This window comes from Coenobita brevimanus, chromosome 23, assembly GCF_032717465.1.
Source record: "Coenobita brevimanus isolate Jiangsu-jjx chromosome 23, ASM3271746v2, whole genome shotgun sequence".
NCBI lineage: Eukaryota > Metazoa > Arthropoda > Malacostraca > Decapoda > Coenobitidae > Coenobita > Coenobita brevimanus.
Window position 1 is genome coordinate 74,898,710 of NC_136976.1, and position 72,089 is coordinate 74,970,798.

At 41.1% G+C, this 72,089-nt stretch overlaps 2 protein-coding genes across 2 annotated transcripts; both read left to right on the forward strand.

The window, feature by feature from the left end:
- The first annotated feature begins 3,476 nt into the window (after positions 1 to 3,476).
- Positions 3,477 to 42,153, forward strand: LOC145392801 (uncharacterized). Its single transcript, XM_080267088.1, has 22 exons — positions 3,477 to 3,550; positions 4,718 to 4,867; positions 5,720 to 5,886; positions 8,068 to 8,240; positions 10,803 to 10,998; positions 14,833 to 14,979; positions 15,727 to 15,862; positions 23,368 to 23,528; positions 23,812 to 23,925; positions 24,659 to 24,793; positions 26,685 to 26,795; positions 28,906 to 29,141; positions 31,275 to 31,901; positions 32,639 to 32,802; positions 33,281 to 33,419; positions 34,622 to 34,874; positions 35,088 to 35,301; positions 35,845 to 35,977; positions 36,869 to 36,998; positions 38,363 to 38,488; positions 38,874 to 39,016; positions 39,565 to 42,153. The coding sequence occupies exons 2-22, from the start codon at positions 4,749 to 4,751 to the stop codon at positions 40,816 to 40,818; spliced, it is 4,878 nt and encodes a 1,625-aa protein (XP_080123214.1). The 5' UTR covers positions 3,477 to 3,550; positions 4,718 to 4,748; the 3' UTR covers positions 40,819 to 42,153.
- An 8,795-nt stretch (positions 42,154 to 50,948) lies between these two features.
- On the forward strand, positions 50,949 to 69,076 carry twy (fas-binding factor 1 twitchy). The gene is made up of 18 exons (XM_080267089.1): positions 50,949 to 51,029; positions 51,581 to 51,749; positions 52,765 to 52,845; positions 53,595 to 54,550; positions 57,154 to 57,361; positions 58,081 to 58,273; positions 58,537 to 58,657; positions 59,376 to 59,482; positions 59,859 to 59,967; positions 61,331 to 61,536; positions 62,794 to 62,911; positions 64,146 to 64,277; positions 65,235 to 65,324; positions 66,284 to 66,460; positions 66,702 to 66,857; positions 67,046 to 67,222; positions 67,632 to 67,829; positions 68,966 to 69,076. The coding sequence occupies exons 1-18, from the start codon at positions 50,949 to 50,951 to the stop codon at positions 69,074 to 69,076; spliced, it is 3,390 nt and encodes a 1,129-aa protein (XP_080123215.1).
- The last annotated feature ends 3,013 nt before the right edge of the window (positions 69,077 to 72,089 follow it).

Below are 72,089 nucleotides of genomic sequence, written 5' to 3' on the forward strand. Positions count from 1 at the left end.
CACACACACACACACACACACACACACACACACACACACAACTCTCTCTCTCTCTCTCTCTCTCTGCAGTAAATTCTCTTTAATTTCTGTCTTTGTCAACGCCACTCCCATTTCCCTCTAATTTTCTTCTTCCCGCTTTTTTCTTACTTTCTCTTTTTTCTCTCTTTTGTCACTTTCTCTCATTATTTTTTTCACGTCTCATATTTTATATTCTGATGCAGATTAAAGTTTTTCGTTTTAAATGTTCACACCTTGACTCTCTCTCTCTCTCTCTCTCAGCAAAAAATATTACAGCCACCCTTGGGCAAAAAAGGGAAATAAATGTCACTTAGAATTAGTGTGTGTGTGTGTGTGTGTGAGAGAGAGAGAGAGAGAGAGAGAGAGAGAGAGAGAATTACATGAGGCAGCATTAAAGAGCGGCTGAAATAATTTAAGGTTTAGTCATATTATGTAGATGACCTTGTGAGCTGGTTACTTAGACTGTTTCATATGTACAGTAGGCCACTGATACATACATAAAATCACACACACACACACACACACACACACACACACACACACACACACACACACACACACACACACACACACACACACACACACACACACACACACATCAACCAATTACCTTAATGTGGTAGACGTAGGCGTGACCCGCTAATTAACAGGTAATCAGGTGGGTGTTAATGAACCCACATTACCAAATTAGACCTTTCTTTCTTCCTTCCTTTTCTTTTTTATCTTGAAAACCTTAACCCCTTCAATTCAATGACGTATTATTTGGCGTTATTTCTGCTAGGTGCTGGAGTAGAATTCCTTCTTGTGGTGGCACTGATATAACTGGTCGGCTCCGCTGCTCGGTTATACAAACGTCCCCTCCTTCCCTATGTCTCGAAAAGAGGATGGTGGAACGCAGGAGGAGGGGAACTTAGTCCACGTAGTTCGCGTTCATATGAGCCTGGGGTTGCAACTAATAATGATAAGAGAATAATAATAACAGCACCACCACTACTACTACTACTACTACTACTGCTGCTGCTGCTACTACTACTACTACTACTACTACTATATTAGCGACAACCACTACTACTACCACTAATAATAATAATAATAATAATAATCTATCTATCTGTCTACCATCCAATTCTACGTTGCCCCATGAGGAATGTTAGGTCAGGTTAGGTTAAATCAGGCTAGGTTAGGGTAAACTAAGACAAGCATAGTTTAGGCGGGGTTATATTAGCAAGTTAGATTATGGTAAAACTAAGACAAGGTTAGGTTAGGTTGGGTTATATTGGGCTGTTAGATTAGGGTAAAATGAAGTCAGGTAGTTTAAGTTACATTAGGCTGTTAGATTAGGGTATGATGAAGTTAGGTTAGATTCGGCTTGGTTAGGTTAAATCAAGCTTGGTCAGAATACATACATATCAAGTTAATCTAGGTTGGACCAGGTTGGAGTAAGAAAGATTAAGACAGGTGATGGTAAGATTAGCCCTTTTTAAACCGGCGACGCATTTTTCATTTGATACAACCCGTTTGTTTTTTTCTACTGACAGCCTAGTTAATGAAGTGTATATCAGATTCCACCAGGCCTAAAACTATCTCCCAGCCATGAATGTACTCGTCATCGTGTTGAAGGGATTAAGTTAGGTTAGACTTGGTTAAAATCAGACAATAACAAATTCGAGTCATTTTTCCAACGAAGCAAGCTTGTCAAAATCTAACAATAATATTTTTACAGACACAAGACAAAACATTCTCTGGCAAATATATAATACCGGTACGTTTAAAAGAATGCCACAGCTGTATGTGTTTTGGTTAAGAGAAGGAATGAAAGTTACAAGCAAAGTTACGACGAGAGGGAAAGAGAAATATACAAGTAAAGTTACGATGAAATTCTGGTCGTGAATGTGTTTATATTGACAAAAGGGGCAGCGAAAGAAAGTACTGTGCATGGATATATATACTTGAATAAGAAAAGAAAATATGTACACACACACACACACACACACACACACACACACACACACACACACACACACACACACACACACACACACACACACACACACACAAGCACAGAGTAGCACTAAAGCTGAACATTAAAAAAGTTTGTGTGTGTGTGTGTGTGTGTGTGTGTGTGTGTGTGTGTGTGTGCTACGTCCACAAACAGGAAGAGGGGGGTATCTTGACTCATAGAAGGCGGGGTACTGTGCATGGCTGTGGTGGTTATTGTGTTAATGTATCGTAAAATTGGGGTGTGTGTTATTGCTTTGCCTGTATGCTCTCTCTCTCTCTCTCTCTCTCTCTCTCTCTCTCTCAACTTCATTATTTCCTTTTCTCCCTCCTATTTTTCCATTCTCCTTCCCTCCGTTTCCTCTCATCCTCCACCCCCCCCCTCCTCTCTCTCTCTCAACTGGTCTCCGCACCCACCAGTTTCACCACCCAAGCGTTGAGACCTTGAACTTTGAGCTTGACCAGAGAAGAATGTTTATTTAAGAATGTATGAATTGTGAATGTGTGCAGATTTATGTGTTTATTACTGGAAGAGAGTGCTTGAATGTATATGGCTGAAGTGTTCATTATGAGGGAGAATTTATAATGTATATGTTTATTTTGGAAGGGACCGTCTGAATGTCCAGTAAAGAATGTGTATGAATGTGTATGAGAGGACAGTATACGTGAAAAGGTATATTGGGAAGGACCACAGCAATATACTGTATATGAGGAAAAAGTGTGGATATATTACAATGTTTATGAATGTATAATAGAGGAAATGTTTAAGAACAGAAATGCTTATGGGCAGAGAGATAGGGAGAGAGAGAGAGAGAGAGAGAAATATTTGTTCTGATAACCTTTGTCATCTTTATTTTCCTCGATTCTAAAACCAGTGTCTCTTTCCCCCCACAGGCAGACGACGGCTCGAAATCTCCAAAGAACATTCGCGCATCTACGAATCTGCTCCTTCTGAAGTATGGGTGGCAGCAGCGCGCATGATGGGAAGGAGAATCGCCCCCCATTCGCGTGTCTCCCGTTCTGGCGCCCCCCGTTCCCGTGAATCCCCTCGCTACTACCTCAATAAGTCCTTACATCACAAGTTTTTCAAGATCGATACACTCAATGGTGATATTATGACGAATATGTGAGTATTTGGATTAACAGTAAGATATTTTAGTCTGTTCGTCTTTATTACCACGAGTATACATCTGCATAAACATTGCGACGAATATGAGCATCTGTATCAACATTATGACGAAAAAATAACGATGAGTATATGAGTATCTATATCAGTATAACGATAAATATTGCGAGGAATATATGTATGAATATTACTATGCATAAGTGTAGTCTATATTTATTTCTTTATATATTTTCATCTGACATAGAAAAAAAAAATCTCTTCATTCAGGCCCATCAACGGTACAGTGGGTCAAGACTATCACTTGCTGGTGATGGCCCTGTCTAACGGCGAATCCTACTTCACCAACCTCACCGTCACCGTCTCCCGCTACAACCAATACAACCCCGTCTTCCAGAGCCCTTCATACAGGTAAGGTGGCGCTGGTCATTGTTTTAAGAGTTTGGTGCAAGAGTAAGGAGTCTGGTGCAAGAGTAAGGAGTCTGGTGCAAGACTAGGGAGTTTGATGCAAGAGTAGGTACGATCTGATACCTCTGGGAGCAAGGTAGGGACATTCTAATATCTTTTGAAGGCAAGTTAGGGATGGTTTAATATCTTCTGTGAGCAAGTTAGGGACAGTCTAACCTTTTCAGAGTTTAGCAAGAGAGTACCTTTTGGGTGCAAGCCTAGGGGAATATCTGACACCACTTGAGGGCATGCATTTTGCCAACTTAATTTATCCTTGTCGTGAATATGGGTTCCATCTCGAATAGGCAGATTGAGATCATTCAGTCATATAATACCACTAAGCTGAACAGGCTCGTCATCTACCATTAAATGCACTTGCAATTCTCCAGTATTTAACCCTTTCAATCAGGTGACTCTTTTTACGTTTTTGCTAATTTATTCCACGTATCACCGGACGATTTTGTTCATCTTAGGAGAGACTTAACAAAGCAGGGAGGTCATATAAGGCCTTCATTGACCCTTTCAATACAAAACGTCTACCCAAAGCTTAGTAAAATCGTCAGGCAGTAGCAATAATCAAGTACAAAAGGCATCATAAGACTGAAGGAGTTACGGGGGACGCTCTTATCGTACCCTGGTCTTTTACCGTACCCTGGCCTGATTCGAACCCATGATCTCCCTTCCCCATCCCCAACATGCTTAACATCAACTAACCTGAAGGCAAGCTTTCCCCGCCAGGTGAATGAAAAGAGTACCGTATCCTAAAGCACATAACAGTCACCATTAATTCCCGAGAAAAGCAGTAATTTCAGTTATCAGGTATGCCACTTGTCAACTCTAGAACTCTCATCCTCAATTTGTCTTTCTTATTGCCTCTGATCTTAAGAATTTAGAATGGAAAGCGTCCTGGCATCTCGAACTGAACAGTACATGAATTTGACTTTTCCTTTCTTTCAATTTTTCCCCTTCAGGCGAGAAAATTTTGCAGATCTAAGTCACTTCTTTGTGAATAGCATCATTTAATGTTAATCTACTCTTACAACTCTGCATTCAAGATGGAGAGATGGGAATTTTTGGCCAAGTTAAAGTGAAAAGAGTGCATCACTACTACCCTTATATTTACACCCCCAGCGCCGAGGTGGTGGAGACAGCAGAAAAGGGCATGGAGATCCTGAGGGTGTCTGCCACTGACGAAGATCCCCTTCAATATAACAAGGAGGTTCGCTACTTCCTAGCAAGACCAGCTAAGACTGTCACGCCAGACCCCTTCCTTACCCCACCGTAAGTTATTACAGATACAGTAGCTAGGTGAATGGATGGATGAATGGATGGACGTAGAGAGAGAGAGAGAGAGAGACTCTGGTGGTTCTTTCAGCTTCCTTCCTGAACAGGTTTCTTTACTTTTTTGCCATCTAGGTCTGGCTCCACTCAGGCCGCTGCTGTTTCTTCGGAATCCGTGAGGTACTGTGCATCGTTATCAAGTTTATTTTATAGTAAGCTTTTATCTATCTACCTCTATATCTATTTCTCTACCTCTATCTGTATCTATCCATCTATCTGCCTGTCTGTCCATTTTTTGGCCGCTCCCCAATGCCAAAACGAAGAGTGGAGTCTAAGGCAAAGACTTCAAACTATAGTCCTGGTACTTTAAACTGACCTTAATTTTCGTCCTTTTGCAGCCTATTTCACGCTCTTCTGTAATAGAGACAACACTACCGCTCTCCGTCCTCTCTATAGCACTTCTTTGTGACTGGTATAATTTTCTAGTGTTAATATCCTGCTACTTCTCTGCATTCAAGATGGAGGGTTGGCAAAATTAGGCTAAATTTGAGTGAAACTTGTATAATGGTCCGCTGGCAGCAATTTCAATGTGGTCCGCTTCTATAATTTACTGGATTTAATAATCAGGCATGTTCTAGATTTATGGTAAAAAAAAAAAAAAATCCATTCCCTACTCTTGGCTGTTTCCTCCCCCCCCCCTTTCCATGGGCATCCCTGTTCTAGATTTACGATAAAAATTTTCTCACCATTCCCTACTCTTTGATGTTCATCTTTTCTTTCCCCCGATAAGGTAGGCTATGGTACTCTTATCTTTTGCAATCATCATGCCAGTATATATATCATCTGTCTCAGGTGGGGGTTGCCAGTACGGATGGAGTCGTCGACGGGGAGGGTGTTGGTGCGCCGAAGTTTGCGGCAGGCGGCCTCCCCGATACGGCTGTTGGTAGGCGCAGTTGACGGAGGGTCGCCACAACGACACGCCATCGCCAACCTCACCATCTTCGTCAGGAAGTTATCAGGTGAGGCTTAAAGCTCATATTGTCATTCAGGGAAAAATTACTGGCCACACTTGCCATATATTTCTTGACTTTGCATCCTAACCCGGGCTTTTCCATTCTGTGTACCATTTTTGCGCTCTCTCCTATCCTGGAAAGTCTACGTTGTCATGTTTGTTTTCTTAATATTAGCTTAGGTTAGTTTATTAATCAGATTAATTTGTTAGGTTAGGTTAAGTTAGGTTAGAGTAAAAAGAAAGAAGAAGAGCGATCATCCGGGGACAATCAAACTTACTGCATACTGAAAAATAGTATATAGAATGGAAGTCTGTCCCCGGACCAGTAGGGTCCGAATAGGGCCAAGCAGTATTGGTTCCCTTGGGTAGGCCTACATCCGTTTTACTTTATCGTCGCCTAAAACCGCCATTTCTCCCTCGTGAACACTGGACCGGGATACACAGACGCACTTACGATCAATTCCCTGTCGTAACTCGGGTACCTGATAAGCAGAAGGCGCAAGAAGGTTGTGGAATCTTCCTTTTTATCCTGTTTTAACCATGCATAAACCTAAAGTTACGACACGAAAATCACAACAGATTATAACTTTTTTGCAGGCAGATCAAGGACAGGAGAACAAAATCTTCCCTTGTGTAGTTCTTCCTGTAAAACCATATCTAAGTTATGACGGAGAATCGATCGTAAATATGTCTACGAATCTCGCCCCTCGGTCTTAACAGGGGATTAACCCTAGATTATGCTTCTAGTCACGAAGATGTGCTGTGGAAAGGATGTAGAGTTACAGTATTGTTTTATTCGGTCATTCAGCTACGTGAAATAAGCTGCAAAAGAAAAAAATCTGGGCCAAGTTAAGATAAAACGACTATAGTTGGTTTTCTGTTGCAGAGCAATTTCACTTAGCTACTGGAAACCTCTGACGATTAATTAAGCTTCTGACAGGCATTGTATTTTTAATGCCAAAGAGGATTGTGTGGCACCAACTAGAATAAAATACTTGAATGTGACGAATTAGGGGAAAAGGGTTAGCGTACATTCACACTGATGCCGGAAACTAACAAATTATGATGTAAACCCTCCGATAGTGTAGGTCAGGATAGAACCTGTAACGTCTTGATTCTTGGGCCACGTTCTGCACAAACGGTATTTTATTGCCACGTGCAATGTAGCAGCCGCTGAGAAACAGGACGGCCGGAAAGTGAACCAATGAAACGAGCTTTTCTTCCACTTTTTTTTTTTTTTTTTAAATCAAAGCCTACATGATCGGACAATTCGCGTGAGAGGAGGTACAATCTGGCCTCTGTGTGAATGTATCCCTAAGAAATGCATGTATGTACTGTAGTGGCTGGATTGTACACGCCTGACATGGGTAACAGCTCAGCTAGACACGTTAATGCCATGTTTAGTGAGTCATGAAAGGCAAATGATACACAGACCGAGGAACACCACTTACTCTCACTGGAGAAATGACGCTCCCCTACCCAACGCTACAGGCACGGGTTGGGTGTGGAAGGCTATTAGTGTGTGTGTGTGTGTGTGTGTGTGTGTGTGTGTGTGTGTGTGTGTGTGTGTGTGTGTGTTTGTATCAAGGAGGAAAATAACGACAGGGTGCGAAGGGTGTGAATGTGTAATAATGCATGATAGTACACATTACTGTACCCTCTTATAATTATGTCTGCCCGGATGGAACTGAACTCATGTCATGATAATTGATGGAACTGAACCCATGTCATGATGATCGATGGAACTGAACCCGTCATGATTGGCAGAAGTGCTCACTACCGATCCGACCACTGGAAACAGTTAACGAGGGATGGACTAGGGACTTACGCCAAGAGGGTACATAGGAGACACCTACTATATGGAATGGGTTAATAATAATGTGAGTAGAATTACGATGATGATGATGATGTTGATGAAGAGTAGGGGGAGGAATGGGAAAAGAGGAGTGGGAAGGAAAGGAGGAGGAGGAGGAATGGTGGAGGAGGAGGAAGAAGAATGGTGGAGGAGTGGGGGAGGAAAGGAGGAGGAGGAGTGGGGGAGGAAAGGAGGAGGAGGAGTAGGAGAAGGGGAGTGGAGAGGAAAGGAGGAGGACGAAGAGAGGGAGGAAAGGATAAAAAATAATGATAAAAATGATAATGATAATAAAAAATAATTGTGAAAACAACAATGAAACTCTCTTGTCTTCAGAGCCTCGCAATGTTTCCATCCACAACACCACGGATTCCGAATTCACCGTTTGCTGGTCCAACCCTTCCCACGGCCGGCCAGACGGCTACCTCATCACCTACGCAGGGAAGTCCGGCCAACTCAGTATGAACAAGGGCGCCCTCAATCTCACTGTCGACCAGCTGCACGGAAAGGTAAATGCTCCTTGCTAATTTTCCTTGTGTTGATGATTTTGCTAACTTTCTTTGTGTTGGTTTCCTAACTTTCCTTGGGTTGTTGATTTTGCTAATTTTCCTCGTGCTGCTGATTTCCCTAACTTTCCTCGTGTTTTTGACTGCTAACTTTATGTTCCTGACTATGCTAATTTACACGTCTCCTAGTTTTCAGAACACTCCTTTAGTTGAACAAAGTTCCTTGGTGTTAACCATAATAAAATAAGGTTACGCATCAACAGCAGCAATCGTGATGATATGCACAACGATATATATATATATATATATATATATATATATATATATATATATATATATATATATATATATATATATATATATCTAATACCCTCCTGCAGAGCGACTGCTCCCAGCCTCTCATCCTTATCACTGCCAAACACCCGACATCTCGCAAATTACCTAACCTACCGTAATTCACAAACCTCCATATTAACCATTCCAATATCGAAGCAGTACAGGCAAATTACGATACATCCAACTAAAAAAATAAAATCTAAACAGACCTACTACGGAACACTGACACCAAGAGCGCAGCATCCCTAGGAAACCCCACCGCCATGACACCTACTGTCTCTCAGCATCCCCCAAATATCACTCAATAATTCACCATCAGGCTCAGTTAATGTCTATTTTCACACGTCCTTACCTTGCATGACTTATACGGTCGTCTCGGGGTTACAGAATGGTCGCATGGCACTTGAGGAGGGTGGAAATGAAGATAACAGAGACAACGTAACACACTGCACAATCCAACAGTTTCAGTTATTTAGGTCTGGTGGATGGAGGATGAGCCGCAGAAGCAAAATATAGCTGTCGAAATATTCTGGGCGCTGTCTAATCTCTGTGATACGAATCCAACCACAGATTCGAACCTTTTATTGTGGGAAGTTCATTTCCGGGATATAGGTATAGGTTTGTGGCAGGAATTCATTGCTTATGGTGCAGAAATATCTACTGAGCTTTGAAATTCGGAAGAAATTATACCGCTATGTTATGTGGCTTTTCTTATTCTACTGCATAGGAGGGAGGAAAAAAAAACGACAGGTTGGTCCTATATATTTCACAACTATTCGACTGAACGATAGGCTTTACAAAGGCGCAATTGTACGTTTTGAGATTTTCGATGCACACTGAAAAGCCTCGGACCCGAAATCCCAGAAAGGAAGTCTTCCCAGACACGTTTAGCTTTGTCAGAACTTGTGCCTCATCTCTCAACTCTGCTATGCTCTAGCACCTGACTTAAAATTCTTGCGGGAAATTACAACTTCTTTAAAAATAAGAGTTCATTGCTTTGATTCTGCCTGAGAAAACTGTGCTCCTTCTCTGTTAAAATATATTAAGGGGGATTACTGTATATTAAAACTGCGAGATGAATTTGTAAGCGGTTTTGTATTACTCATTTTTACTCAGCACTTGCTCCATAGAGGAGTAACGTCTTCAGTCTGATGACGTATTGCTTACTCCCATCCAGTTTAATTATTCACCTCGTAAGACATTTCCTAAACTAAAGGGGTTAGATACAACCTTCATTAACCTCATCCTAGCAGGAAATCACCCCTGATGTTAATAAATTCGTCTGGAGATTAAGAAAAAAAAGAAATCATCGCAGGAATGAAGGCGTTAGAGTTAGGCTATGCATAAAAGGTTTAGACATAAGCCTCATTTAGTGCCTTTATATTCCCTTATGTTAGTTGCTATTATTACTTGTCTAAGAAGAAAGGAATAGAAGCTAATTTAAAGATACAGGAGACAATGGAACTTATTTGCCATGGCACAGGGAGCTTTTGTTAGCATCTCCTCCTCAGCCACAGATGTAGCATATTATGACACGTTTATATTCTTTTGTGGTTTTGCTGCAGACAAATTACTTTTTATTTTATTTCAGCTCCTCCACCACAGCTACATTGAAATCAACAGAGAGAGAGAGAGAGAGAGATGTACTGCCTAGATAAGACGTACATATGCAAAGCCGAATATTCTGGGAGGGAGTGTTAGCCAGAATTTACGCTTTCTCGTATTGGCAGAGTACGAATGAAGAAGTTTCTGCAGTACGAGTGGTGTACAGTATATGAATTTCTAAGTACTGTAAATTTTTGTTTGTGTTTGGGCTTTGTATTGTATGTCATCGGTAGAACCGCCTGCGTGCAAACACATACAAGCATAGTAATGGTAGTTGTAGCCTAGATTCACCTCAAATGTGAGGCCAGTGGACTACGGGCTGAAGTTACCTCCCTTCTGCAGTCCATCACCTTCCTTTTGGGGAGATAGGGGAGTAGATGAAAGACGTTTGTATAACCAGGCATTTATTCTGCCTGGTTATACCATTGCCACCACATGAAAGCATCCCTCTCCAGCACTTATGCAAGCATATAAAAGGATATACTACCAACATCCACTCTAAATATCCACCACGGTTTGGATGCGAACCCGAAACTTGGGGCACAAATATCGCAAGACGAGCGTGCTACCCATCGAGCCACCGCATTTCCATGACAAAGCTGAGTGACTCACTTTTCATTTCAGGTCCCCCACGACACCCACCGCAGTGGAGCCCCTGAAGATGAAGACATGAGGGAGGGCAGCGTTGAGGAGTCTCGCTACTGTGTACTCATCACAGGGCTGGACAGGTGGACGCAGTACAGCGTTGGCGTGAGGGCGTGGGCTGAAGGGAACATTTCAACGCCATCTGTACAGGTGGAGGCTATAACGAGGAGAGACTGTGAGTACTAATTTGAAGTTGTCTCCCCCCTCCCCTCTCTTTCTCTACTCCTGTTTGTCTTTCTGTCAATATGTATGTAGGCCTATTTATATGTCTGCCAGTCTGTTTATCTAATTGTCCTTCATGTAAGAGATACAGAGATGGTGTGAAACGAATGTTGAATGCTAGAGGACTGAACATCAAGGAAAGGTTGAGACAGAACAAATTAAACCGGAATGAAGTTTCATGTGGAGATGGGGGATAACTCACTGTCAATGATCAATAGCAGATAAGAAATGATGCGAATGGGGTAAACTGCAGTTATCAGTGAAGCCTAGTTGTGGATGGCCTAGGATTCGCAGTAGACTATTATAATATACAGTACGGCAAAGGAAAAGCTGAATGTGAAATAATGAAGTTGCTTTCTCTTGTATTTGAACGCCACCCAACTGGAGCAAATAACATCAATCAACTGCTAATATATTTTAAAGTTATCTGTGTCTTTTAATATCCATATAGCATAAATAACATGCAAAGGAATATAGTGGTAGATGTAGTAGTAGCAGCATAGTAGTAGTAGTAACCCCAGGCTCATCTGAACCTGAATCCAGTGGACTGCAGGCTGAAACTGCACTCCTTCAGCTCACCAACCTCCTTTCGGGGTATAAAGAAATGAGGGGCGTTTGTATAACGGGGCGGTGGATCCGTCCAGTCATATTGGTACCGCCATGTGATGGCACACCTCTCTAGCATCTATATCGGTATGTCATATGGAGAAATGAACTTGCAAGGATTGAACTAGCGCCAGGTTTCAAATACCATATGGCACTAATTCAAAGATATACTGATAGCAATGGAACAGAAATGGGAAAGATGTAGAAGTGGTCATGGCGTAGAAGTGGTCTTGATGTTGAATGGCCTCGGCGTTGAAGTGGTCTTGGTGTAGAAGTGGTCTTGACGATGAAGTGGCTTGGCGAACAATGGCATAGCAATAAAGTGGCATAGTAATGAAGTCGCTTGGCAATAAAGTGGCTTAGCGATGAATGGTTTGGCAATGAAGTGGCTTCGTGATGAAGTGGTTTGGCAGTGAAGTGGCTTGGCAGGGAAGTGGGCTGATTGATCAGGTGGTTAAAAGGCTTGACCCACGATGGGAGGATGGGTCAGCGTCAGTGGGAGGTCCTTAAACTTTCATGTGGTGAAACGAAATGTCCAGCCTGATAGGAGTAGAGGGAAAATAGAAGCCGGAATGAATATATATATATATATATATATATATATATATATATATATATATATATATATATATATCAGGAAGAGAGGTAGAACAGAAGAGAATGAAGAGAACAGTACGGAGAAAAATACTGAAGATAAAAAGTCCCCTTGAGTCGCTTCACAAGCAGGGGTACTGGGGAAGTGTTCTTCCCCCCCCCCCTTCCTCCTCAGGGAGAAATTTGTAAGGAAGAGGTGAGATATACTAAAGTGAATTTGCTCTGATTGGACGAAAGTCTCGAACTCCTTTCAGCTCAGATGATTGCTTAATGCAGTCAGACTGGAGGGTTGATTTGACAAGTAAGCAAGGAGACTCAGTCCCACCTCTTGACTGAGGCTTTGCGAATCTAATGTAACCACGAAATAACACTGAAGTAGTGGAAGTGGTTAAGTTCATCAGATGAAAAAAATAATAATAAAGAATAGCAACTTTCACGCTAAAAATAATATATATATTGGTCGGAACATGTGTCACTGAGCCTCCTAACTCCATCAGAATACATTCGTGTATGACGTGATCTGTCTCACTATCCTTACTGTTGCTGCCGTCATCATCACCAACCACAACAAACACACACCACCTGCATACCACTGTTGCGGGCCCTTTAATCGTTGTTTATGCCTTTTTTAACTTTTTTTTTTCCTTCTATCTTGCTGCCTCTTGAAGATGACCTTTAGCTCTTGTAATTATTCTGTAATTTTTTTCCTTCACTCAATGGTGTTAACAGATTATGAAAGTCCTAAAGATGGATTGGACATGTCTATTAAGAAGTTGAACTTCATGGTAGCCTATATATATATATATATATATATATATATATATAAACTCGATTCTAGTGCTTCATGGTAAAAGATACACTTCTGGTGGGAGGGGAAATAACTCTTATAATTCTACTCTCTCTGCTGTCCTTCATTTCATTGACGCGTTGCATATATTCTTTGTATCTCCTGGCGATTATTTTCTCTTAACATGAAACTTTTCAAACTCGAACAGTCACAGTAACGGTGGTGTTCGTGTGGTGGTAGTGGTGATATTACTATGGTCGTGGTATTAGGATTTTGGTGGTGGTGGTGGTGATGGGGGTGGTATCATTGTAATTATAGTGGTGATGGTGGCGGCAGAGTTGGTGATAATCATAACAGTGTGACGATGATGGTTGTAATACCAGAGATGGTGGTAATATTGGTAGCGGTGGTGGTGTTGGTAGTGGTGCAGCTGTGTTGGTGTCAGGTGACATGGCACTAGTGATGTGTTCGCGCTGACACCTGACCCTCTTATACGCCGCATCTCATAACCCACATCTCTTAAGCTGCACCTCATAACCCACATCTCATATAAGCAGCACCAATAACGCACATCACATATAAGTCGCTCTTCATAATCCACATCTCATCTACGCCGCACCTCATAAGCCACATCACATATATGGCGCACCTCATAACCCACTTCTCATATAAGCCGCACTTCATACCCCACATCTCATATACGCCGCACCTCATAACCCACATCTCATAAGTCGCACCTCGTAACTCATATCTCACATAAGCTATACCTCATATCAGCACCTCATAACACACATTCCAGATGTCACACCTCATATAAGCCGAACCTCATAACCCACATCTCATGTAAGCCGCACACCACATCTCATGCAAGCTGCACCTCATAACCCACAACTAATATTAGATGTACCTCATAACCCACATCTCATAATTATAAGCCGCACCTCATAACCCACATCTCATAATTATAAGCCACACCTCATAACCCACACCCCATATAAGCTGCACCTCATAATCCATATCTCATTGTCTGCTCCAAGATAAGCTAATCGGATATGATGATAAACGCTATAAGGTAGCCTATAGTTAACAAACGTTTTAGTTTAAAGAAACGAGGTCAGGGAAGAGTGAGGTACAGTACGCAGGTCTACAGAATGGAAGTGAAAATGACAAGATGGACCTGTAGTGCTACATGGCATTAAGAGGATACTTGGGTTTTGTAATGATGAGATGATGCCTAAGGCAGGCTTGAGGTGGATGTTAAAGAAACGTGTGAGAGTAAGTAATCGAAAACTCGATAAACCTCAACGAAGAAGGAAAAGCATTTATGGGCAGACCATGGAAACGAAATCATGAAGTCTTGAAGTGGCCTCAGGGTCAAAGGACTTACCGTACTAAGATGCTGCGAGCGAATGCACTCTGTGATCCTTGATTTGTATTATGGAGCATCTGGGTGAAAAGTGGGCATGCCAACCATGCATTCACTGTAATGTGACCTTAAAGTGATACAACACTGGTTGACAAGCCAAGCTGTTAAAAGTACCATAACCCATGAAACCTGATGGTCTTGGGTGTTAAGGTGTTTCATCTGAATGTGGGCTCCAGTACAGTATGAGGGTTTAAATATGATGGATAGTTGAAGTTCATTCTTCACATAATGCTGCTTAGGGGCCAGTAACTGACCATTTTTACCACAAGTGTCAGGACTGAGTACTGTACCTTATCCTCGGCCCTCATGCTCCTGATGGGCCATAAAAAATAGGAGTATGGATGTATGGACTTTATTATGCTATTTTTTTTCAGACTGTACTGAGGGTGTGTGCAGTGAGAGCCCTTGTGAGCTGCAACGTGAGTCTCCAGGGTACTCATGTTCGTGTCTCCCAGGGCATTACGGTGCCCAGTGCCAGCACCGTAATGCCTGCCTGCCCCCCAGCCCCTGTATGAACTATGGTCAGTTAGAGATGCCTTTGCTTTGTTACTGGTTTTGTTTGATTGTAGATTTGAGAGTTACCTTTCACTTCAGCCTCTATTAACCTTCACAGGATACACCACTGGGAAATAAATAGTCAGGGGTTATGAGTTGGAGGGAGGGTAACCATGTGGCAGAGACCAGGGCAACAAAGAGGCAATTTGTGTGTGGTCACATTATACAGGATTAAGGTGTCTGGCTATAGATAGATAGAGAGACGATCCCAGCTTAAAGTTCAGAATTTGTACAAGCAAAATGCATCTGTTTTTTACTCATTACTTCCCAGAGAAAGTGATGCTGTGAGTTGGATGTTGCTGGGAAAGTACTTTGTGTAACTCTTTTGCAGGGGGCAGAAGCTGTCACCAGTAACATCCTCAGTAGGATATCTTTCCTAACTGAATAAAATCATCTGCAGGTAGCTAAGGGTGGGATTCTCAGACATATTTATGATAGATTCCCTGTCATAACTTAGTTTTTTTTTTTTTTTTTTTTTTTTTTTTTTTTTTGAGGAACAATTAGAGATATGGAATATTCTGCACTCTCCTTTCCCAGTCCTACGGTTGACTCTACTCTCTCCTTTTCCTGTCCTTCTTGGGAAAACAAATTGCAGTTGTGACAAGGAATCACTCATAAATGTGTTTGAGAATCCCACTTGAGAATATGATAGAATATAGGTGTCATTATGTTGAAGGAGTTAACATTTTTATCAAGGCACATTGGTATTTCAGGGCGATGCATCAATGAGTCTGATGGTACGTACCGTTGTGAGTGTCCTCAGGGCTTCTTCGGCCAGAACTGCTCCGAGGTGAATCCCTGTGATGCAGTCTCACCCAGTCCTTGTGGTCCTGGTGGCTCATGTGTCAGGTGAGAATTATAGCAACTTTTACTTAATGTGCACAAAACAAGAAGACATACAGTGTGTAATATGGTTATTATCTGTGAGGTGAGGTCAGAAATTCATAGGTTTGAATGATGGTTGAATGGATATACTGTAAAGTCAATTTCCCTGACCACTGTGCTGATGGTTCCCAATTTTTGTATGCTTTATGCCAGGAAACCATTTGCTACACTGGATGGTAACCATATGACCAAATTATGGCACCTGGTGATTTAGTTGGTAATTAAGGCACTCCAGTTGGATTGACCCTGTATAGGTTTATATCCAGGGGGTGGTAGGGGTTTATTGCTCACATAATGCCGCTCAGGGATGATTGAGGCTGGTCACTCTCATCTTAAATATCAGGACCAGCTTGCCTGGCCCAGGGCTTCTACACTCGTCATGGGGCAGCATAGGATTGGATGATGGATGGATGGATTTATTATTTTTTTTTCTAGATCACACATACTTCAGTTGTTACTAAAAAATAGGATTTGGGTGATAATGTGTGGAAATATATATATATATATATATATATATATATATATATAAAACCAAATTTTGGCACCTGGTGGTTTCATGGGTAATTATTGTGCTCCAGTCGGATTGAACCAGTGAAGATTTATATCCAAGGGGTGATTGGGGTTTATTGCTCATGTAATGCCACTCAGGGATGAGTGAGGCTGGTCACTGTCATCTTAAATATTAGGACCAACTGCCTAGCCCCGGGCTTCTATGCTCATCATGGGGCGACGTAGGATTGGATGATGGATGGATGGATATATATATATATATATATATATATTCATTCATTCTCATCTTAAATGTCGGGACTAACTGCCTAGCCCCGGGCTCCTACACTCCTCATGGGGCAATGTAGGATTGGATGATGGATGGATATATATATATATATATATATATATATATATATATATATATATGCTGTACTTGTATTGAGAGAGAAAGAGAGAAAATAGTAGTAAAGGAATAACAGGTAGGAAATAATGATATAGGTAGCAGAGAGTGTGTGTGTGTTCTTACCTAATTGTTCTTACCTAATTGTATCTTAACAGGAATGAGTCAAGCTTATACTGTCTGATGTGTGTGTGTGTGTGTGTATGTGTGTGTTTTAGCATATTTACTAGACTCTAAATGACTCTTTGTCACTTAAACAGTATTGTGTACCAGTGAGAGGTGTGTGTGTGTGTGTTTTAGCATATTTACTAGACTCTAAATGACTTTTTGTCTCTCAAACAATATTATGTACCAGTGAGAGGTGTGTGTGTGTGTGTGTGTGTGTGTGTGTGTGTGTGTACACATATTTGTTAATGTTCATTATATAAACATTGTTTTACCAGACTCTAGATGACGTTTTGTCTCTCAAACAGTATTGTGTACCAGTGAGAGGTATGTGTGTGTGTGTGTGTGTGTGTGTGTGTGTGTACACATATTTGTTAGTTAATGTTTTTTATATTAACATTGTTATATTTGACCCTTCATGCATCTTCTTCTCAGATAAGTTGTACCAGTTAGATATGTTTACATATGTATGTTTTTCATCTTTTTAATTTCAGTAGGTTTTAATAGATTCTTAATTCCTCTTCCTATCCCATTTGTTTGAACATTAAGAGGTTTGGGTGTGTTTGTTTCATTTTTTTAAGCTCAACGATTTGTATTAAATCCTTAATATTCCATTTCCCTCACTGGCCCAGAAACTCCCAAGCCCCAGAGTTTCCACCAGGGTAAGAGCTTTAATACATACTTTGTTGCACACTTGCTATTTTGCCTCTCTGGACGTTGAATCTCAAACAGACTTCCAATTATTTTCCTGTTGTTACCAAGACTTGTTTTGCTAGAAGGACAGGGAAAGGAGAATGGAAAATTGTCCCGTGCCCCTGTTTAGACTAGCAAAAATGTGTTAAGTTACAAGAGGGAAATGATTGTAAGTTGTTTTGTGGATCTGATCTATGCCCTCACTGCACCAGCCATTCAGCCTTCAGTGCAATTTGTGTAGATTTTGTTATTGTCTGTGATGTTTTATTTGGAAATTGAATAGAAAATCTTTGGCTATGATCCATGCATTTTGAGAACATGTTTCTGTTGATGTTGTTCATTGTATTGTATGTGGTGAGCATGTGATGTATGGTCAGCAAAAGAAGTATTGAGACTCCTATATTTGATGGAATAGAATCTGAACGATGCTTATCCTTATAGTCTTGTATCTGGTAATTCTAAGCTACAGGAAATTCAGGATTGATGCCAAATTGTTTCAGTTGCATTGAGAGAAGAGAATACTGTACAGTACACCTTTTTAAAAATAAGACACACCAATAACAGCATATTATTTCAAAGGTGTTTATGCTTATGCTTCAAAATATGGTAGGAGGGGGCGCTCACCATTCACTCACTCGATGTAGTGCTGCTCTTGGGTGACTGTCCTTTCCTCTCTTCTTTCCTTTTTTCCTTCCTTCCTCTTTTGTCTTTCTTTCCTTTTTTCTTTCCTCTTCTGTTTGTGGGTGACTCTACACTGAGTGACAGGCCAAATGGTATCCTGTACACCAGGAAACCATTTACTACGCTGGGTGGTAATCATATAACCAACTTATGGCGCCTGGTGCTTTGGTAGGTAATTAAGGTGCTCCAGCTGGATTGAGCCTGTATAGGTTTATATCCAAGGGGTGGTTAGGGTTTATTGCTTACGTAATGGCACTCAGGGATGAGTGAGGCTGGTCACTCTCATCTTAAATGTCAGGACCAACATGCCTAGCCCTGGGCTACTACACTCCTTATGGAGCAACACAGGATTAGATAATGATGAATCAAAATGTAAAGTACAGTGAGAGTCTTCGTACTTTTGTTGTTGACTGTACGTTATTATTCTTCCCTTCATTTCTCCACATTGTGCATCATGTGCTTCATTGACACTAGAGAATGATTGTTTTCCATTATTTGTCTCTGCAGATTTTTGTTGTCAATATTGTATGTTATTTAGTCAGGTACAGAGGTACAGGCAAAGATTGAACTTGTATCTGTGGAGGCTAGTTCTGTTCTTGTGTGGTATTTTTTTCTTATGAAAATGTGGTTAGGATGATAGTAATGACACATTAACCATTAGATTGTTGCTGTATCATGAATCATCATACAGTGTGCTGCGAAGAGTCTGCTTTCATCGTACTGTATGGTATGGAACCCTTGTGGTCACACATTTTCTGGATGAAAAAAATGGCTGTTTAAACTTTTGTGAGAGATCTTATCTCAGCTAGTTTGAGTCTTTCTTCAGATTCAAGAGTACACTTGGAACATGTGAAGGTTTTTGTAACCATCTGTTGATCCATGAGTAAGTTACAAAGGTTTGCAAATTAAGTGGTTTCATAACTAAAATCCTGAGTAATATAAAGTACTTCAAAAACTGCACAGTATTGATGACATTTCAGTCTTGGCAAGTATGCAGCAGGAAATTCTTGGTTACTTTTTAACAGACTTGGCTGTAGTTCTTAAACATTTTTGTAATCTCATTTTGTTTTTATGACTGACTGTCATATGCTGGATGTCAGACTTGATGCTCTGCAGTTAAAACATTTTTGTAATCTCTTGTTTTTATGACTTTGACTGTCATATGCTGGATGTCAAACTTGATGCTGTACAGTTAAAGATTGTGCAGAAGGTATTATACTCGTATATGGTGCTTCATTTGTGATGTACAGTACAGCTTTGTTTTGGCATAGCTGTATATATTGATATAACACTTTCATTCAGTGTCAAGGCCAAGTATTATTGTAATGAAATCATATTTTACTTATACTATATGTTTGGCAGTGAATATGTAATGTTTAATGAACACATAGTATTGTATATACTGTATCTGTTTCTGTAATGCATGCTTAGATGCGATGATATTAACTGCATGAGTGCTGATTATATTTTACTTGTTCACTACAGTAGTACCTTAGTGTTCATGTCAAAATGGCTCTAAATGCCATAGTTTGGCAACATCGTATGGGTTGTTGAGGTTAGTTTGCCAAATCATTAGTAAAAGGCAAAATATGACAGTACTTAAAAGTGTAGGTGGGGGCACTTACCATCCACTCACTTAATGTATTGCTTCTCTCAGGTGTCTGCTCTTTCCTCTCGTCCATCCTTCTTACCTTCCATTCTCTTCTGTCTTACTTTCCTTCATTCTTTCCTCATCCTTCTGCCTACAGGTAACTTTACATTCCCTCTTCTGTCTTTCTTTCCTTCATTCTTTCCTCTTTCTTCTGCCTATGGTTAACTCTACACTGAGTGACAAGCCAAATGGTTTCCTGTACACCAGGAAACCATTTACTACGGTGGGTGGTAACCATACGACCAAATTTTGGTGCCTGGTGGTTTAGTGGGTATTTATGGCGCTCCAATTGTCTTGAACCAGTGAAGGTTTATATTGAAGGGTTGGTTGGGGTTTATTGCTCATGTAATACCACTCAGGGATGAGTGAGGCTGGTCACTCTCATCTTAAATGTCAGGACCAACTTGCCTAGCCTCGGGCTTCTATGCTCCTCGTGGGGCAACATAGGATTTGATAATGAATAAATGAATGATTAAAAGTGAAGAGTGCCTGAGTTGTGTATGTTATGCATATAGTACTTAAAAGTGCCATGAAGTTATTACACATCTTTATAGATGAAGGCAACAGAAAGTTATAGAATTTGGTTTACTTTTGCTGTGTTTAGGGGATCTGTGGGTGGGTGTGAGAATGGTAGGTTGAAGTGGAACAGTGAGCATGTAGAGTTTAAGTGGAGGCTCTAGGGACCTAATTATTGATATGTCATAAGCTATTTGAATTGGGTTCTCTTTCTATTTCTCTTACCTCCTGACAGCCTTTTCAGCATATGATGGACTTGTCAAACTAGAGGAGGTATATGTAGCCTTCATTAATCCCTTGAATATGAGAGGGGACTTCAGGTAGATAAAATAATCTGACAGTAGCAAGACTAATATAGAACCTACATCATAGGAATGAAGGGATTAATTAGGAAATCCTTGAGTGGGTAGCTGGGGGGGGGGGACACTAAAGAAAACTCATCACTCTCCTTTGCCAAAACTAAAACTCCACAATAAAGAAAACAGAGTGCCTGTAATTTTCACATAACTGTGTTAGGTCTGAAGACAGGAACATAGTGTGTATAACATTCCATGACAAACCTAGCTGTTTACAGAAGGGCTTGAACTCATTTTGCCAAGATGTGTGTATCCTTGATCCTGCAACCATAAAGCATAACCAGTGGCCCAGTAGACTAGTTGTCCCTTTTTACCCTCAAGATCATGACTTGTACTGTTGTGATCAAAAGTTTGCTGGCATTTCCTTTCAGAGTATGGTGATGGAGGGTATTAAGAGAAATATTTCTGTGTGGTAGCAGTATGAAACACACAACAAAACAGTATGAGACGAAAGGATACTGTCTGATGTTTGTGAGAAGGAAGGTTATTCTGTGATGTTAAGGGAGAAATTAGAAGTATACACAGCAGTACATATTGCTGGGAGAGGATTTTCAGTGTACATTTTCTTGCATTAGTACATGCACTGTGCATATGTATTGTACAGTACTGTACTGTAAATATGGCATAATATCAAATTTATGAATAGCAGCATTATACTGTGATAATGTTTAATAGGTTTGTTGATAAAACACATGAATAATGGAGTTATACCTTCCTTCCTCTTCTGTCATTCTTTCCTTCATTCGTTCCACTTCCTTCTGCCTGCGGGTGACTTTACACTCCCTCTTCTGCCTTTCCTTCCTTCATCCTTTCCCCTTCCTTCTGCCTATGGGTGACTCTACACTGCATGACAAGCCAAATGGCTTCCTGTACAGCAGGAAACCATTGACTATGCTGGATGGTAACCATAATACCAAATTATGGCACCAAGTGGTTTAGTGGGTAATTAAGGCTCTCCAATGTGATTGAACTGGTGCAGGTTTATATCCAAGAGGTGGTTTGGGTTTATTCCTCACATAATGCCACTCAGGGATGAGTGAGGCTGGTCACTCTCTTCTTAAATGTCAGGACCAACTTGCCTGGCCATGGGCTCCTATGCTTCTCATGGGGCAACACAGGATTGGATGATGGATGGATAATTCGTCTGCCAGTGTGGGTTTTTGTATCCTATGCTGTACAGTATTCCTGGCTTTGTGTCTTGTGACATAAGAAGCTCTTGAAAATGAAAGTTTCAATCTCCTATATTGTTTACTGTTGTCATTGCATTGAAATGTTTGTGTAGCTTGTATATAGGCTGAATGTAAATATATGTGCTTTTTGTGTGTTGTATATGCCTGACTGTGTGTTGCTTGTAATGAATATGTGCCGAGTGTTGTACAAGCACTTCTTATTATAAGTCAGAGATGCATCCCATTTTCAGAATATCATAATGTTTGCCATACAATTGGTAACATAAACTGGGAAAAATAAGCAAATAACTCTGTATTGGAGGTAGCTCTGGAGTATTGGTAGGCAAATTTTATGAATACAGTATTTTGAACTTGGGGAAAAACTATAAAACAAGATTACTTGTGATGAGGACTGAATGTTAATTTTAGTGTACAGAATAATTATGTGGTTTTATTGGTATTTTATTGTTTTATATCGTATATATCAATGGGAATAGGAGAACAAAAAGATGTTGATGTACAGTATTTTATTGAATGTTGCTTGCCCTGTACTGTGGTTGTCAGGAGTGTTGTACTGTAATGTGGTGTTGGAGTGGGTAGAGTGGTGGGCTGGGGACTGTAAGGTTGCTGGTTTGATTCCAGCTGATGTAGGGAGGAACAGCTTGTGGATTTGATTTGATACTGTGTTCATCATGTGACCCTACTGATATACCATAAAAGTATCCATTTCTAATACTATAAAATGCTATAACACCAGGTCAGAATATGATGCACCAAGCTTATCACCGTAAAGATGGTGGGTCTAAATGCTGAAGTGCAAGATGACATGTGATAGCTGCAGGGAATAGATCTCAGTGGTGTATCATAAATGGACTAAGGAGCTTAAAGTGGACGTACAGCCTATGTCCAGAGGCTTATACATCAAGAACAATCCCAGTAATGTGTTTTGTTTCACAGTACATCCCATGCTACCCATATTTGTTTCCCATTAAAAACGAAAATTACTGTACTTACAGGTAATCTCCTTTTTACATAGGTTCATTTTACAGAAAGCACAATTCCACATTATCTCAAGATATTTCTTTATGTGTTTGTCTAGACTTTTTTTAATTCATGGTTGTCTTGTAGTGTTGTTTGAGTTTAAGGAGACAAAACAGGAGGGATGTTGGAGTATCTCTTTGTGTACAAGCATAATTTTTGCAATTTTTACTTACTTTCATTTTACTTATTTTGTCTTGACAGACCTAATCCTTGCATTCCTAAGAGACTGCCTGTACCTTCCACCATGATGATTAAAAAGAATTCTTCCCACCATCTCCTGTATATTAATTCCTCATTACCTTCAGCATGGAGAGTGGGAAGTACACATGTATCTGCCCTGAGGGATACTTCGGACTCTTCTGCGAACACCTTAACCCCTGCCTCTCTGCTCCCTGTCGGAATGGAGCCCCTTGCACCAACCTTACTGACACTGAGTACTTCTGTGACTGTCCACCAGGGTACACAGGTATGCATGGAAGAGCTGTAGTAAAGCTTGTAAATTTATTTTTTAGCTGTTCAGTTTCTGTTGAGAAAGGTTGGTAAATTGTAATCATTGTAGTCATTTTCACCATTCTCCATCATTATTATCATTATTCTTAATACTATAATCATCATTAGTATCATCATCATGAGCACTGTATGCTTTATTCAGACTAACACCAGGCAAGTTATGTATCCTATCAGTCAAACCATTAACCGCTTTGTCCACACTGCTTCTCACCCTGCTTGCTTCCTTACATCACTGGCAGGCATTGACTGTGAGGTGAATGTTGATGAGTGTGGCAGCTCCCCATGCCTTAATGATGCCACCTGCATTGATGCCGTTGCTGCCTTCTCTTGTGCTTGCGCTCCTGGCTACACAGGTGAACAATAGGGTGTTTATTTGAAAGTTTTTGATATCTGGACAAGGCACTGTGTCCTGTGTGTTATGGTATCATGTGTATTTATTATTAGACATTTTATAGTTGTCTGTAACTCACTGTCAGGCAAGCCTCATTTATTTCTGACCCCATCAATTTGAGGGATCTCCTGTAAGCAAATTAGAATTCATAAGACAAAATATATTGCAAAGCTTGCCCTTTGTCAGAAAGGGTTGATACTTTGAGTACAGTGCTACCTTTCATATATTATGTTCTGCATGCTGCCAGATTATTTTTCACTGTAGAAGAAATCTCTCATACTGAAGGGGTTAGGTACCATCTACGTTAAATTCTTGTGTACAAGAATATTATGTATATTTGTGTGTTCTTACATTATATTGCTTTCTTTCACTGTGTAATTTTACAGCTTTTCTAGTTAAAGTAATTACTTTCTGTCCTCATTTTAAATCACTCGATGTGTAATAAATCAGAAAGAACCAGCTCCTTAGTTAGCAAAAGCAATACCAACAAATGAAATATTTCAACACCACCTTACCTCACCTCGTAAAACTTAACCTAACACAACCTTACCTAACCTAACTTAGTCTATCCTAACTCAGCCAGACCTAACCTAACCCATCTTGACCTAACCTATCCCATCCCAACCCAACCAAACTCAACCCAATACAGCACAACCCAACCCAGTCTAACTTAACTGTTTACTCTCTGGTGACAGGTGAGAAGTGCGAGATCGAAGTGAATGAATGTGCATCGAATCCGTGTGTACGAGGGGAATGCTTAGACTTGGTCAGTGACTTCTTCTGTGAGTGTCCAAGAGGATGGGGAGGCAAAACATGTGCCGTCGACCTTGGTGAGTGCCCTCTAGATTTGGTCCAGGATTAAAATCAGCTATGGTATCTGTCTGTGTATAATTTTAAGTCTGTCTATCTATATACCTGTCTACCTGTGAACTGTATCTATTTCTGTCTATTTATTTATCATCCAATCTGTCTTCATGTCTGTATGTCTGTCTCACTGTGTCTATATATTTGTCTAGCTGTCTGTCTGTCTACATATCCATTTATCTATTGATCTGTCAGTCTGTCTATCCATCCATCCATTTGCTGTATGCCCTGTGTGTGTATCTGTTGTATGTATCTTTTGATCAGTCTATCAATCTAGTTACCATTCATCTGTCTCTGTCTGCTGCATGCCAGTTCCACAGTGGCTGCAACAGAAATGCACCCAAGACATTCTTGTACTTCCTGCCACACCAACCCACCCTCCCTCATGAACTCCTTCATTCACTCTTTTTACATAGATCTTTCCCTGTGACTAACAGACTGCTTTTAACTCCTTTAGTATGATTTTTCTCTTCATTCATTACACTGTAGTTTTAAAGTGGATCTTGGTTGTTGCAGCTGAATTCTTTCCTCCATGCTTTACTGTACAGTGTTTGTTTTTATGATATTCTTGGGTAATAGTTTTGCCCCAGTTTATGTCTTGCTTCTTTAGTTATGGATTTAACATTTTTCTTGAACTTCTATATCGTGCTGCCCTTGTAAGAGATCTTGCAGTTTTACTTCAAATTATATCTTGCTTCCGTAGTCATGGATTTAACTTTGCATGCCTCTCCCAGTTTTGTAGGGTTGTATTCTAAGTGGCCTAGGAGATTTTGCATCATCTGCACCATAGTGATTTATTCTGCACATTACACCTCAATACTGTGTCCTCTTGTATGCTATGGATGCAGACTGTGTCAGTATTCAGATGATATGAATAACGTACAGGAGAATGTTAAGATGGACACCCAAACCCCGCAATATAATTGAATTACTATCTATCTATCTATCTATTGCAAAACACCTTAATCCCATAAGGGTTGGCCACAAACAAATTGCCTCCATGTTCCCCTGTCCCCCGCCATTTCACTGCCCCGCTCCCAGCTCACACCCCCATCTCTCATATACCTCTCCACCCCATCCCTCCATCTCATCCTTGGCCTCCCCCTCCCTCCCTCCACCTCACATACACTCTCCTCGTCAGTCTCTCACCCTCCATCCTCTCCACGTGGCCAAACCATCTCAGTGTGTTTCTCCTAATGCCTGAGTTACTTGAACGAAAAAATAATCAGATAATGATCAATCATATATTGAATGTAGGTATCATAGCTTTTCATCCATTCATCCATAATCCAGTCCTATATCACTCCATGAATAGGAACCTGGGGCTAGGTAAGTTGGTCCTGACATTTAAGATGAGAGTGACCATCCTCACTCATCCCCAAGAGGCATTACAGGAGCAGTAAACCTCAACCACCGTTTGGATATAAACCTACACAGGCTCAGTCCGATTAGAGCACCATAATTACCCACAAAACCACCAGACGCCATAATTTGGTTATATAGTTACCACCCAGCGTAGTAAATGGTTTCCTGGTGTACAGGAAACTGGCTTGTCATTCAGTGTACATGATGATCATATATAGAAAAAGGGTATTAGTGTATTAAGATCATAAACAAATAACCTAACAGGAGATGGTATAACAGGTATGAGTGTATTATGCAAAATAAATTGCTAAAGAAAAGAGTCTGCAAAGCCTCCCATGCCAACTGGAATACATCCCTTACAGTTATAAGTGGAGCAGCTTTTGTAGTGTACATTGCTTTACATAATGCTTTAATTTATCACTGCCTGGTGAGTGCTTAAGCAGGCACTATCTCTCTGGCACCTTTTTTCTTCATCGTGAGCTGCCCTTACAGACGAGTGTGCCTCTTCCCCCTGCCTCAATGGTGCCACATGCATCGATGGTCTGGCATCATACGTTTGTGACTGTGCCTTTGGTTACAGTGGCCAGACATGTGAGCTTCCAGGTAAGAGAACAGGTGCATGGATATGCTGTATCCTCATGGCTGGATGTACATCTGAGAAGGGAAAGAAGAAAGAAAAAAAATGGATTTTTTTATTTTTAAAATTTCATTTCTGTAATGGAAGCTGCACAAGCACGTAGAGATTTTCTCATGCAGACGCAGCAATGTTGTCCATGCATGATGGCATCAGATGATTCCATTACCATGTCATCTTTCACATCATAAAGCAGATGCATTTCATAATACCGTTTTGGTACACTACATTTATATAATTTCACTGTTATCTTTGAATTGACAGTTATGTAAATTAATAATGGCTGGAGACCGTAATACAGGACAGTAAACTTCTGCTATATGTCATCTTCAAGAATGTAGTGAAGATAAATTACTTACTGTCTGTATGAAATGAGTTACTTGAGATGAGCATGTGGAGTGACGTGGAGGGACAGGTTGACGAACGAAGAAGTGAAGGAACGTTGTGGGGTGGATGTGGATGTGGATGTGGTTGAGAAGAGTAGGAGAAATACACTGAGGTGGTTTGGACATGTGAAGAGAATGGAGAATGAAAGACTGACTAAGAGGGTGTATGTAGGTGAGGGAGAGGGAGGGGTAGACCGAGGATGAGGTGGAGGGATTGAGTTGAGAGGTATATGAGGGAGGGGGGGGTGAGTTGGGGGGAGGGTAGTCAAATGGTGGGTCACAGAGCGACTTGGAGGCGTTTTGTCTGCGGCCACGCTTTGCGGGATTAGGGCATCTGGCTATAGATAGATAGATAGGTAGATGAAACACAATTCCTTATAGTATTGTAGTTCATGTTACATCTCCTGATGCTTGATGACAACTAAGTCTTAAGAACTTGCTGTGTTTCATGTTGCTTTATACCACATCTTCATTAAATTGTAGAGAAGCACATGAGGTTATTTTTAGTTAAAAAATTTGTAATGTTGCTGCAGCTAACATCGTAATTGGTGACCTCTTCTTTGGCATTGCAGTCAACATGAACTGTTTTATTATTTTAACAAAATTAGCAACTGTTAATGCAGTGTCTCTTAGTTTAAGATAATGAGCTTATGAGTTTCATACTGCCTTTTAGTGTGGCAGTCTCATACCAGAGAAGAGTATGCTTTTGTTTTGTTTTTTCCCTGCATGTTGCTTGTTATTGACCCACATGCTGTCACATGAAATGCTTTATGGAGAACTACCTGTACTTTTCTGCTGTACAGCGACTTATGCAACTAATAAATCCCTTCAGTATGAGAGGCTTACCCTCAAGCTGGAAATTGTACCGTAATGTATCAGTGGCAGGAATGTACCACATTGTAATGTGGAGACATGAAAGTATCAAAGGGCATAGTGGAGAATGTTTCTGACCCATCTTTACAAAAGGATTCCCCAAAGCTGGAAGATATAGTCTGCTTCATGAACCCACTTGAAATGACACTCATGCTAATGGCCCTTGCTTAAGTGAAATTAAGTATAATGTAAAAAAAAAAAATAATAATAAATTCTGATTCTTGAACAGTATTATGGTGTTATGGATTTTAATTTCACAGTGCTCTGTTTTCTTTTTTCATTACCGGTAGAAGAAATTATTATTATTATTTTTTTTTTTTTCCTTTTAAGACACAACAGTTTCAGTTTTACATGGACTTTTTTAGGTATTGGACTCATACCTGAAGAGGGTTCAGGCCAGGCCAAAACTTTTGTCATCACAGTAAACACAACTTCATATATTGTACTGGTATAATGTCTTCTGTTATAGTGTTAATGTTTCAGGAACTTGATCCTTCATAGGCTTGGGCCTCAGTGATGCACAGTATTTTAATCTAGCTACTGCCATATGATTTTGTTTAGCTGAGGGAAACCTTTGCCTGCTAAGAGTGTTACTGATATGGCAGCTTTTTCAAAGCAAAGTTAGTTGAAGAGTGCAGTACCTCCAATGCTCTCATTTAAGTAGCTTCTTTGGTTTTATTTAAGCATGAGTCATGTTGTGCATTAGTTTTTCCTCTCCCACTGTCGGCCTCCACTTTCTCTGCAGCCGGCCGTTCTTTCCACCGCATGGACCGCCCCTCCCTGCCTGAGCCTCTCTACGTCTACCTTTCTCCCTGACCAGAGTTGTGCCCTGCCCACACCATCGTTCTCAGCACCGGTGAGTTCCACTGGCCAGCCACCCGTCATGGCCACTCCGTCTCCCTCGCCTGTCCATACGGTATCCGGGACACTGGGAGAGACAGTTTGACAGCAGGGTCTTCAATCAAGAGTTTTAATTCCCCAGTCAAGACCTCAATTTCCAAGAGTTCATCAAGAGATACAAATATCAGAGGTGCCCAAGAGACTCCTGGTGATCTCGTGAGGCATAACGGCGAGAAAGGATCATCCCACTCAGAGGTTACCCATGGGATCCGAGAGACAGCGGCGCAGTGGGAGGGTGGGGCATTCAGCATCAAGAGAAGAGCCAGGGATGTGGACATGCTCCATAGCGGCAGAAGCTATTCACCCACTTCTCGACTGGTATGGCCTTATAGCTTTCTTTTTTCTCTTTTTCCTTTTTTATTTCCTTGTATTAACCATTCAATATCGTGAGGACTTTTTGCAGTTTATTATTGCTGCCTCCAGACAGTTTTATGCAATTTAAGGTAAGATCTATCATACTGGATGAGTTAATGAGGGTTGTATCTAATCCATCCCAATTGAAAATTTTCTCTTAAGCTGATGAAAATTGCCTGAAGATACCAAGAATAATATGAAAGCATTTTATTAGAGTAAAGGTGCAAATGAAGTATTGATAAGCTTTTTGTTGTGATTATATGCATTGATAATGATGGAAGCTTCTCACTTACTTCTCAGCTCTTAGTTTTTCCTGTACTGTAATGATAAAGTTTCTTTTTCACTCATAAGGATTGATAAGTTGTCTTTATTGACTCAAGTAGTATAAATATAGTGCTCCATAGTGGCAGAAGTTTTTCACCTATCTTTTGGCAGGTATGTCTCTGTGGCATTGGTATTATCATAAATCACTTCCCTACCTCTTTCTCTCCTACTAAAGTTCTGGTCTGTGAATGTTATCAACACCATATGCAGTACATTCATAAATGCTTCCCTTTTTCTGTTTCAGACACTTCCTTCCTCTTGTTTCAGTCTCACTGATGTACTGTTCCACTCACATTTTCCAAGCCATATTCCAACCCATACACATTCTTAACAGCTTCTGTTAGTCCCTTCCTTTCTTCTCCTGTCTCCTTCATGAATATACTCTTTAACTTGCACTTTTTGTAATACATACAGACCATCTTTATTATGAGTTTGGTGTGTTTTCCAAAATTTCACTTTATTTTCATACAAATGGTATAGTAAATAGAGGATGCTGGCATATCAGTAATATAGGTAGCAGTGGAAATGTAGTAGGCAATTTTCCTGTAGTTTAATGAGAACTCAATAGAAAAAAAAAAAAAAAAAGGACAAAAAGGTGACTTGCACACAATACAACAAGGACTTTGCACGTCTCCCCAAATATTGGCATGTTTCCTAATCCATAGTTTTTAAAAGTGATGGTAATTATTAAGTTTAGTTGTGCAGCCTGGTTTATGGACATTACTCAGGCCAGACCAAGCAAGACCCAACCTGGCCATGATAACCACATACAACATCCTTAACTTTGGCATCCTTTAGCCCTAACCTTGGCAAAGGAAAAAAAAAAAGAATGCAACTTTCAATCTGTCTTTGCTTGTTGGCTCATTCCTGTAAGGGGTGGCCACAAACAGATTTCCTCCATCTCACTCAGTCCTCTGCCATTTGGCTGCCCTCCCTCCAGTTCATGTCCCCTTCCTTCATATATTTCTCCACTTCATCCTTCCTTCTCATCCTTGGTCTCCTCCTCCTCCTCCTCTTCCACTCTGCCTCACTCACATACACTCATCTAGTCAGTCTCTTTCACTATTGCCAGAATAACAACAATTAGTCTCACCACTTTCCTGCATTCATTGTCACTCCATCAGTATTTATACTTGTAATTGTTTCTGAGGATGTATATAGTGAAAAGTGTGAGAGTTAAGATTTTGTCCATTTTTACAGGAGAGTGCTCGGCAGGCAAGATATAGGATCATCTCTGAAAGCATCCGTGTGCACCGAAGGCCATTCCAGAGGAGGAAACAGCACCAGAGACAGCAGGATTGGGCTTGGCAAGGGGGACAAGAGGACGTAAGACACTTGAAGACAGGAGAGGAGTCAGAAGCTGAAAATCCATCAGAAGAATTGTCACATGGAAGATCGATATCAGGCTCGGGTAGGACAAGTCATTCACATCAAATGGGCAACAAACAGGTGTCTGAACAGCAAGCAAAAGGTAGACATGTACATCACACTCCAGCCAGTCCTGTTACTTTGGCAGAGAGTCATAGTGGAGCAGGATCTGTGGGTTCTCCTTCTAGTACTCAAGCTTCATACTATGAGCTTGAACAGAATTTAAGAAACCCACACTTTCAGACCAAATCAGTCAGAGAACAGTACGAGCAAGTAAGGAGGGAGGAGAAACTTGTTGAAGAGCTTGAGAGGGAATTAGATTTGGGTCAGCCAAGTAGTGATCACTTTGGAATTCCTGAAGACAAGCCATCTGAGCTGACATGGAGGTCTAGTAGCCATCCTGAACCAAGACAGAGTGAAGGAGATGGTGATGGGAGTGGGGAAAGGGCATTTGCTGATGGACAAAACAGTGAACCAGGGATACAGTCTGGACTAAGAACAAATTGGGAGATGGTGGGAGGCATGTCAGAGAGCCTTCGCCCTCATATCCAGGAAAAAAGGAAGTTAAAGAACCCCTTGGCAGGAAAGGAAGACCAGCAAGTTTACATAAAGACCAGCATGCCACCATCTCCATCACCACTTATGGCAGTTGGGGCAGTGAGGTCATGTGTTTTGCAACCCAGTGGTATAGTAGCCTGGGAGGAACCCATCACAGCAGTGTGCCGGGAAAAGTCTGCACAGGAAGCAGAAGAGATGGCAAAAGGTGTGGCCTCTCTGACAGCTTCCCCTGCCTCTGTTGACTCACAGATGTTTGCTGAGGCTGCCCAGCAGCTGTCCCAGATCGTGACACATGCCCTCAGTGATCCTTCAGTAAGTATTACACTCTTTGGCTTTAACCATTCCTCTGTGATAATTTGTATTTAGATTTTTTATTCATGTAAACGTGAGATGATGATGATGATGGTGATGATGAAGAACTCCAAATGGCGATATTCAGGATAGAAACTTTGTGTGGTTAAAGGGTGAACTCCTTCAGTACCATATGAGGCATTACCACAAGGCACTGTTGTACTGAAGGAGTTAATGGTGAATACTTCTAGTACCTTCATTATGAGAGGTGTGTGAGGTGGAGTCAAGATTGTGGGGGCTTGCACAGTGTTTGAAGGACTGTCTGACCCACTTCATTGGGTTTATTGTTGATAGTTTTCCTACTTTCGTACTTTCTTTTTTCTAGTTTCAGGAACATACCTTACCCCATTTATAGGTGGAACAGGTCAGAATGATGATGTAATAAAGTCATTTTCTTGTGGCAAAACTGAAACTAAAAAGACCCACTGGATTTAAAAGGTTAAAGGTTTGATGTTCATCATCCTCATAATCATCCGGACCTCCATTCCCACCCTAGGGCAGGGTGAGGAGTAGCAACATCCAGACAGCCTCAGTTTGCCCAATGCAGTGGGCCACACTTCCATTCATCCATCATATGGGTAGGTGGGGGTGCCCATCATCCACTCACTCTAAATCTAAATTATGGCAGATGTTTTGGAAAGCCTTGGAGGGCCCAATACCTGCCCAGGGCCCCAACCTTGAATGCTTTGATGTTGCAGGTGGCAAATAGTATGGTGAATGCTCTGAGCAACATGATGGCAGTGAATGATTCAGTGGTGGCAGCTGGGGACCAGAGTGGCAATGTTACCTCACAGCTTGTCGACACCATCAATACCTTCACAAGCAATGTCCAGCTTGATGTTGGCAATTCTGTGCAGCTCAGGTAAGATGATGTTGCTTGCCTCTAGTACAGTAATGATTGTTTTTTTTATTATATTCTTCCTACTTCATAACAGTTATACTTAGGAGAGACTTAACAATGAAAATTGACAAGTTGGTGCAGTTAAGGTAAGATATACATGTCACTGGTTGGACTTAGGTTGCCAATTCTGGTTGATTATATTCAGTGTGGGAGAGAGATAGTTGTTGTACACAGTATAGCCTAAGGTACTGACCAGAATATCATATAGGTCCCTTGAGCTTCGTAAAATAATTAGGTAATATCAAGAGTAGAATAGAAACGTCATCATCACAGTGAAGGGGTTAGTGGAATAACATCATACAGAGATTGCCTCATTGTACAGTAGCTTACTAAAAAAAAAAGGGGGTGGCATCATCATAATGAAAAGGCAGAGCATTTTCCTGTGTTTCCCTCCTGTGTATTTTATAAAGAGGTGATGTTGATACTGGTGGATTTACAGGTCAGAGAATTTGATAGTGGAAGCGAGGTTGGTTGAATCTACGCTGAGCGACAACATCACCTTCCTTCCGGGCCAAGACACATCCCCCCATGCCAGACATAGACGCACACTCAACTCAGCTGATGAGCCTGAGGAAAAGGTTATTGTAGATTGGTGCTGTTGTTCTTTGTAGTAGTTTGTTGTTGTTGATGTTGTTGTTATTGTTATTATTGTTGCTGAGGCCTCAGGCTCATCTCCTTCTCCAGGATTCTCTCACCCTCTTTTTGTGGGATGAGGTGGGAACTGAGGGACAATTAATTTAACTGAGCAGGATTATATCAGCATCACTGTGAGAAGTACATAGTGTGGATCAGAGGTATATTGTTGAATCAGTGGTACTATATATTGTTATCTTCAATGTGTATGGGCCCTGGGCTGGGTCACTGTAATCTAAAATACTTAAATGTAGATGACCCACTTACTCCTGAGGTGGCAGTGTGATTTAAAAAAATTAAAATTGCCATTTAGGATTTATTTATTTATTTATTTTGTACATGGCTTTGTCTTCACACTGGCTGGAACATCCTAACCACTGAATTACCATAATGTAATTTATAATCAGTCATACTTCATAGTTCTCCTGTTTCATGTTTTTTCTTTTCTTACTCTCTGGACCTTATTTCGCCCCATCCTTAGGTGGGAAAATGATGTCAGGATGATAATGATAATGATGATGATGACTGACCTTAAGGACAACTTGTGGTCACAGTGGTAAGGCAATAGAGTCGACAGTGAAGGCTGTGCCATACTGCAGTGGTTCACACCTTCAAGAGCTGACTGGAGGTTTTTCTTTCATTTAAAATGCTGCTAAGAAAGTAGGTCGATCATCTGTGACATAAATGTTCTGGACTATTGTAGCCTAGTACAGTAAAAGTCTTGTAATCCAAATGGCAGAGGTCTGAGGGTCTTTCAGACCACTGGTTTTTTCGGACTACTGTATTGGGAGGGACTTCTGAAAACATTAGAAATATGTACATGATAAACAAACACTTAAAATGATATGGGTTATTGTTTTACTTACTGGAAATGCATAGAACTGTAGATGAATAGTTGGAGGCAGGTACATCCAAGTGAAAGAGTAAGTCCAAGCCAGATAAATCCTTAGATAAAGGCCAGAAAAATTTGAAAAAGGTCCAGGAAAAAAACAAAAAATTTCACATTGAAGAATATGGAGTATTGGGATATTCTGATTATTAGTGGTCAGATTGGAGGACTTTACTGTATATGGCTGCACATTCTCTGAAAGGGGTGATATAGAATTGGTTGTGACCATTTATTTTTCTTTTTTTCACTTCTTTTTAGGAACCATTCCTGACCCTGCCTCTGCAAGTGCTGAAGCTGGCAGGAACAGAGAATGTGAGACTTGAATTTGTGTCTTACTCCAGTGACAAGTTCTTCAAGAGTCAGCAAGGGTCAGGCCTTCCCATCATCGCTGCCCGTGTCACCAATACTACCATCAGCAACTTGAGTGAGCCGGTCCTCTACCACATACCTATTAATGACCGAGGGGACAACTCTGCCTTCCAGCCACTATGTGTCTTTTGGGATGAAAAAGGTATAGGTATTCCTTTCTTAGTTGATGGGATAAGTGAACTAGTTATTATCAGCATCATCACTATAACCCAGTTTCCAGATATCATTCAGGGTTGTTTTAAATGAAGGATTCCTTGTGTTGTGTAAAGCAGTCTAAACACAGTGGAGTGACTGAAGTAGAGAGAGAGCAAGAGAACTAGTCTTCACATCATTCACACAACATCATTTTCAACAGTGCGTGAGTGGTCGCAAGTAGGGTTGGAGACAGTAGAGGTAGATGGCATGACCACATGCCAGGCCCGCCACCTCACTGCCTTCTCCATCATCCTGGACCCAGTACCCTCCAAGCTGGGCTACCATGCTACTCCTCTTTCTGTCATCACTTATGTTGGACTTGCACTTAGTACAGCAGGACTCCTTGCAACTGTGGCCACTTATGCATTGTTTCGGTGGGTTTATGTTGTTTCTCTGTCATTGTTTTTTTATTGTTATTGCTGCTGTAGTTGTTATCACCCAGGATCATCTAGAAGTAAACTTCTGTTGCTGTTATCACGAATATTGTACTCATACAGTATAGCAGGACCCCTTGCAACTGTAGCTGCTTATGCATTGTTTTGCTAGGTTTGTGTTCATGTCAATCATTGTTGTTGTTGTCACTAGGCCCCAGGATCATCTAGACATAAATCTCTCTCTCTCTCTCTCTCAATTACCATTTGCATTGGACTTACACTCCAGAATCCCATGCAACTGTGGCTGTTTTTTGTGCTATAGTTCTTATGGACCTTTAAATGTGTGTAGGCATTTAGGTCTCTTTCTGTTATTATCTAAATTGTACTCCTGCTATGTATGTCTGGACTCCAAGTGACTGGCTGCTTGTATGATGTTTCAAGATTAAAACATGTTGCTATAGATAGGGAAAGAGAAGTAGACAGATAGAAGAGGAGTTAAGTCAACAATAATATCTCCTTAACTCACTCCCTGTCTTCAAGCAGGACCCTGAACCGTGACCGCAGTGGTAAGGTTGTGGTGAACCTGTCACTGGCACTGCTGCTGCTCAACCTGGTGTTCCTGGCAGCATCACTGCTCAAACCTCCATCCCTCACCTGTACATCCCTCGCTGCTGTGGTTAGTTTGTGTGTGTGTGTGTGTGTGCATGCATGCGTGCATCTCTCTCTCTCTCTCATTGACCCTACCTCTTCTTCTTCCTGTTCCTCTTAAGTATCTCTTACCCCTTCTTCCATGTACCATGCCCTCTGTCTCATTACTCAGTTCTCTCATTTCTCACTCTATTCCATCTCTCCATGTAAGTCTCTGTCTCTGTCTTTTGATTCTTACTGGCCTTACCTCTGTTTGTAAAGAAAAAGCAATAATAATATAATCTGTTTGCTACTTCCAGCCTGGTTTTCTAGTAGATTCACCATATAGTTACAGTGAGACTTTACTGTGCTCTGCAGTATACAAATTCAAAACGAATGCCTTGTAATAAATAGTATTCCAGTAGGCCTAATGTTATCGATGCTGGTAGTATTGGCACATGCATTCTGTCCCAACATTTCTCTCAGTGCACAAGTTTTTCATAATACACTGCAGTATTAAAGATGCATGTGGTCTAAAGTGCCTCTTAGGCCAAAGATCACGCAGGTTCAAATTCCCCAAATGATTTTTTATCATGTTATGCCATAAATTTATAAGTTAGTCACTTACCCTTAAACATTATGAACTGTTATAACTTCCATGGGGTACCTGTATTTTGAAATTAAATGTTTATTGTTATTTCTATGGTGTGTATCTGCTTTTTTGACTATTGGGTATGTTTATGTGAAGCTACATATTGTGATGACAATTTTTGGCACATCACATAGAGCCATGATTCTGGGGGCTTGTATGATGAGTGAATGGAAGCTTGGCCCATTAGACTGGGCAAACTTGGGCTGTGTGGATGTTGCTACTCCTCACCCTGCCTTAGGGTGGGAAAGGAGGTCTGGATGATGATGATGATTTATTTGCTTCCATCAGCTTCACTATCTGGTGGTGTCAGCATTTGCCTGGATGTTAGTGGAAGCTGCCAACATGTACCAGCTACTCATCACCGTCTTTGCATCATCAGAGACTCACTTCATGGCCAAGAGAGTTGTGGCTGCATGGGGTGAGTTTTTTTTTTTATTTATTTTTTTTTAAGTAAGATTTTTGCATTTTTAAAATTACTGTTTGTTGTCTTTTAGTCTGTTCATCTGTCTTATATTTTGTGTATCTTAAGATGTATATATTTTACAGTATTGTCTTCCTGCCCATCTCACTGTCTATTATTATTTTTCACTGTTCTCTAATGGTCTCTTGTTATATCCATTGTCTGTCTGGTAGCCTATTCTGAGCATCTTATGAATGATGTACCTTGTGTGTCTGCATTTCTACCTTTCACTGGTCTGTTATACTACTGGGTATGTATCTTGGTATGTTATCTTGTCTCTCATATGGTCAGTCTCCAGTTAACCTTCCAGATAATTTTCCTTTTTTGACATGCTCTTTGCTATTAGGCCTAGAGTAAATGACCAAATGAGTGCCTGTTGAAGTTCCATTGCTGCCTTAGCTAATGGGCCAGTTTTGCCCAACTTACATCACCAGTGGTATGAGGTACTGTATTTTGAAACACATTCATGACTTGGGCCACTCCAAATGCTTGCTGATGGAGGCAGATGCAGGCAGGAGTTGTGCCTCACTGTAACCCATACAGTTTCCCATAATGAATGTGGGCAGGTGCAAGTGAGAACTTCTTTGGGTTATAGTGATGCAAAACTCCTACCTGCATAATATGGCAGTTGGTGTGGGTATGTTTTTGTATTGTAATAAGAGATAAATGTGTAGCCTGAAGAGAAGAATGTTGAGTATGTTAACCTCGTCTCTATTATGATATACTTAATATGTAGGCTGCTACTAGGTGATTTTATTTAAGTTGTAAATGATCTCTGATGTTAATACTGTCACCATTAACCCTTTCATAGTCAGGAGGCTTCTAGTATTGTATTCCAACTAATGTCAGACAGTTTTATTCAGCAGAGAGTGAGTCATAGGAGACTGAGAGTATTAGGGTATTGTTTGCAGACAAGACCTGGTAGGAAAGAAGTGCTAGGGGGCCATTTAAGTTGGAAAGAATACATACTTAAGTGTATGTGTGTTGTAGTAGTAGTAATTGCAACCTCATGCTGAGCTGAATATGAACCCAGTGGGCAGTAGGCTTCAGTTCCTCTTCTAATGTAGTCCACCACCTTCATTTTGGGGGATAGGGAACTACAGTAACTGAGAGATGTTTGTATAACCAGCTAGTTGCTCTCAATGGTTATATCAGTGCCACCACATGAAGGCATCCTTCTCCAGCATCAGTGTGTATGTACCAGTATGCAGAGGTGAAGTAGTAAGGAAGAGGTGCAAGCAAGCCTTCTATGTGGATGAAAATATGGGCCTAACTGTGTATGTGTTGAACCAGTTTGCATCCTTCCTCCTTTCCCATCCCAGGTCTGCCAGTGGTGCCAGTGGTGTGTGCGTTGGTATGGGATGTGGGTGTGTACGGTGATGTCACTCATGGCTACTGTGTCATCAGTCCTCTGCCCAACCCAGCCGTATATTACTCCACATACCTTGGTCAGTAGCCATATTTTTCAGTTTACGTACTACAGTATATATGTACAACATGTAAGGGTATTAAATAAACTCTGGTGATGACTCTTCAGATATATGGAATGAACACTTACAGGTATCATGTAGTATCTTGTTTGTCTGTCAAGCACTACAAGTTTCACAAGAAGTTAGTATCTGTTAGCCTACATTTTGCATTCTAGAACTTTTTCATTCAGTAAAGTGCTAGCCTGTCACCTTGGGTAATTTTTACATGTAGTTTAATGCCTCTTTATTAGGGAGAGTGAGAAATTTATTGCTTTTTTTGTGGGGTTGTGGAGGAGAGGAAATATTCCTCATCTGGCCAGTATATTACCAGATTTGCTGCTAAAGATACCCTATTGTTGCTCAGGTCCAATCTGCTGTGTGCTGTTGGTGAATTGTGTGGTGTTTGTGATGGTGACACGTGTGTTGTGTCAGCGCCGACCACACTCACACAAACCAAAGTCCCCACCCAGCTCACCCAAGAAGCAGTTCCCTGTCACTTTGGCCCAGGTAAAGTTGGGGTCAGACTGTTTCAGTGTATTATATATCCATCAATTTATTTGTATGTTTGTATTTGTCTATTGAAGAAAATACAAATAATCTGACTGTAGGCCTAGACTTAACAGTCCATTTCCTGAGGCCCATCAGTCATGCACATCCACTTGGCCACTAAAACTGAGCTGTTCATGTTACAACATTTTAGCATTATCATAACCAGGACTGCAATGATGGTATCAATACTGGTGATTATTGGCAAGTCAATGAATCTTGTGGAATACTATTTATAGTTGCTTTATCACATTAAAGATACTCAAATTATTCCCAGAACAGTAATGAAATTAAAAATATGTAATTTTGAATCTTCAAAATATTCTTTGAATCATAGTAACATTAAAAGAAGTCATTGTACAGTACTAAAGAATTCAAAGAGCCAGAAATCAAGACCTCTTAATTTGAGTCAGCCTGACAGATTTAATTTAAAAGACTCTTAAAGTATGATCTTGCTGTGATGCTGTGTCTCTGTTCAGCTAAGTGTAAGATTCCACTTCCTTCCCTAGATACGTGGTGCAGTAACAGTAGTGGCTTTGCTTGGAGTAACTTGGGTGGCCGGGGCTTTGAGTGTGGGTGGAGCACGCCTCACCCTCCAGTATATCTTCTGCCTGGCCACCCCACTGCAGGGTCTCGTTATATTTGTGGTGCGAGTGGCCCAGCACCCGGAGGCCCGTACTGCTTGGCTCACCCTTCTTACTACAGGGAAACTCAGGCGACGACCGCCCACAACCGTCACCAACCTCACACTCTCATCAGGACACACACACTCAACCTCCTCTTCTGCTCTTACTCCTCTCAAGAGCCTCACTTCCTCCAGAATCTCACCAAGGACCTCCATCAAGTCATCACTTTCCAGCCAGAGGAATGGTTCAGCCCGACGCAGCAGCAAGAGTGGAGGCGGACGCAGGCATTCCCACCAGGAAGGGTCAGGAACTAGGAAGTCCAGCATGGGCAGACTCTTCTCCAGCCTCGTGAATCGCATGAACAGCAGCGAGATGGAACAGGGGAAGGGTTCTGGTATGGATGTTGAAAAATCTCCTTCTGCTCATACCACCAAGCCAGCAACTAATAATGCTGCTCCTCTCACGCTGCCTGTCAATGATTATCCAAGAATACCTCTGGAAGAACCATACATAAATGAACTTGCTTCTCAGAATCTTTCCAGTAATAAAAGAAGACCACAGTCAATGATTCTTCTGCGGACAGACAGTCATGGTGGTATTTCAATGAATCAGTCATCTGTCATTCCCCAGGACTTCATTAAGTCACATGTTGCACAGCTGCCTGACAATTTGGTACAACGGGAGCTTTTGGAATCAGGAATCCCCTCATCCATGATCCCAAGAAGGTCCCTTGGCTCCCTTGTTCTGCTCCCCCAGAGTAAAGAAGGAGATGATTCATCCTGGCACTTTGTTCGCCCTCCTCCCGATGGGCGAAGTGAGCCTGCTTGTGATAGTGAGAATGAGCCCCCCTTTAGTCCCTCCTGTACAAAAATAAAGAATAGGAGGGACAGTAATCCACTTGCAGAGTCAGTTGGAGCAGGTGAGAGAGACAGAAAATCCACTTGTGTAGTTCTGGCTGGGCAAAGAGTGGCAACAACAAATCAGCCTCCTTTCTCAGGCGAGCACAAAGGAGTGTTGATAAGAGCCAACAGTGAGCTACATGTGGGCTCTCCCCTGATACACCCGACAGACTTGCGACGCTCCACCTCTGTGTACACTTTAGGTGAGTGGGAAGACCCCAGAGCATCACTTGCCTGAAGTGTTGATCCTGTGCCACATTTATAATTTAAGGAGACTGTAGTACTTTTGGAATCAGCAAGTGAAGTGCTTAATGGTGGTCAAGTTATTGGCACTCCTCAGATGGAGTGATGACCAAGCATATGTTCAATTCCCCAAGGTGCCCAGAGGTTATCATGTTATTCTATCATGGGAAGTAGGCAGGTCATCTGCCCTTAAAGTATACTGGACTACTGTAGCCTAGCCTCGGGTGCTTACCCCTCTAAGGGGTTAATACAGGATTGGGTGATGCTGTTTTAAGCTAAATATAGTTTGGAGGTGGACAATAAATAGTAAGTGATGTTGTGTTCATTTCATTTAGACAGTCATTTCTAAAGACTAATGCAATGTTGTACTTCTGTTAAATAACAACAGTCCATAGCATCTTACTTGTGACTTGTATGCAGTGTACAATGTGTTTACCATCTGATAAAAAACAGTCCTTCATTGTTGGTTATACAAATGGTAATGAACATCCTTGGGCGGGAAAAGGAGTTTGGGATGATGGTGATGGTGGTGGTGAATATATACAGTAGTCATAAGAAAATATGTGTCTGGCTGCTGCTTGTGTAGTGAAGGAAGATTACTGGTACCAAGAATCTTGTAATAAGTTGCCAAGTACCTTTTTGAACACTGAAGATCAAGTAAAGAATGAACAAAAGTTACATAACCAGCTGTATAAAGTGTATGTAATGTACAATAGCACTATGTATTATGGTTTTGTTTGAGTATATAATATTAATGATTTCCTTACAGATGTTTTCTAGTACAGGTATATTGCAGTTTAGAGAAAATTAGCTAATACAGTAGATGGGTTTTGTTTTTTAATCAATCTCATATCAGTGAATTATCCTTCATAGCATTGAAGATAAGAACTGAATATAACACACAGCAGTGTTCTAATTAGCACTGTTGATGTACAGAAAGTATTTATACCAGTACTCACATAAGCAAAATACCTGTACAGTACATTATATTTCTGTATTTATATGGTACTGTGTTCGAGAAACTGTAGATATGGAATAATAGATGTGTGTGTGTGTGTGTGTGTGTATTTTTCCCTAGCACTCAAATGTAGGAATGAAAGTACATGTCTACGTGAAAAGTGAGTGAGTGAGTGAGTGAATGAGTCAGAGGATAAGTGATTCAATGTGGAAGTGAGTGAATGATTTACCAGATGCCAAAGTTACTAAGGGACTCATTATTTTTTTAGTTGCCTATGATGCTTTTTGAAATACAGTATATATCATGAATGTCCTACATATTGTACTGAATAGGCTTTGTCACAGGGAGGAGAATGACCTGACATATGCATATTAATCCCCTCAGTTCAAGAAGATCTACAGTACCTAATCTGAATGAAATTGTCCAACAGCAGTAGGATTACTAAGAAAAGTTGTCTTTAAGGTACATGGGTTAAGGGCAGTTGTTTCTAATCCTCAGTTCAAGAGGTATTTTTGAAGCCAAATAAAAGTATCCAGCGCTGTCAGAATACAAGGAAAAGATGCCACTTAGGTTAGAAATTACTAACACATATGATGTTCAAGAAAATAGATGTACGAGTAGAAAGAAGTACACAGCAGATGGTGGTAATCTGATCTGGTAAATTAGAACTGATGATTAAATGTTGTTGTTCTTATTAGCTCATTCTTATATATGTCAGGACCAACTGCCTAGCCCCGGTCTCCTATGCTCCTCATGGGGCAACGTAGGATTGGTTGATGGATGGATGGATTATATATTTTCAAAGTATGATGTGTTTAGCATGGTTGCTATCCCGTCTTATAGTGGGAAAAATTATTGGGATGATAAGATAAAGGTTGGACAGATGCTGTGAGATGATCACTTATGATTCTTGTCACTGTAACTTAGGCTCATGAGCATGTGGCAAGTTATCCACCCATTGGCCTAGAATACAAGGTCACTGCATCATCCAGGTTGTTACATTTACCTTACTGAGGTATTATTGATGGTGAAGCAACATGATTTAGACTGATTCTTAACCCTTTGAATGAAGAAAAATCCCTCAACTGAACTTGAAAATGTATTACAGCAGTAAAAGGATTAATTTAGGTAGTTTTAACCCATCGTCAAAAATTTTCCCAGTTGAACCGAATCACCAGTAACAAGAGTCAGTGCATCTACAACAGGGAGGAGATAAAACTAAGACTGCAACAGTAAAGGATTTAGCTACATGTCAGATTCTGATAATTTCTGCACCTGTATTGTGTTCACTGTGTGCTCTGAAGGGTTACACAGCATATCTTAGCAGCTATTCACTTCTGCCTCTTGTTGTATACATACAACAGGAAGTCCTTGTTTTAAGTCACCTTTTTTCCTGTTAGTTTTTTTGTATGAAGTCTATAGTATATGATAGGAAAATTCATTATTTACCCTTTTAGTGTGAATATTTTTTGTTTAGTACTCTATTCCATATTCTTGCTATCTCCATGTATTTTTTTAAATGGAGAGATTTGAGGTAGACCTAATTAATCCTTTCATTACTAGGGCACTCCCATAAGCTAATATAATGTCTGGTAGAAGCAAGAATAAAATGTACAAAGATGTAACCATATTGAATGGGTTAATGTTTCAGTGCAACCTATATTTCTGATCTGCCAGTTCCCCCAATTACAGTAACTGTACATATTTTTTGGATAAAATTTTCATATTTTGGAGGCCTTGACTTACTTTGAGGACTGCCTGTACTGTTATGATGCTAATTTAGGGAAGAGTTTTATTACTAAATGTAAGCTGAATCAAAATGCTGCTGGAGTGTCAAAATATCCTGCAAGAAACTAGTCTGTGTGCCCCACCAGCAAGTGTTGAGGCCATGTTGTGAATGTAAGTTAGTTTTAATTATTGTATTATCAAGGGCCATATTCTAGGTAGCACAGTAGGCCTCATAGCACCTCTTCCTCACTTATTTAGTTTACTTATACATTTTCATCCTCTCGTACATTACTGAGGCAAGCTGTCAGTACTGAAAATTTATACCATAAAATCATAAAAGGGAATATCTGTGTATTAGTAGTAGTACCAACAGTAGTACTGTACAGTAGTGGTAATTGTTGTTCTAGCCCCACATTCATCCAATTGTGAATCCAGTGGACTTTATGCTGAAGTCAGCCCTTTCATGCAGTCACAGTCCTCTTTTGGAGGGATAGGGAGGGAGCTGAGAAATGTTTGTATAACTGTGCGGCTTCACCATTCAGTCATATATGTGCCACTACATGAAGGTATACCTCATCAACACCAGAATTTCATTGTAAAATAGACAACTAGTCACTAAGAAAAAATTGTTACAAAGTTTCCTGTGCCACATAGAATACAGTGGTAAGTGTCATCGGGCTGTGTTCTTGTGGGTCTTGGAATCTCTCTGACATCTCATCTATACCAGTTTAATTCTGCCTGTGGTCACATAGAGACACTGCAGGATAAAAAACTGGGTGAAAAAATCTGGAGAATGAATGTGAGGGATAGGGAACCAGTAGGTACACCTAAGATGCTTGGGATGAGGTCCTGCAAAATGGTCTCAGGGTTAAGGGATTGAATAGAGATGCATGGAGACCTGCCATCAGGGGAACAAAACTAACACTTGCAAGCATGTAGAAAACCTTTCAAAATATGACATGCAAATATTCTTTAGTACTGAATTCAATTTACTATACAAATTATGTTATATTAAAAGGATATGAATTGCATGCAAGAGAATATTAGGGCATAATGTGCAGAATTAATTACTAAAGTCCTATCCATACGAGCGGGCAGTGCCCAACTGGCAAACATTGTTACCAAATCACTTTCCACACAACGCTGTACTTTTAGCTTTAAGTGTTCTGCATTGGTTCTTACTGTAACTCATCTTGTAGTACTGCACTCAGTTTTACCAGCACCTACTCAGGCCGCTGCCTGACTTCGACTGCCCAACCGCTGCCTGGTCTGCCGTGTGGACAGCGAAGCAGGTGTGACCGGTGGTGGCCACAGCCCGCCGGGAACTGCTCGATCTGGTAACACTGCTAAAGAAGTGGGTGATATATGCTCAGTGGGCAGTGCCCTGGCAGGCACTGCCGCTCACGTGGACAAGGCATAAGGGTTAGAGGTGCTTGAGTCTTTAAAGTTATATGTCAATATGGCCCACCATCTTGGTTCAGGGACTGGCAGCCTGTTTTGTTTTATATTCAGTTCTTTATTAACATTTTTTACAATATCATGTTTTGGACAATAGCACTGGTGTGAAAATATATTTTATTTATTTTTTAGAGCTTTAGAAGTACATCCAAGTACTATTTAACAGCATGTGGCTTTATCTGAACCAAGATGACTTTCATTATAATTGTATACTGTACAGTGCGTAATATATCTGTGAATGACTATGAATAAAAAGTATGGTTGTATAAATGCTGAGTACAATATTAATTACTGCAGTTAGAATCCTCCACCATCCACTCATTGATTGGAATGCCACCTTCAAGAGTGACAAGTCAAATGGTTCCCTGAACACCAGGAAAACATTTATTGTGCTGGGTGGTAACCATGTATGGTAACCAACAAATGGACATTTGCTGGCCTAATGGGTTCAGTCACTCTGATTAGATGTGGTTAATGTACACAAGGAAAGTTTGGGTTTCTTGGTCATGTAAAGCCACTCAAGGGAAAGTAACTAATTATCTTGCCTTAAAGGGTCCATAACCAGATGCCTTAATCCCAGAAGGGGTAGCCACAAATAAATCATCTTCATTTTGCCCTGTCTTCATCCATCAGAGTACTTCTCTCCAGCTCACATCCTCACTCATACCCCTCCACCCTATGCATCCTGCTAATTCTCTGTCTCTCTCCCATTCCCTTCCCATCCACGTCATGGACATACACTCTTCTTGTCAGTCTCTCATTCTCCATTCTTTCTGCCTGGCCTCATCATCTAAAGGTCTGTCTGTCTATCTGTCTATTGCCAGACGCCTTAATCCCTTATATGTGGTGGCCACAAACAATCGCCTCCACGTCACCCTGTCCCCTGCCATTTCACTGCCCTGCTCTCAATTCACACACCCCTCTCTCATATACCTCTCCATTCCATCCCTCCATCTCATCCTTGGCCTTCCCCTCCCTCCCTTCCCCTCCACCTCACTCACATACACTCTCCTCATCAATCTCTCACTCTCCATCCTTTCCACATGGCCAAACCACCTCAGTGTGTTTCTCCTAATGCTTCCTATCACATCCACACCACAACACTCCTTCACATCCTCATTTGTCAGTCTATCTCTCCATGTGAGAGACAGACTGACAAATGAGGAGAGAGACAGACTGACAAATGAGGATGTATTTTCCTAATGCTTTCCAGCAAATCTGCATCAGCATTACAGTGCTCCTTCATTTCATCTATATGTTTGCCTCTCTATGGAACTCCTCTCTCTCTTGATTTGTGTCTCTCCAACAGAATCCAAGCTTCATTTCTATAAATTAGAAAGAGCTGAGAATCGGTGGTGGGTGGTGGCGACCATCATCCACTCAAGATGTAGTGCTGCCTACTTCTTCCTTAGCCTTTATCATTTTTTTTCTGTGCCTGCCCTCCTCCCTTCCTATTTCTCCCATGTTTCCTGTCACTTATTGCTTTTCTTTCCTTTGCAGGTGGCTTTATATTGAGTGACAAGCCAAATGGTATCCTGTAAGCCAAGAAACCATTTACAACGCTGGGTGGTAACCAAATAACCAAACCATACGTGCTCCTTATGTGTAAACAAGTGGGTTGGTGGAGGTTAGTGCCCCTCCCCATAAAAGAAATATCTCAAAGTCAAACGGCCACCCCTTGCGGGATTGTGGCGTCTGGCAATAGATAGATAGAATGAGAATCCTCATACAGTTCTGCAATGCATTGACTTCTTTTACTTCATGCTCACTTCCTTATTTCATTTCACTGCACATGGGGTACTGTTAAAAGGAATAATATTTAAATTATATGGGTGATTATTAAACTAAGCCTCTTAAGGTGGGGATGCCTGGATTATTGTGACCTATGGAGTAATGAAAGATTAACAAATAAAAGGATTTGTGGAGTGTGGTGTACAGGTTCATGTGAGAAAAGACTAAGGGATACTCTGAGATGATTCAGTCATGCAGAGTGAATGAAGGGTGAGAGACTGTATGAAAGTGAGGTGGATGGAAAGAGGAGGAGAGGGAGTCCAAGAAACAGATGGAGAAAAGGTTTGAAAATACATATGGGAGAGTGCCAAACTGAGCAGGAACAAAAAATGCCTGGAGATATTAGGTCCAGGCCACCCATTACAAGATATCTCATCAGGCAACAGATAGAGACAGATGCACCTACAAAAGAGTGCAGCATTTGTGACTTTGAACCCAGAGAACACCAGCAAATGTAAAGGGTTATTTTGTGTGTCCGTATGGAAGAAAGACAAACTCAACAGGAGAGCGCAGGGGTTTTTACTGATGTGGCATTAGAGGTACTTGCTGATAACACAGTATCAGTTTCAAGGTATTTCATTGTGGCAGACTGTAGCCCACGGTAAAATGGTCATGCCGCTGAGCTTTTAAAATTCATCATTTTTCACAAGCTCTCAGTTATTTGTACGCTTCATGTTTACTTCGAGCATTTTGTCTCATAATTTAGATTCTTCAACAGTATGTTCTATCTATCTATCTATTGCCAGACACCTCAATCCCGTATGGGGTGGCCACAAACAAATCGCCTCCACGTCACCCTGTTCCCCGCCATTTCACTGCCCTGCTCCCAACTCACACATCCCTCTCTCATATACCTCTCCACCCCATTTCTCCATCTCATCCTCGGCCTCCCCCTTCCTCTCCCCCCCTCCACCTCACTCACATACACTATCCTCGTCAGTCTCTCGCCCTCCATTCTCTCCACATGGCCAAACCACCTCAGTCACAGTGTTTCTCCTAACGCTTCCTTATTCCTATCACATCCACATCCACACCACAACGCTTCTTTATATCATCATTTGTCAGCCTGTCTCTCCATGTGACTCCACAGGCTTCTCTTAAATAACAGTGTGTTAATGATACATATATTCACCTTTATAGAACGAGTGAAGGAACTATGAAATATACATTAATATTCAGTTTCTGTTAACATACATCTAGGAGAATTTGAACTTCCGCATCTGCATTATTCAGATTAATTTTATTAATTCCACTTGGAATTAATAAATTGATTGAAGACGTTCGGTAACTAAGCGACGTAAATAAAGATGTTTGGTTCTGTAGTTAGTGGTTACGGTGGCGTAAAGCCAATGTTGTGGGAGTTTTTAAGATATGAGCTAGTGGTACAGTGTAGCCGTCTTGTTTAAAATGATACAGTATTGTGAAATGAATACGCCTGTGAGTTATTAAATGAATCCACCAACATGGAATTCTGCCCGTGAATAGTAGAACAGAGTAAAACATGAACAGGAAGGCAACATCTGTTAAGTGTACCGTAGAGCGGGTATTTAACTTGATTTTTAAACCATTGTGCACGTAAGCTCTGGAATTATTGTATAGATTATGGTTAGTTTTATTATTTTCTGTCAGAACTGAGAGAGGAATCTTTTTAGACTCGTCATTCTAGTACCATAATATTGATTTTGTTTAATTACCGTATTTAGGATCCTTACCACAATAAATGACATAAAATATATGAGGTATTTAATACTTATACTGTTTTTGGAAACCATTATTAGCATTATCCAAATTCACTTCCTCACACTAGTCTTACCTAATGAAATACAGTACAGTACTCATTTTCTAACATCTCTTCATTTGTAAAAACCATAACATGATAAATACTAAGGCACCTCTTTTTCAGTATGGACCAAACTTTCATCTGAGTACCCAGTGAAATGAGCCATACGTCCTTTCACAGATCATTCAAGCCGCCATCACCACTGCATTGGTAAATTGGTGAAGAAATTAACTGTATGGTAGTGGTCTGACTTACTTGTCCTTAGATGGTGAGAGGGAAAGTGCTGATTCCACAATGAAGTGATGACAGATGGAACAGAGGACCTGGGAGTATGTAGGACTATGTTTGAACAGGTACAGTAAATCAGTACATAGCTATATTGGTACTCTTTTTTTACTCTGCATGACCAAAAATTGCTATCTCTCCATCTTAAATGCGTAGTTGTCATCATCATCATCTCATCCTGTGTTGCTCCATGAGGAGCATAGGAGCCTGAGGCTAGGCAAGTTGGTCCTGACATTTAAGATGAGAGTGACCAGCCTCACTTATCCCTGACTGGCATTACATGAGCAATAAACCCCAACCATCCCTTGGTTATAAACCTGCACAGACTTCATCTGGTTTGAAGGCCTCAGTTACCCACTAAACTACCAGGCATCATAATTTGGCTATATGGTTACCACCCAATGCTGTAAATAAATTCCTGGTGTACAGGAAACCATTTGGCTTGTCGCTCAGTGTAGAGTCACCTATAGACAGAAGGAAGAGGAAAGAATGAAGGAAAGAGTGACAGAAGAGGAAGGCAGGAAAGAAGGAAGGGAGAAAAGGGCAGTCACCCAAAAGTAGCACTACATCAAGTGAGTGGATGGTAAGTGCCCCCACCTATTAGGTTGTAACAATAGATTTTTGCAAATCACTACCCACCTATACTTGTCTTACTCTGCTTGGGCTAAAATTAGCATCTATCCATCTTGAGTAGTAAGTTGAATATGTGGCTGGTCACAGAGAAGTGTTACTGTACAGGAGTGATGTACACCAGTAGCATAGTCCTTACATGAATTAAGCCACAAAAGGTTGAAAATCTTGGCCATGTTAAGCTAAAAGAACTATAACACCATGTTTTAACCTTTCAGCTATGGTGTGCTTCTGTGAACTTAATAAAATTGTCCATCTGAAGCTGGAATATAATGTAATGTTCATTATTCTAGGCCACAGCTAATATTACAGTATAGTAGTCTTTAATACGTTTGGTTCCCTGTGCTCGTCTACAACATAATTTATCTGATGTTAGAAGGATAAAATGGTGAGAAGGTTAGTTCCATCTGATGTTAGAGGGAATAAATTGCTTAAGTAATTTCTATCTGATATTAGAAGGAATAAAATGCTGAAGTAATTTCCATCTAAAGTAAAAGGAATAAAGTACTGAGAAGGTCATTTTCATCTGCTGCTAGACGGAATACTGAGAAGGTCATTTGCATCTGACATTAGGAATAAAAGGCTAAGAAGGTAATTTCCATATGATGAAATAAAACGTTGAGTACATTTTCATATGATATTGGAATGGAATGCTAAGGTCATTTTCAGCCAAAGAGTTAACCCCATCTCAGTGAGGATGTACTTTGTTCTCACTAAAGAGATAATTTTATTGAAGCTACAACTCAAAATTGATGTGGCATTGGGTAGTAGATAGGTGACCTGAAAAATCAGTGGAGTGGACTTTTTAAAAATTCATGAGTGAGGGTTAGAGACAGAGGGGGAGACCAAGAATGAGGAGGATGGTGGGATGATGTTTATGAAGGAAGAGGATGTGAGGTGGAAAGAGGGCACCCCAGCGCCTGAAAGCGGAGGCCAGACTGACAAGCCTGGCTGCCTTCTCAGAGAAATAATGAACTTTAACTTTTTCTGCTAATTTCCCTGTCATTGATTTATCCCTGTGAACCCTGGCATATCTTTTTCATTTTATTCTTCCATCCCCTGACAATCTTAATCACCTGAGATGTGACATCTATACTGAAAAAGTTTAAATATAGCCTTCATAAACTCTTTCAGTATGAGAGGCCTTTTCTAAAGTGAATGAAATATATAGTCTGGAAGTAGCAGGAATAAACTGAAAAGGGAGTCACCAGGATTAAAGGGCTTAATCTGCCTATCACATTGAGTTAGTCACACAGTAATGAAGGACTGTTTTTTGTTTGGGTGTGGTGGTGAGGAGAGATGCCTTCATGTGGTGGCTGTGATATAACCAAGCAACCCTGCTGTCTGAATATACAAACATCCCTCAACTCTCTCCCTGTCCCATCAGAAGAGGCTGGCAGACTGCAGGAGGAGGGGAACTTTAGCCTGCTATTTCAGCTGCTACTGTTGTTTCAGGTGTTGACTTATGTGAAAGCTAATAACAGCAGTTGCTATCATGAGTGACCTGGAGTTCAGTGCCTCTGATTCTGAGCCCGTGTCAGATGTCAACCCAGAGGAGATGGCTCGCCTGATGGCGGTATGTTTATTTTGTGTGTGTGTGTGTGTGTGTGTTTGTGTTTCTGATACAGGACTTTGCATACGGAAGGTCAGGTATGAGAAAATGGCAATGTTACTGTCAAGTTTTTCTCATTTCAGTTTGTTTCAGTTAACATTGTTTCAGTAGTAAGTTGCTGATAAACTGATCCCTGTTTTCACTTAAAGCTGTGTGTGATTCAGTTGGTTTGAAGTTAGAAGTGAGTGTACTTGTTCATTTAACCATCAGCCATATGCTAAAAGCATGTGTTACAGAAAATTGTATAATTTATGGTATGGTAGTATTTTGTTTGCTTATATCTTCAACTTTATGTGAGGATTGGTAAGTGGTAACAGCCAATCCCATTTTAACTCCGTGAAGGTGTAGGAGCCTGAGGCAAGGCTACTGCAGTCCAGTACTCTAATGCCAGGTGGCCAACCTACTCCCTTGTTGGCATAATGTGATGGAAAATCCTCCAATCACCTCCTTGGGATCAAACTTGTGCAAGGCCCTCACTCCAGCTGGGGCCTTCTAACCACTTTCTCTACTGGCAGGACATAGATCAGATGGACAATGATCTCTTCAAGTCCAGCCTCAAGTCATCAGGTGGAGGGAGTGGAGGAGCTGGGGCTGCTAGCAAAGAGGGCAATAAGAAAGTCACCTTCAGGGAGAGTTCTAAGACAGGTGAAGAGCCTGCCAAACCTTCAAATGATGATGATGATGGTAAGTAATTTGTTGTTGTTATTGCTGTTGCCTTAGACTCAACTTGAGATAAGTAATTTAGATGCAACAGTAGACTTTAGTACTGTACTGTATTGATTGTTTTTTTATATGATACTGAAATGTGCTGTTCATGACTGTACTGGATAGCAGCCTTCATTTTGTTTCATTTATAAAGGCTTGCATGTGTTGGCCTTGGCCATCTAATGTCAGCTCTCCATACTGCTTGATCCCTGGCAGACTCCCTATTCGGTTGCATATCCCTGAGGTCACACTCTTCCCAGGTCTTTTTCGGTCTGTCTCGTGCAACCCTACCCCAAACATTAATACTTCTCATTTTCTGCACCCAGTTGTCATCCCCCATTCTCTCCACATGCTGAAACCATCTCAACGTACCTCTCCTCATCACAACGCCAATATATTCCAGTCCCATCCTTGGAGAGTATTGCAGCCTTCTTTTCAGTTATCCCTGGATAGCTGTATTGAATTAGAGTATAGCACCTTATCCCATGTTTTATTTTTTTTAAATAAAAGAACAGAGGAAGGAAAAACAAATGAATTAAAAAATAATCATTTGCTAGTACTACACAGTTGTTATTGTTTTTACTGTTGTTGTTGTTACTGTTGGTAGTGGTGATGGTAACACCATGCTGATCTGAATGTGAACCTGATGGACTGATGTTGCCCCTCTCCTAAAGTCCACCAGTTTTTTTTGGGGGGATAGGGAGGGAGTTGAGGAAAGTTCAAATATGGTAACTGGGCACCCCATTCACCTGGTTATATTGGTGCCAGCATGTAAATGTTTGCAGTTCCAGAAAAAAATGATCTGATTGTCGGTTAAGTAGTAGATAGGTGAAAGATAAGGAAGAGGAAGGCGAACATATAAGAAGAAAGTACAGTAGCTTGAAAGTGTTTCTGCCACAGCCAACTGCTTAAAAAATTCTCAGGAGGGGCATGGCATTAGAGATGATGATGATTATTTGATGCAACATTTATATGTATTTTCATCTTATTACAGATTGGGATGCAGATGACCTTTTATACTCAGATGAAGACTCCAGACCTCAAAAGCCACAGCCAAAACCTGCCAAATCTTCAGGTAGACTTTCACATAGCCAGTCTGACATGTTATATATTTTTTTTTTATTGTCTTGTCATGGTATATATCCCACAGGTTTTTATGATTTGTGTGTGTGTGTGTGTGTGTGTGTGTGTGTGTGTGTGTTGTGTGCATGTGTGTGTGTGTGTGTGTGTGTGTGTGTGTGTGTGTGTGTGTAAAACAGGGATATGATGATGATGATGCAAAATAGTCCCACCTCACTAATGTTCATTGAATGTTAGTCTGCCAGCATTGACACAAGCAATATTTGCTGGTGCCAGAGTAGTAGTAAAGAAAAAATTGAATTACAGTATTAGCAGTAGTAGTTGCAACCTCAGAATCATTTGGACATGACTGGATTACAGGAAAATAGTGCTGCATTCCACCATTCTCATTTTGGGAGGTATGAGAGGGAGGGGGAGCTAGCTAAGGAATATTTGTGCATCTGGGCTGGGCGTTCATCTATCATCAGTGCCGATGCAGGAAGGCATTGGTGCCAAAGGAACGTTATTGGATGAAAGCTAAGTGATTTATTTTCAAGAACTTATTATTTAGATTTCACTTGGTAGAACCACTGAAAGCTGGCAGACTCTGAGGCACAGAAATCCCACTCTACTTTGTCAGTCACAGTGTGTGTATCTCTTAAGATTTTATTGTGCTGTAACTTTGTATTGTACCAGGTATTTGTGCATTAATATGTGATCTTTGTGTACATATTAAAAAGTTATCTTTATGCTGTATTCTTTCAGGTACATCTCCTTCACCAGGAAAAGATGGCGTAGCAAGTGAAAAGGAAAGAGAAAAAATGACAGACCCTGCTGAGAAGGTTGGTGTGAAACCAGGACAGCCCTCAATCATCATTAAAAATCCAGAGACAAAAAAGTCCCCTAATTCTGTCACACCTAAAAGGGATAAATCAAAATTAATGGATGAATTATTCGGTGGGGAAGATGACTCAAAGTCCAGTAAGCCCAGTCCTGGGAAAGAGAAGGTGGGAATGGGAAGAAAGACTGAAACCAAACAAACAAGAGGGCGAGGCAAAGATGATGTGACATTTGACGATGATGGTGATGACTTACTTGGGGACCTGGGTGATGTGCCTAAGAAAGTGGCCAGTTCTCCAAAGGGTGATAATTTCCTAAGCAGCCTACTGGTTAAAAGTCCTTCTGTGGCAGTCACCAAACGGGAGAAGCCGGCTGACTTTGTGTTGGATGAGAAGTACAAGAATCTGGGGAAGAGTGAGGGTGGGAATAAGGATAGCCTAGGAAGTTACATGCCCTCAGCTAAGGCCACCAGCCCACGCAGGTCACCTGGGATGCCATCATCTGATAACAATGCCGACTTTGACCATTTTGATTCCGAGCCTAGAAAACGCAACCCTCGCTCAGCAGCACCCAAGAAACCTTTTGACTTGGATGATGATGACATTCTTGGCAATCTTCGTTCCCGCAGAGGTGTAAGAAAGGAGATTCCCCAGCCTGAATTGGCTTCAGAGGCCAAGAAACCATCTCCCACAAAAGCAGGAAAGAAAGATGATTGGCTGTTTGGTAGTCCAGAGAAGCCAGTGTCAGACACTAAGAAAACGTCTGAAAATACAACACCAACCTCAGGAAAACAGGAAAATAAGACAAGTGAGAAAGACGATTGGTTGGGAAGCCTTTTATTAAGCAACAAGAAAACCCACAAAGCTGAGGACTCCCCATTGGTAAGAAATGTGCCTATTATTCACTATACTCATATTGTCCACTTTAACTTGGCCTAAAATAACCATCTCTTCATGTTGAATGCTGAGCTTTAACTATGGATTAGTGCTAACGTATGGTGTTTGTCATGAATATTGTTATGGAAAAAATGTAGTTCCGTAGTCATAGTATTGCCATATTCTTCTAATCTGCTGTCTGACTCAAACTGCAAAATTATGAAACTTTCTGCCAAGGTAAATAGGTATACTTATTTGGGGGGTATTAATTTGTGCTCAGAATGGAAACCTCATAATGGATATGTTGTATTAAAATAATGCTGATGAAGCAGTCTTACCAGTCACTCAGCATAGCTTCATAGGGAATAATGTAAGATTCCTGGTGTACATTACACTGAGCGACAAGCCAAATGGTTTCTTGTATACCAGGAAACAATTTACTATCCTGGGTGGTAACCATATAACCAAATTATGGTGCTTGGTGGTTTAGTGGGTAATTAAGGTGCTCCAATCGGATTGAGCCTATGTAGGTTTGTATCCAAGGGGTGGTTGGGGTTTATTGCTCATGTAATACCACTCAGGCATGAGTGAGGCTGGTCCCTCTCATCTTTAATGTCAGGACCAACTTGCCTGGCCTCAGGCTCCTATGCTTCTTATAGGGCAACATAGGATTGGATGATGGATGGATGGATACTTTAGAGTACTATGCTGTATTTTATTCTTATCTTTGTACGTGTTAAATAACTGATGCTGTAGCATCTCTGCTGGGTAACCATGATAGGAAGATCTTCACACTGCTGTATCCCATCACCTTCCTCTGTTACCATCATCATCATCATCACCATCATAATCATCATCATCATCATCATTATCATCATCATAATATCATCATCATCATCATCATCATCATCATGTGGACCTACATTCCCACCCTAGGGCAGGGTGAGGAGTAGCAACGGCCAGACAGCCAAAGTTTGCCCAGTTCAATGGGCCACGCTTCCATTCACTTAACATTCAAGCCCTCAAAATCCGGGCTTCATCAGATAAGCCAAGAAAATTTCACCACGTTCTGTAGCTTCACGTGCACCTCTCTGATAAAGCCAATCCAAATGCTGTCACAGTAAAAAGGGGTGCCAGATCCCTGGGTATGCACTTCTCCACACAAAATTCATCCATCCAGCTTGGTCTCTTGTCAGTCCCTTAGCCTCACCAACTTCTATACCTCTTTTCGTCAACACACTCATCCACCATATCCCCACCACCTTCTTCTTGGCCTACCTCACCTCTTCCCTCCTTCAGATTCACTCACATATACCTTTTTCACCACTCTGTTGTCATCCATTCTCTCCACATGATCATACCATCTCAATACACTCTCTTCGATTCTGGTATCCACAGACTTCCTTACTCTGCAGCTTTCACAAATCACATTATTCCATATCCTATCCCCTCTCTGTACTCCACATATGATCCTCAGCAATCCCATCTCCACTGCTCTTAGTCTTGACTTTTCATTTTCATGCCACACCATAGTCTCAAATCCTTATGTTAAGTTATCACTGACACTCCTTCATGTAAGCCTCGCGCTGCTGCAACACTCAAGTCCCTATTTCTTATCATGGCCTTCATAGCACCAGCTTCATTCCTTCCCTGTGTCACTCTACATTCCACTTCTTTTGCACATTTTCCTCTCATTTTTATCACTGTACTCTTACCAATTCCAGTTTCTCTCCATTCACTGTAACACCACACTGGGAGTCACTTTCTCTCTCGATTACCATCACTATACTCTTTTCTACATTTACTTTCAAGGCACGATGCTCACAGACATCAGCCAAACTCTGCATTAGTCTACCAAGCTTTACTCTACCATAAATGCCATCAACACCTTATTGTCCTTCTCAAAAGCCTTCTCCACTATCCGTCTCACTGCAAATATTTGATCCACACATCCTCTGCTACTTTATTACCACCACTAAATATTGTACAACTCACAAACAACAACTCCATCATCACTGACATACAGATACTCTATACCCCTCATACTGCACTGCATTAACTCACCTTATTCCCCTCACTCTCACAGCAGAGACAGTATTCATTCATATCCAGTCCTGTACTGTTGCAACAGGAATGTAGAATAATTTTAACCATACTCTTTTCATCTTAACTTAGATATTCATCACCTTGCACTTATTGTATGCAACTTAATGGCCAGTATAGATAATATTATGGCTCTCCTTTCTTTTTACAGCACCTCTTTGTGGCTTGCATCATATTCTAGTGTTAATCTCTTTAAAGTACAGCATTCAAGATGGAGAGATGACAGTTTTAGACCAGGCTAGTGTAAAAACAATAAACTGAGCTTTTGGAGTACCATTTGAGTCTGGTGACATCTTTATTTGGTATATTTATGGTACCTCCAGTTGATTTTCATCCCCTTAGGAGAGCCTTGTTGTAATCAGGGGGTGCATGACTACTGCATTATGTCTAATCCCTCCAGTCTGAACTTTTACAAGTCTTTTGAGCTGAATAACTTAGTTATCTTGAGACAGCAAGAATAAAATGGGAAATATGTCATTGAACTGAAAGTGTTAATTTCAATTTAGGGTGCATCCTCAGAAGACTCTGCAAATTTGAGACATCAGAGTTCAGGTGCCTCCCCAGGACGTCCAGGTTCATCCCCAAGCATTGGCCAGCCCCCCAGTGCTGTGACTGAGGCCTCACTGAGTGGTCCACTAGCTAATGTGGCCAGGCCAGGAACAAGGGTAACTGCTGAAGTCCATTCAGCTCCTCCTGTTGGCAGAACACCACAAGGTATGTTTGTTAGTTTGAAAGAAATACACACATTCCTATTGCATTCCATTAGTGGTATCACAGTGCAGTAAATATATAATGATCCATAGTTTTGTTGATTATCATTATCATTATATCAAGGTGCAAGATAAGGATGCATTTATATGGTGGCACTGCTATAACAAGGCAGCTCCACTGCCAGGTATACTGTCCAAATATACATCAGCTTATCCCCCAAAAGGTGGATGGTGAACTGCAGAAGGGTAGCTCTAGTCTGCAGTCCACTGGGTTCACATTTCGGATGAGCCTGGAGTCATAAGAAACAGCCATTTGCCTCTTGGATCTTCCTTTCTCTTATCAGTCATGTTCCCCAGAGAGATGGAAGTCGTGCAATAGATCTTACAGTCTCATGTGACCGTGGCATATTGTTTTGGGTTTATACAGTATTGTTAATCCATGATTAAGATAATCAATAATTCATTCTTTGTAATTTGATGGGGATTTTTGTCCTTCTCTAGCTTATTCCCCATAGCTCAGTGACAGAATAAGACATTACTTGGGCTGTGTATACCAACCATATAACTTCTTCATAACTCATACTGTTTATTTTTGTTAATCCCTTGGTACAACACAACATTCAAACTGGAAGGATGAAAATTTTTATATAGTTAACTTGAACAGAGTGTAGTTGTGTATGTAGTGAAATGCAGTATGTATCTATAGGCTATACACTATTGCAGTGGATGTACCTAACCCGCTGATGCAGCAGTCAAGAGGTGAGGGTGTGGGTATGGTGATGGCAGCACAGGAGCAGCAGCAGCAGCAGCGGCAACTGGAGCTTCAGATGACACAGCAGCTGCAGCAGCAACAGCAGCTCTTGGCAGAGGTCATGAAGAAACAAATGGAGGCTGCTGAGACGAGGTACAAGGATACTTAAAATATAAGAACCTGGTCCTGGATACTACCTTTACAGAACTTTACTTTCAGTGCATTAAGAAAGGGTGGTAGAATAGTATAAATTGTTGAGAAACGTTGAGAAGGCAGAATGGTGTAAAGGAACGTAGTGATGGCTGGGAGAATAAAATCAGAAATATATCCTGAAAGGGATTAGGCTGCTTACAGTGTTGTGCCGCATTTGAATATTCATGCATTCCTTCAGCCATATTGAATATAACAGCAGTTTCTGTATTTTGCAGGTATCAGGAGAACTTGCTGGCACTACAGCAGCAACAGCAGCAACTGACCCATATCACACCAGTCATAACCACAGTAGCACCTACATCCATCACACCCCCAGACTCCACTAAGAGTTTAGAGGTAGGTTTCTAAATGCTGTGTGTTTCGTTTATAAATGTAACTGCCTGTGCACATTTACATCAGTCCACTAAGCCAGGGAATTTTTTTTTTTTTTTTTTTTTTTTTTTTTTTTGCTACCTTGAGATGAATTTAACGAAGTTATGAGAGGCTTTAGTATGTGGGGTCTTTCCTAAGTTCAGTAAAGCTGTCTAGTGGCAGCAAAAATAGACTTAGGGAACATCAGCCAGATTCATAGGGTTAATTGCCTTACTGTACCCATACCTTCTGCCCATTATGGTGTCAGTTGGCTCTTTATCATTGCAAGTTTTGAACCACTTCAATCTCATGATGTGTCTCATTTATATCTTGCTCTCTCTAGATCATTTTCTTCAACTTTGGAGTGACTTTTCAAGCTGGAAAAGTTGGATATAGCTCTCATTTGCTCCTTTAATACCAGAGGTTTCCTCAAAGCTGAGGAAAATCATGTGGAAACAGCAAGAACAGTTCAGTAAAACATGTCACTGGATTGAAGAGGTTAATAGCTGTTGTAGGAGACCGTACTTTGGAAGGCATCTATTGGGTGAAAATAGCTGACCAGTGCAAACATGTAAAACTGCCTCTCAAAATGCTTGCTTATGCTTGATGTGTAAAATTGCTTCTCAGAGTATTTTTTAAGATGGTTTGATGGTTTTTATGATTCAGTGTATCAAATTGAACAAGACTGGTTATGCTTCCTGAGGTTGAGCTAAAGACTGCAGAGATGGAGGTAGCAAGATTGAAGGCAGAGCTGGAGGTGGTGCGAAGACAACACACGGAGGAGGTGGCCATGTTGGAGGACGCACACAAGTGAGTGATGTTGCTGCTCTTATTACACCTTTCTTACTTTGGATGTGACATGTATATTAAACATCATCTTATCAGATATATGTCCAAGACACAGGAGTAGAAAGTAGAGGGATGGGGATCACGGGACCTGCTAGGAACTGTAGGTGATTTGTTTCACCTGACAGAATTAGAGCTCTCTCACAACTTGAATACTAGGTCTTTGTTGCATCATGTTCATTGGCCTTAGGTATGAGGCAGGAATGAGTCTTCATGGTTACTAGTCAATCAGCTGAGCTCTTCAGTCTGACTACTGTTGGCCATCAACTGAGGTAAAAGGGGTTAGGAATCTTTGTCAGGTTAAAGTAAATGTGCTGTAGCCATACAGCTTACCCAACAGGAGGAAACTTGAGGTGGAGCGTGAGGTGTGGGGTCGTGTGGAGTGTCGGCTGAGGGAGGAGAGAGATGGTTTGGTGACAGACTTCCATGCCAAGGTGGCCAGCTTGCAGGTCTGTTGGTGAACAAGGAATGTATCTAAATAGTTTCTCTTACTTTCGTGTCTTCTTGTAATGGCTACATTTTTGTTTCCTAGAATGTATGGTATGCATACAGTAAATCTTTGTATTAAATCTTTTTTGTTATGTTCTATGTGGTTACTGTACAGTAAATTACAGAAAAATTGCGTGTTAACTTCCAGAGTTCAATGATTTTTTATTTTATTGTTGTTGCCCCCAGTTTCACCTGAGTTTAAGGTACTGTTATGATGTTTTACTTTATATTACATGTAAAATTTTATTTTCAGGCTTTGAAAATACTGTATTTATGTTTGAGTAGGCACGGTAATGGTAATGCTTAGCTGGATTTGCTTGTAAGATGTGATATCTGTAACTGTATGCATTATGTATATCCAAAGTATTTCATTTCAGGACTGAACCTTGCTGGGAGAGAGAGAGTGACAGATTTTAACTCTTCCCCATTTTGATGAAGTCTAAAATAGGGAAGGGGTGTTTATAAGAAGAGTGCTAAATGGGAAAATTAGAATGTTGTAAGGATTATCCACTCACTCGATGTAGTGCTGCCATCAGGTGGCTGCCCTTTCCTCTCTTTCTTCCTTCTTTCCTTCTTTCTTTCCTCTTCTTTCCATATTTCTTTCCTCTTCCTTCATTCTATGGGTAACTGTACACTGAGCAACAAGCCAATTGGTTTCCTGTTCACCAGGAAACCATTGACTATGCTGGGTGGTAACCATAGAAGCAAATTATGGTGCATGGTGGTTTAGTGGGTAATTGAGTTGCTCCAACCAGATTAAGCTGGTGTAGAAGCGTTGTGGTGTGGATGTGGATGTGATAGGAAGCGTTAGGAGAAACACACTGAGGTGGTTTGGCCATGAGGAGAGGATGGAGGGTGAGAGACTGACGAGGAGAGTGTATGTGGGTGAGGCGGAGGGGGCGAGAGGCAGGAGGAGGCCGAGAATGAGATGGAGGGATGGGGTGGAGAGGTATATGAGAGAGGGGTGTGTGAAATGGGAGCAGGGCAGTGAAATGGTGGGGGACAGGGCGACGTGGAGGCGATTTGTTTGTGGCCACCCCATACAGGACTGAGGCATCTGGTAATAGATAGATAGATAGATAGGTTAATATCCAAGGGGTGGTTGGGGTTTATTGCTCACGTAATGCCACTCAGGGATGAGTGAGGCTGGTCACTGTCATCTTCAATGTCAAGACCAGCTTGCCTGGCCCCGGGCTTCTATGCTCCTCATGGGGCAACACAGGATTAGATGATGTATGTATGTGCATGTATGTAAGGATTATGTTTGTGTGTGTATCTTTGCTTGTGATTTATGTACTTCAGAATAATCTGCCATTTGAACAGGAGGAAAAGGAGCAGTTGGGGTCATCATATGAGAGGCAGCTGGCAGGGGTGCGTGCTGAGTGGGAGGGTGCGGTGGAGCGAACAAAGGAGCTATATGCCGGTTTGGCCACAAGGATGAAGGAGGAGCATGAGGTGGCACTGGAGAGATTCACGCACCTTAAAGAGCTGGAATTGAAGGCTGCACTCTCAGCCTCTGGACATGTCAGGTAAGGTATCCAATATCATTGAGAGAGTGGATTTAGGACATTCAAGAATCCTATGTGAAGTATTGTATAATTCCCAGTATGCTATTTTTCAGCTCATATAACTACATTTTATTAGCATTTATGTTATTCTGCTGTACAGTTTTAATGTCATTAATAACCTGTGCTCGTTAAGCTTATTTTAATGTGCAAACCAAATGCTGATTTTTAAAAAAAAAAGTAGTATTATCTTGATTGTTTATGTAATTTGGTTTAATTATTTGTAAGTTAGGCAGTCTGTCAAAGAGTGAGAGAACAAGAGATGTGCAAAGGATAGATCTGCATAGAGACTCTTCCATCTTCATCACTTCCTGTGGAGTCCCATACAGTGAGCAGTACATGAGTGAGATCAATAGAGAAGCACTGTGAAAGACCAATTATCACCAGCATCTACCAAACAAGTGGTTGAGTGAAGCAGGAAAAGAGACTGTCTGTCTATCTATCTATTGCCAGATGCCTTAATCCCATAAGGGGTGGCCATAAACAAATCACCTCCATGTCACCCAGTCCCCCGTCATTTCACTGCCTGCTCCCAGCTCACACACCCCTCTCTCATATACCTCTCCACTCCATCCCTTCATCTCATCCTTGGTCTCCCCCTCCCTCTCCCCCCTTCCACCTCACTCACATACACTCTCCTCATTAGTCTCTCACTCTCCATCCTCTCCACATGGCAAAAGCACCTCAGTGTATTTCTTCTAATGCTTTCTGTCACATCCACATCCACACCACAATGCTTCTTCATACCCTCATGTGTCAGTCTGTGTCTCCGTGTAGCTCTACATGCTCCTCAAATGACTCATTTCTACTGCTCTCACTCTTGATTTATGTCCTTCCAGTAAGGTCCAAGCTTCACACACACACACACACACACACACAGGAAAAGGGATGTACAGTATTTTGCAAGGAAATGGAGTGTGTTTCACAGTGCTTTAAATTTTTCATGTGAATTAATTTAGCCACATAATGAAATTGTGCCTGCTGTGATGATATATGCACAACTGTTTCGGCCAGACTTGGTTCCTCGTCAGGGATGAACAAGTATTTGTGTATACAATGTTCAGTATGATATATGGTGCGATGGGGAGAGGGGAGGGTGAGAGGGAGAGAATGAAGTAGTGGGTATAATGTACTGTTGCCTCACTGTAAACAGAATTTCATTATGTGGGTGTTATTCATCCAGCCAGGAAATGAGGGTTTAAGTGGATGTTTGGTTTGCAGGGAAGCAGAAGCTGTAATGACCCAGCTGGAGAGCAACACCAGTAATCTATCCCAGCTCACTGCTGTTGTCAACACCCAACATGATTCAGCCTTAGAAATGACACAGAGGGCTCTCAAGGTAACTATCTGTCTATCTATCTATTGCCAGACGCCTCAATCCCGTTTGGGGTGGCCACAAACAAATCGCCTCCAAGTCGCCCTGTCCCCCGCCATTTCACTGCCCTGCTTCCAACTCACACCCCCCTCTCTCATATACCTCTCCACCCCATCCTTCCATCTCATCCTCGGCCTCCCCCTCCCTCTTCCCCCTTCCACCTCACTCACATACACTCTCTTCGTCAGTCTTTCGCCCTCCATCCTCTCCAAATGGCCAAACCATCTCAGTGTGTTCCTCATAACGCATCCTATCACATCCACATCCACACCACAACGCTCCTTTATATCCTCATTCGTCAGCCTGTCTCTCCATGTGACTCCACAGGCTCCTCTTAAATAACTCATTTCCACTGCTCTCACTCTTGACTTGTGTTCTTCCAACAACGTCCAAGCTTCACTTCCATACGTTAGAGTTGGTATCACAATACTGTACTGTCATGTAGTAACCTTTTCACTTCCATGCTCACTTCCCTGTTTCTTATCACTGCTTTCAAAGAACCAGCAACCTTTCTTCCCTGCTGTACCCTTTCAAGCACTTCACCCTCCAAACCTCCATCCTTACTCATCACACTACCCAAGTACTTAAACGTACTCACATTTTCCAATTCCTCACCATCCAACCTCGCTGTACATTCAGTGACTTCACTTCTCTCAAAGACCATCACTTTACTCTTCCCTACATTCACCTTTAGATTCCGTTTCTTACACACTCTCCCAAACTCATCCACCAAGCCTTGCAGCTCCCCTTCATCGTCACTCAACAACACAGTATCATCTGCAAACAACAGTACAGGGAGTTTCCAAACACTATCCTCTCTCAAGGTAACATAAATAGAAAAAGTATTGCAGCCCAGAGGTTAGAGAAACTTGAGCCTAATAGAAATTTCTCCATATGTCTTAGTACTGTATTTGAGAAACATTCTTGCACTTCCTGTTTGTTTATAAGTTGATCCTTTTGCTGTAGTAAGTGGGTTGCTACATACCCTATTCTGCCAAGAAGGCATTCTGCCTTAGATACATTTTCATCAGTGTATCTCACCTTGCATTTTTGTAATTATTCCTCCTTAGCTTTCAGTGACAGTGTTTCCCAGAACATTGGCTTTTACTGTATTGCAGATAAAGAATCTGGATAATAAAAATAATTTACTAATTGGTATATAAAAAATCCAAACAAAAATATAGAATTGCACCGACAGCTGAAGGAGAAGCAGCTACAAGACTCTGAGAATGAGCTGGCAGCATCACGTGCAGAAATGGAAAGTGAGAGGGCCCGACTGAATACACTTATACAGCGCCTGGAGAATGCACTCACTTTGCAGGGGTCAGAGGTAATGGTGGCAGTTTAACCCTGTTGTTCTTAAGCAGTAGTCAAAAGGTTTGCTGAAGGAAGTATCTCTTGTATACCCAATTTTCCACATTCAGCAGACAGTGTAGTTTCATGAAATAGGTCCTATACTGTTAATAATAATGCTGTAGTATTGTGATTTCAAGAAACCTGCCATTTAATAAGGTCCTTCTGTAGTACTGCGATTCCAAGAGACGTGTAGCCCTAACACACTTCGTGATCATACTGTAGTTTTGTGATATCAAGAAATATTGACCTTATCTTTGCGGTTCAAACAGTCTTTTACAAGCTGAATAAAATTATCTTGAGTCAGGAAGAACACACTTAAGATAATGTAATCAGAGTCAAGGAGTTAATTAAGCATACTCATCATCCATTCACTCAACATCCAATCCAGTGTCGCCCCATGAGGAGCATAGGATCCTGGGGATAGGCAAGTTGGTCCTGATAATTAAGATGAGAATGACCAGCCTCACTCATCCATGAGTGGCATCACCTGAGCAATAAACCCCAACCACCCCTTGGATATAAACCCGCACTGGCTCAGTCCGATTGGAGTGCCTTACTTACCCACCAAACCACCAGGTGCCATAATTTGGTTATATGTTTACCACAAAGCATAGTAAATGGTTTCATTGTGTACAGGAAACCATTTGGCCTGTCACTCAGTGTAGAGTCACCCGTAGACAGAAGGAAGAAGAAAGAATGAAGGAAAGAAAGACAGAAGAAGAATGAAGGAAAGAAGAGAGGAATGGGCAGGCACCCGAGAGTGGTGCTACATCGACTGAGTGAATGGTGAGGGCCCCCACCTACCTCTTGATCCATCCATCACCCAATCCCATATTGCCCCATGAGGAGTGTAGGAGCCCGGGGCTAGGCAGTTGGTCCTGACATTTAAGATGAGAGTGAACCTCATGATACATATCATTAACCTTATCAGGTTGAGAAGGAGCGGTGGAGGCTAGCACAGGAGAAGATGAAATTGGAGGTGGAGCGACATTCTCTCTCTGAAGAACGTAAACATTTGATGGTAAGTTGGTTGAGGTGTAGGTAGTCACTGTGGCTTCCCAGGTTAAGACCTTCAGGCAGGAGACCCACCGAATCACATGCAAGGCTCATTGAATCACATGCAACCATGACTTAATATTCAAGTTATGGAAGTGTCCCTGTTCCATCTGGTAAATACATACTGACTATAGTGATTGTGGGCTCTGGTTCCATTTCAGGCAATCCTTGTCATATGCTGGAAGTGCTTTCCAAAGTACTACAGTTTTTTCTAGACATTTCTTACCCTGAGTTGGAGAAAACTAGCAAATCAGCTTTGCAGATAACAGTGGATATTTAATGTTTTCATTCACCTTAGGATTACATTAATAAAATTGTGTGTAAGTAGTGAAATGAAAAAGTTTGAAATACCAGTGTGGCATCAGATTGAAGGGGAATATAGGCAATTTTTCTGCAGGTTACTGTAGACTTATAGCCAAAATAAAGATCATCATCATCATCATCATCATTCGGACTTCCCTTCCCACCCTCAGGCAGGGTGAGGAGTAGCAGTGTCCAGACAGCCTAAGTTTGCCCAATTCAGTGGGCAAAGTGACAACTAATATTGCATATCACTGAGTATACTTTGGAAGAGATTAGGCCCACTTACTGAAGTAAATTTTATTGTGAAGATTCTGTATCTTTATATATGGCATTTCTTGCATTTGAACAACCAATACCACTGTGATATAGCCCAGCACATACTTGTGTTGCTTCCCATACCACCAGGTATTTTTGTGTCAGTTTTCTAAGCTGCATCATGTTCCTTCTTACCTTTTCCTGGTAGTTTCAGCAGGAGGGCTTGGTTGGTAGAGGAGAGCTATTTCCTCTGGAACACATCCCTGTTTAAGTAGGGTAATTCATTTCATAATATCTTTTGGTATGTAACGTAGCATATAGACAGAGAAACAAAAAAATGGCCAGTTCTGAATATCTTTTGTACAGCTGAGTACAGAGACAGAGAGACAGAGCCTGGCCAGTGCCCGTGAAAGCCTCATGTCAGAGCACCGATCTCTGCTGCAGTCTGTGGCCCACCAGCGGCAAGATCTGGCAGCAAAGCAGGCAAAGATCAACGTTTGGGAGAGACAAAGCTCAGCCACTGGTTTTAAGGAAGATAGAATGGTGAGGAAGATGGTACTGTAATTTATATACTGTTCTGTATAGGCTATCAGGTTGTGATTACCACCCAATGTAGTAAACGATCTACTGATTAGCAGGAAATCATTTGGCTTGTCACTTGATGTAGAGTTACCAGAAGACAATACTACTGTACATTGAATGAGTGGATGGTAGGGGAAAAAAGTGACAATAATGGTGATAGTTTTTATTTTTTCAATGACTCATGCCCTTTTTTTTTTTTAAGGGTATATTGGAAACTGACAGTGGAGTTGGTGTGGTGAGAGAGGAGCAACGGCTGCGAGAGAGGCTGGCTGCAACCGCCCGACAGCAGGCTCATCTGAAGGAGGAGGAGGCCAGGCTGGACCATCTCGGAGTGCAGCTGGAACAGGAGAAAACAAAGGTGAGCTTGTCTGATCACCTTATACTGATAAGCAATGTTCAGTGTGACAAATTAGTTACACTTTGTGTGCATGCATGCATGTGTGTGTGTATCTGAAAAGAAACACAATATTTCTTAGTTAATTTTTGCCTCTGAGGAGTCAGGATTTTTAGATTGGATAAAAATTCTTAGTTTGCTTTGTCCTACAGGTGAGGCTAGAGAAGGAAATAGTCAGTAAGGAGCAGGCAGCACTGGCAAAGACCCAAACAGAAATAGATAGAGTGAGGGAGGAGCTGGAGAGGGAGCGAGCAGAGCAACAACATCGCCTGGCTCAGATCACCGCACAGACATGTGTGTTACATGCTCAGCAGGAGAAAATTGATGTGGTTAGTGCATGCATCATTGTCATCACTGTTATATATATTATAGTCATCATGATCATTTCAATTGTTGTTGTCTTTTAATCTTCTTCACAATAATCATCATCATAACAGTAACAGTAAAAGATTGATGATGTGAATTTCGGCATCAGTATGATCATCATGTTACTGTCAATTCAGCATTAACTGTGGCTGTTTGTATAGAGAAAATACTAGGTGCAGAACAGGGATCCAGTGTATTTAATGTTTCACTAATGTTGGGTTCTTCCTGAAGATGCCAGCTTTGCTCAGATGCCAAATAAACTGGGCTCCTCTTCTGCACTGGTGTTTTCTCTATAAAAAGGGGTCACCATGTGTGTGTGCATGTATGAATTCATGGGTATGTATGACAGGATGTTCTATATTGCCACCACAGGAGCAACAACGTCTACATGAGATACGGGAAGATGTGGTGCGGCTAACCCAGAAGGGGCTGTGTGTCAGGTGTCAGATATCAGGGGGTAGTAGGGAGGTGGTGGGGGCATCTTGGCTCACATCCACCACCGCCAGACTGCCAGGGGATGGAGGAGAAGGAATTACTGCTACTTCAGTCTCACATGACCCAGCTGGCAAGGTGAGCATGACTTCAGTTTTGACCACTCTCATAACCAGTTTCATACATATTGCATGTACAGATGTACTTACTGTCTGGTGAACTGGATCATATTCATGTAGCCTTAAAATTCAGAGGTATAACAAAAAATTACTTCTAGAATATGGTGATAGTTGAAGTATTATATAGAGCCATAGTATTGTGTTATTATGCCAGTTAGCTTCAGGAATTGGCTGCAAAAGGACAAATATTTTTGTCAGGATAAGGTGGATGAACCATAGTTAACCAAGTTGCTACAGTTAGATATGGCCCGTAAGGAATTAAAGTTGAGAGGTAAATGGGGTGTATTGCTCTCATGTTGCCATTCAGAGGTGAGACATTTGTCACTCTTCCCTTGGCTAAATGTCTGGATTAAGTAGTGTAGCTCTGATCCACTGCACTTTTGATGGAGAAATAAAAGCATGAGCCAGTGAAGTAAAATTAGTGGATAATTTATTGATGAAGTGTCACCTTTGTATTGAGGACTATTGGTGGAAGCAGAAGTAGAGGTATTTTACTAACAGTAACACCCATCCTTCTGAGGGTGGCATATAATTCTCTGTACTGTACCAAGAAAAATATAAAGGATAACACAAATTATCCCATTCAGAGTGATGGTAACCTCACATACTGTATATTTTTCTGGTTGCTTTAAGAGAGGAAACATCATAGGCTGAAAGGATGAAGAGGATATGCAGCTGTAAAAACTCTGAACTAATAATGACCATGAATTCTTTGTTCATGGTAATGCATCTTATATGCCACCCTGTAATGCCAGTGTTCTTCATTCAGGTTTAAATTTCACTTATATTATCACCCAGTAGACTCTCCTGTCAGCAATGTGACATGCATTTATAAAGAAAAAATATGTAAGGATGATCATGCCTGTGAGGTGGTGAGGATTGCAGGGCTTGATTGATAAGTGAGTGTATGGCCCGTTTTGTTGGGCGTGCCGTAGATTAATTTTCTCTCTCATTTTCTATTGAGTTTCTCCTTGCTCTCTGGACTCTACCTCATCCTATCCTTCTGCAGGACAAGAGGTTGGGATGATGATGATGATGATGATGATGATGACAATGACAATGATGATCTTACCCAGCTGATTGTGTCATTGGCAGGTTGACATGTCCCCAGCATCAGTGCTGGCGAGGTTGGCAGCCGCTCGACAACACCAGAATGCAGAGCGGGAGAAAAGACTCCTCCAGATATCAGCGCTTGAGTCGTTGTGATGTATGTTTATTCTAGTTTGTTTGGGCTCCCATGTCATTACAGTACAACGTCAGTTACCCTTATATGTACAGCATTTTGTGAAGGCTTTTGGATGTCTTATCCATTATTGCCTCTGTTTAGTATATTTACCAGTATTTATTATTTCCTTAGCCAAGGGATGCTGTTTATAGCAGCAGTAGTAGTAGTTGTTCCCTAGGCAGTCTGTCCGAACAGCCCCAAGTCGCTAAGGAAGGCCACAGCCAAGACCAGGCTTTCCCACAGAGCACTCAAGTAGTGTATGTTGTGTTGTTGGTGCAGGTGATTGTGTGCAGTGCAGTCTTCCATAATGTGTTTAATAGTATGAGGTTCTGTGTTGCATCCTGGACAGGCATCAGCAATGGAGTCAACCAGCCTCTTCTGATAACTGAAGGGGGCTGGATGATGTGCACATCTCAGTTTTCCCACATTCCTACACTCACTGCTTTCAGGATCCTACCTCACCTCATTTTTAGGTGCAAAAAAAGGCCAGGTTTATGATGATGATTATGATTGTATCCATCCATCCATCCATCATGCAATCCTGTGTTGCCCCATGAGGAGCGTAGGAGCCCGGTGCTTGGCAAGTTGGTCCTGACATTTAAGATGAGAAAGATTGTAGCATTAATTATTTATTAGAAGGGTTATTAATTTGTGAGAGGTATGAAAATAGAGAAAAAACAGCACATATTTGAACCAAGTGAATTGCTGGATGACCCATATTACTAGATGCTTTTAGTAACTTATACTTGTGTAGTTTCCATTTTGTTTAATTTTTTACCATTACTGTATTATTAATATTATTATCATTATTATTATTATTATTATTATTATTATTATTATTATTATTGGGGCACTCACCATCCACTCACTTGATGTAGTGCTGCTTTGGGTGTCTGCCCTTTCCTCTCTTCCATCCTTCCTGTTCTGTCTTTCTTTCCTTCATTCTTTCCTCATCCTTCTGCCCTGTGCCCCATCTTTCCTTCATTCATTCCTCTTCCTTCTGCCTGTGGGTGACTCTACAGTGAGTAACAAGCCAGATGGTTTCCTGTGCTCCAGGAAATCATTTACAATGCTGGGTGGTAATGATATAACCAAATTTTGGCACATGGTAGTTTAGTGGGTAATGACGGCGCTTTGATCAGATTGAGCCTGTGTAGGTTTATATCCAAGGGGTGGTTGGGGATTATTGCTCACATATTGCCACTCAGGGATGAGTGAGGCTGGTCACTCTCATCTTAAATGTTAGGACCAACTTGCCTAGACCCAGGCTTGTACGCTCATCATGGGACAACGTAGGATTGGATGATGAATGAATGAATGAATGAAAACAATAATCTGTGCATATAATTACATTATGGGGACTTGGTTATGTTGTAAATAGTTAAGATCCTTTATAAATATCAGGCACTTCTCCTGAGACTTAAAGGTGTTAGAAGTGTAAATCCATTTACTCCACTACCATCTGATAATTTTATTTAGTTTAAGAGATGCTTCATGTGGTAGGTGCGGGCGCTCACCATCCACTCACTCGATGTAGGGCTGGTCTCAAGTGTCTGCCCTTTCCTCTCCTCCCTCCATTCCTTCCTTCCTCTTCTGCCTTTCTTTACATCGTTCTTTCCACGTCCTTCTGCTTACGGGTGACTTTACACTCCCTCTTTTGTCTTTCTGTCCTTCATTCTTTCCTCTTCCTTCTGCCTGTGGGTGACTCAGCACTGAGTGACAAGCTGAATGGTTTTCTGTACACCAGGAAACCATTTACTACGTGTGGTGGTAACTACATAACCAAATTATCACACCTGTTGGTTTGGTGGGTAATTATGGTGTTCCAGTTGGATTAGCCAGTGAAGGTTTATATCCAAAGGGTGTTTGGGGTTATTGCTCATGTAATGCCACCCAAGGATGAGTGAGGCTGGTCATTCTAATCTTAAATGTCAGGACCAACTTGCCTTGCCCCGGCCTCCTACACTCCTCATGGGGCAACATAGGATTGGATGATGAATGGATGGATGGATACTTCAGCTTTTGTAGGAGTTCAAGAAGACTATATCTTACCTCTTCAGTTTAAAAAGTGTCCCCCATCACCATCATCCTCTCCTAAGTTCAATAAAATAATCGCATGGTAGGTAAGGAAGAGTAAAATTGAATAAGAAATCAGGTGAAAAGGTTAAGTTGCCAAGAGTTATCAAAACTATAAATCCAAGGCAAAGAGAAATGGAGAAAAGCAAGGAGGCAGTTAGCTTCCACTACAAAGAATCAAAGAACTGTCCATAAACTACAGAACAAAAACTAATGTCATAAATTCCTTTTCAGTTATCTAAAGCATTGGTGGAAGACAAAAAAGTATCGGTGGATGACAAAAAGACAACATTCTTTTCTGTTATCAATAAAATAATAATCATCATCATCATTCAGACCTTTCCCACCCCAAGGTGGGGTGAGGTAGAATACAGTAAAAACACAGTGCTGTTCAGTAAAATAAAACCATATGAAAATGAAACCGTATCAAACAAACCTTCCATTATCAATAAAATCTGTAGATAATAACAAGGAAGTAAACACCAAATCAAACTGAAGGATGTAAAAATAAGAGTTTTTAAAAGATCACACATAAAATCACATTAAAAATATCTGAAAGCCCTGCATCCCAACCTCACATTCTGTTTGAACGATGTGCATTTTTCATATATTTTATCTTTTTCAGGGTCATCAATTTTCCCTTCATAAAACCTGACTGCCTTACATTAGGCAAATTTTTAGATGAAACCCAAATCAGTTGGTTGTGTCCGGGGGTGTCAGTTCATTAAAAAGTAATTGGATGTGTGTGATACTGTGGTGATCTTTCTCAGTCAGACTATTAAAAATGTCATCAGCCACAGGGGGGTGAATGTAAACTTTTGCCCTAAAATCTTCTGTACGAGTCCAGAATTTCGGACAATATAGATTCAGTACGGGAGTGATATCAGCACATAACTCGGGACCATAACTCTTACAAGG

Coding starts and splice junctions, on each gene's coding strand:
- twy (XM_080267089.1), top strand. CDS start 50,949: ATGAGTGACCTGGAGTTCAGTGCCTCTGATTCTGAGCCCGTGTCAGAT. Junction 65,325..66,283: donor AAGAACGTAAACATTTGATG/GTAAGTTGGTTG, acceptor TCTTTTGTACAG/CTGAGTACAGAGACAGAGAG. Junction 66,858..67,045: donor TGGAACAGGAGAAAACAAAG/GTGAGCTTGTCT, acceptor TTTGTCCTACAG/GTGAGGCTAGAGAAGGAAAT.
- LOC145392801 (XM_080267088.1), top strand. CDS start 4,749: ATGGAGATCCTGAGGGTGTCTGCCACTGACGAAGATCCCCTTCAATAT. Junction 10,999..14,832: donor GGCTATAACGAGGAGAGACT/GTGAGTACTAAT, acceptor ATTTTTTTTCAG/ACTGTACTGAGGGTGTGTGC. Junction 26,796..28,905: donor CCAGACATGTGAGCTTCCAG/GTAAGAGAACAG, acceptor CTCCCTGACCAG/AGTTGTGCCCTGCCCACACC.